The 70,547-nt window shown below is 39.6% G+C and overlaps 5 protein-coding genes and 1 pseudogene across 5 annotated transcripts; 1 reads left to right on the top strand and 5 right to left on the bottom strand.

Moving 5' to 3' along the window:
- Nucleotides 1–28,822: 28,822 nt before the first annotated feature.
- LOC121810680 (F-box protein SKIP19-like) lies at nucleotides 28,823–30,533 on the bottom strand. Its single transcript, XM_042211431.1, has 2 exons — nucleotides 29,818–30,533; nucleotides 28,823–29,456 (listed from the first exon to the last, which is right to left on the bottom strand). Exons 1-2 carry the CDS (start codon nucleotides 30,531–30,533, stop codon nucleotides 28,823–28,825), a joined length of 1,350 nt encoding a protein of 449 aa, XP_042067365.1.
- A 922-nt stretch (nucleotides 30,534–31,455) lies between these two features.
- LOC121810681 lies at nucleotides 31,456–45,791 on the top strand (annotated as a pseudogene).
- LOC121741833 (metacaspase-4-like) lies at nucleotides 45,764–47,452 on the bottom strand. Its single transcript, XM_042134761.1, has 2 exons — nucleotides 47,001–47,452; nucleotides 45,764–46,829 (listed from the first exon to the last, which is right to left on the bottom strand). Exons 1-2 carry the CDS (start codon nucleotides 47,344–47,346, stop codon nucleotides 45,955–45,957), a joined length of 1,221 nt encoding a protein of 406 aa, XP_041990695.1. The 5' UTR covers nucleotides 47,347–47,452; the 3' UTR covers nucleotides 45,764–45,954.
- A 6,033-nt stretch (nucleotides 47,453–53,485) lies between these two features.
- On the bottom strand, nucleotides 53,486–54,711 carry LOC121810683 (peroxidase 7-like). Its single transcript, XM_042211432.1, has 2 exons — nucleotides 54,451–54,711; nucleotides 53,486–54,232 (listed from the first exon to the last, which is right to left on the bottom strand). Exons 1-2 carry the CDS (start codon nucleotides 54,709–54,711, stop codon nucleotides 53,486–53,488), a joined length of 1,008 nt encoding a protein of 335 aa, XP_042067366.1.
- Nucleotides 54,712–56,888: 2,177 nt separating this feature from the next.
- On the bottom strand, nucleotides 56,889–57,565 carry LOC121741141 (18.1 kDa class I heat shock protein-like). Its single transcript, XM_042133842.1, has one exon. The coding sequence runs from the start codon at nucleotides 57,533–57,535 to the stop codon at nucleotides 57,107–57,109; it is 429 nt and encodes a 142-aa protein (XP_041989776.1). The 5' UTR covers nucleotides 57,536–57,565; the 3' UTR covers nucleotides 56,889–57,106.
- Nucleotides 57,566–65,758: 8,193 nt separating this feature from the next.
- LOC121742571 (aspartic proteinase NANA, chloroplast) lies at nucleotides 65,759–68,160 on the bottom strand. Its single transcript, XM_042135750.1, has 2 exons — nucleotides 67,432–68,160; nucleotides 65,759–66,724 (listed from the first exon to the last, which is right to left on the bottom strand). The coding sequence occupies exons 1-2, from the start codon at nucleotides 68,031–68,033 to the stop codon at nucleotides 65,905–65,907; spliced, it is 1,422 nt and encodes a 473-aa protein (XP_041991684.1). The 5' UTR covers nucleotides 68,034–68,160; the 3' UTR covers nucleotides 65,759–65,904.
- Between the last annotated feature and the right edge of the window lie 2,387 nt (nucleotides 68,161–70,547).

Raw genomic sequence — 70,547 nt, forward strand, 5'->3', positions numbered from 1 at the left:
GGGTATCTTGGTATCCGCCACCTAGTGGCCTGCTTAGTCCCTGCCTGTTTCTGTTTAGGGTTGGGCTCGTTGTCCTTCCTACTTCCTCTTGTCCCTGGATGCGTGGAATGTGCTGGGTGTAGAGCATGACTCACAGCTGGTCCGGTTTCCTCTCCCGGCATAGCTGTCTCGATGTATAGTGCTCTACCCAGAGAATAATGTAGAGAAGTCTCTTGTCTATATTATTCTCTCTCTTACTTTTCTTTCTCTCCACTTTAACTATTATTTATTATTTTTTTTTCAAAACGAGTGCAAAAAATGAAAGTGCCCTATTTTTCGTAGACGGAGGGAGTATTTTTCATGAAAATACTAAACAGAAATAATGTACATATTTTGGTTTACAATAATGTATATATTTGAATGAATAATGTACTAAAATATGATGTAGAGAACTACCAACATGATGTAGCATGAGACGATGCCTAAAATCAACAACTATTCATGTACTAATCTATCTAAATGATGTAACATGAACGGATGTTCTTAAATCATGTACAAGTTGGCATGTATAGTGTTGTATAATGTGGCAGTACAGAACTGTGTGAAGAATGTATGAGCACAAATATAAACCAAAAAAAATACTTCAGCATTTGTATGTACAAAAAAAAGAACGATGTAGAATAAGTCCCTGTATAAATGCATTACATGAAAGCAACAGGAAAAAGCAAAGGATAGTATAAAGGAATGTTGAAATTAGATTCCCTAATGTACCATCAAAGGCAAACGAACGACATTGAAATCCACAGAACTAAGAAATTGTACAAATCAGACCGGGAATTGCAAAACAACAGAAAATTACAAAAGCTTGAATTTAGTGCACAAATAGCCCTCTCAATAAGTGACAAACGATCTTAAACATAAACTACACTACAAATCAAAATTGATATCAAATAATATACATAAACAATCAAATATCGCTCCAAAAGTTTAGAATAAACAGAAATTGAGGAAAAAATTTCGTTTTTGGGCTTTACCTTTCACGCCATCGTCGGAGCTCTAAAGAATCGACAAATTCTCCGTCGTCTGAACCGGTTATTTCATCTACACCGTGAGAAACGCGTCGTGATGGTGACCGATTCACCGTCAACTACGACTTGAGAAATGCGTCGAGAGGAGGATAGAAGGTAGAGTGAAGCGGCGGTTAGTGCTCCTGAGGAATAACAATTAATTGAGGAATAACAATTAATGAGGGAGGAGACAAGGTGGAAGGACTGGTGAGAGAGAGATTGGGAGGGAGTTGTATTGTCGCTGAAATTAAATCCCGAAAATCTTGTACTTGCATTATGAAAATGAACCACCTCATTATTTGATGACTAATTTTTCCTTTAATGTAGATAACACTAACATTATGTACCGACTAACCATTGATCTAAGCCATCAGATTAATATATTATAATGAGTTTAATACACCCCTATATTATTAGACTGATACTCTACATTTTATTAATGTACATAATTCATACTCTCTCCATCCCTCAAGAATATGTACTTTCCAATTTTGGAAAATCTTTTATCTCTAATGAGGTGGGACTCATTCTCCACTAATAATACTTTAATTAGTTTTTCTCTCTTCATTTCTCTTACTTTACCAATTTTACATTAAAAATTTTTTGGGAGGGAAGGAGTATGTTATACATTATATTAGACTAATAATGTCATAATTAATCATTATACTAGTACCATTGATATAAGCCATCGGATTAATATATTATAATGAGTTTAATATACCCCTATATTATTAGACTAATACTCTACATTTTATTAATGTACATAATTCATACTCCCTCCGTCCCTTAAGAATATGCACTTTTCAATTTTAGAAAATTTTTTCTCTCTAATGAGGTGGGACTCATTCTCCACTAATAATACTTTAATTACTTTTTCTCTCTACATTTCTCTTACTTTACCAATTTTACATTAAAAATTATTTGGGAGGGAGGGAGTATATTATACATTATATTATACTAATAATGTGATAATTAATCAATACTAGTACCAACTAATATAGGATTTCACTTCAAATTGGAGTTATAAATGAAAGCTTGAAGAAGAAATTGAACCCTAATTAACTTGTGAGTATATAATATACAAAGAAAGCATAGATGAAAGAATATAAAATACAGCAATGAAAAATACAACACAGAGAGGAGAGAAGAGCGGCAAAGTGGAGGCGTGGGAAAATCGTTCTTTTAAAATCCTAGAGTTGGGAAAAAAAATACTTAGTTAGCCAAGGAATAAGAACCCACATATTTTATATTAATTTCTCTGATTTTAGAAATTTGATTGCTTTCCTTAATCTTATAATTCAACCAAGCACATTCATTTAATAAATAAGAATCATTTTACTTTCCATATTTTCTCCGAACACAAGATATTTAAAAATTTAGAATCAAATTACTTTGTCATACTACGATCGTGTCAACTGTCAAACAAACATGACCTAAAAGAAAAGTGGCTCGCTTATAATGGGACGAAGGGAGTATCATTTTTGCTAATAATAAGAGTATTTTAGTCACTGCATATTAAAAAGGTGGCTCATTCACGAGAAGAAGAATATATAATCACTTTTTCTCTTAAAATAATTTCAAAACTTTAAATTTTAATAACTTTTTCAATTAAAATTATGTTTAAACAAAAAATATATCAAATAAAGAGTAATTCAACGAAGATTCTAATAAAATCCTAATTGCATGGTATTATATCAATAATTGAAAATTGATATTAACATAGAAACAATGTATTGCTTTTGTGTATAGTAAATCCATATCATTTTACAAATGTTATGTTATACATTATTTTATGCATCAAAAGTATCATTTCTTTAAAAATTTAATAATAACAAACATCTACAACACGATATCATTATAATATAATTTGCTTTTGATTTGTAACATGCAGACTTTTTCTATCTTTCCATTGCTCTTGAAAGGACGTCGAGCAAGAGTTGAACGAAACTTTTGCCTTTGTTCTTTTCATCAATTAAGGGAGTTCTTTTTCCTCGTTATGGAGTAGTATTATGTTTATATAAGGAAATAAACGATGAAATTTAGATAACGCATATTTGGGCTAACAATTATTTTTATTTTCCTCTAGTCAATTCTTTTATTGAGATAATCATTTGTTTCAGTCACCCACTGTATAATTTTGAGCCCAATTCCTTTATTCATAAATTTATTTTTTCTTGTGAGTCCATCTTCTTCACATATTCTTCTTCATCACAAATCTTCTACAAACGCCCTAAATCCTCACTCCCGTTACAAGCGGGACTCCTCATCTACTGCAATTCATTGCACAAATTAATACTTTTACCCTAATATTCATTGTTTATACATGAATGCCAACATACTTAAAATTTGATTTTTAAAATGTTAATACTTAATGTTGGATTTGAGTCTTTAATTTGGAAGATAGTGTATTGGATTACTCTCTTTTATATTTAAACATTCTTTGATGTGTTAATCTTGCTTTCAATGTGGGATAAAAGTCATTATTTATACTATATATGATAGATCTCCCATCATTCTTTGTTTATATTAGTATTCTATCTTCTATTATTATATTTAACAACAAATATTATTACATGAACTATTATTAAATTAGTTCTTTATCATTATCGATTTGCTTATGTTTATAAATTTATGTATATGTTAACTAATAAATACTATTATACACATTAAAAGAATAATTTTTATACAAATAACAAATTGTATAAATCTAACGATAACTATTATTCAAATAATTATTTTTCTATATACAAATCATATTTCTCAAAAAAAATTATTTTTATCTATCAAGAATATTCAAATAATAATTTTGTTTATATATATTATATAAAAATGAAGAAAAGTAGAAGACAAAAGAAAGTTTTGTATCTCACATTGGAAAAAGATGAATAAATGGTCTAAACATGTAGTTATAAAAGAAAATACTTCAACATATTTTGTCTAATATTGAAAGTAAAACATAAAACATTCAAAGATGTCTCTATAAAATAGAAATAACCAAGAATAGTTTCATAGTATTCATATAAGCCCATCAAATATTAGGGCTGGCAATTTTTGGCATGACACGATAACACAACATGAGCCCACACGAAATTAATGGATACGTCAAAGCTTATTGGGTTTGTGTCTTTATCGTGTCGACACGATAATGACATGAAAATTTCGTGTCGTGTTCATGTTACACATTAAGAAGTAATATTAATTATATTCTAATATTATTAATTTTTATTTACTTTAAAATTTAAATTAGGTTTAGTCTAATGGAGCACTTAGTATTAGCAGCGCCGCAACCGCTCTTGTCTCTCTTCGTCTCTGACTCACGGTTGCTCATCGCTTGAGTTCGTCGGTTTGCTCGTCGCCTACTCTCGCCTGTGTTCACGACTTCGTTGCACTGCCGCTCTCCTGTGTTAGTCGCTTTTTGGTATATTGCTTCTGTTGATTTCTAGATTACAAGAGATAAAAGTCGGGCGTAATACAACCCAAAAGAAGGAATACAAAAGAACAAACTGAAATGAAATTACAACGAAAAAAATTCTAAACAGTGAAATCGTAAAAGTGTTTAGCCGAGTCGAAGAGTCCTCTTTCCGCAAGACGAGATACGCCCCGGTAGTGCTCTTCGGATTGGTGTTTCGTCCCCAAAGATAAAACGACTACGTCTCTGATGAAGCAGCACCGCTATCAGCAGAGCTCCGGCGAAATGGATGGAGGAGAGGGCAGAGCTTCGACAGAAAAAACAATGCAGGAGAGGGAGAGAGCTTATGATGCAGTATGCTTATCAATTCTAGTGTGTAGAATGCATGGAATGGCTAGCCTATTTATAGGCTCGGTCCACTGCAGGGGGTCAACAGCCATGATGGTTGTCATCATTGCTAGACCGTAACGGTCGTCGTTTACGAGGCGTCACAAGCCGTTACAGAGCTGAGAGGTTGAATCTAGACGCGTCTACGTTCATTCACTACGTGGACTATCACGTGTCAGCCACGTTGGCTTTACCGCGTCATACTGACGAGGTGTCATCCCGTTTGGCTCGCTGACATGGAAACGGTGGTGGTCTAAAAAGAACTAGACCAGCCTAGGGTCGAACCCAACCACCGAGCCACACGACCAGGCCCAAAGAACAGTCCAAAGACCACCCAAAGACCAATTGCCATGATCCAAGTCCAAGGACAAGGACACGGACACGGACACGAGCACGAGCATGAGCACGTGTGCGCGCGTGTGGGCTCTACAGCCCATCTTAGTCCACTAGAATTATTACATGTAATAATCCTTCTTATTAAATACTTGATTAATAAGTTTGTTACTTTCAATGTAGGATAATTAACTCTCTTAATTAATCCCCTAGCTTCTCTCATAGCTCATTTAGTTTGCAATTTTGCACAACTTTAATCCATTATTTCTCACTCACCGGGAATCGGATTTGAGAAAATGAATATACCACGGTCATCTACTCCGAACGTAGATCGACGCTATATCATTTAATTTCACAAAATTAAATGTTTCGTTGAAATTATAATTGGTCAAAATCCATTGACCAGGCATAGATTCCAACAATCCCCCACATGAGTGGAAATAGCCAAATGCATATGCATGCAGACACAAGCTCAACCCTCGAGAGGTATATAAGCATAAGGATAGATAGCATTTAGCTTTGAATCCCACAGAGATGGTGCGTTCTTAAACTACCGCGGTGACAATCGGAAGATTTGGTTAGCTACCACGCTTGGGTTGAGTTTCTACCTAGGCTGGAACTTAAAGGAGGTGTTCTACTGGTCAGTCGGTAAGGAAAACATTTGGAATGTAACTGTGTATGTGGAATGGGGAGACAATTTTGTAACAGAAAATATTTGGAAGGTACGGGTTTCTACTTTGGGCTAAACAGAATATTCAGAGTGTAGTGGAAGTTTGATGACTGGGCTGACAGGGCTTAACCAAAAGTGAAGGACAAAAGCAAAAGCATCTCGAAAAGTAAGTGGTCCCCTCCAATTGAAATAGACATCATCTTCTTCAACAAACACTTCCAAAATTCAGATAACAATTCCAGATTCAACACGGAAAACTCAGATGAATAACTCACAAACACAGATCCAAAACTAAGAAATCAAATCTGAAATCAAACACTGAAACTGGACTTCTGCATACTGGTCAACATGAAAGAACGATTCAGAAATTAAAACTAAGCTTTGCATGCAACGATCTACTTTCCGATCAAACAGTACTTGTTTATCTATCCTAACGAAATTTGTTACGTAAACGGAATTGAGAGATTCAGCACTTTAAACACCGAGAAACTTTAGATCTAAGCTAACTAGGCAAGGGAATAAAGAAACACCTCAATAAACAAAACGAAAATCAACTTCATAGCAAAAACACGTTCGGATCTTCAACAAAGTACTTCAAAAGCAGAAAAATATCCAAAGGTAAACAAGATCCAACGTAAGGAAAGCGAGAAATTTAAAACTACGAAAGCAATGTAAAAGTGTTTTGCCACTCCGGGCGATAAGACTCTAAACTACGATCTTGCTGGCTGGAATGGACGATGACTGGAATTCTGGGAACATCTGAACGTCAAGTGATCATGGCTACGGCGAGGCTAGAAGCGGGACACGGCTGAAAGACTGAAACTACCGAGAGAACTTTCTACCTAAAGATGGTGGTGAATGAGTGAATGTGTATCGTCTGTCTCTCTCTCTCCAATTTGGCTTCCTTTTATAGGGAGGCTACCCTTGATTTTAGGGTAAATCCTCGTTGCAATTTGACTTCTTTGCCCTTAATTGTGGGTAATCCGTCCCAGCTATCCGTCTTCTCCATCTCAAGCCGTTTTAGCAGGAATACTGATCAGTATGAGATCATGCTGGCGCCTCTTTCACCTGAACATTCCGAAACTTCCCTACTGGCTAGAATGCTTAACCTGCACACTTTAAACAACTGTTTTGCAAATATAATCAATTAAGCACATCATACTGACCCGTAACCAAGGCCTAGAATACGACTTATCAAACTGCTCACACTTACCACAGGCTTGTCCTCAATCGTGAAGAACAAACAAGAAAAGAATAAGTCGAATTCTAGCCTGGTTACTCCCCTGACCGACTCTACCTAACTTAGACTCTAAACTATGACGCAAAGAAAAAACACAAACAAACACAGAGAAACATAAACACATAAAAGACTGAAAACACATAGATCGGGCTATATTTTCAACCATCCCTCCCCTCTGGATCAGGTGCAATCCGGCCTTAGACAGCCTTGAACTTCTGCCACCCCCCTTTTCTCTTCCAGTCAGTATATCTGTTTGTCAAGATCGCCCACACTCTCGGCCCAACACAAGGTTCGCTCAGTCGCTCATACCTCACCAGGAATGTTAGGACTGCATTCTCTCATTATGCTTACCACAATTGCTTCGGACTTAGATTCCACGAGCGGCTACTGAAGGACTTATAGGCTTGTAACGGGGTTGTTGGCTTGTAATGTTTTCGGTGGATGTTCCTAAGGCTCTAGGTTCAAAAATTTCTATTTTTATTTATGCGGGGGGGACTGTGTATAGTAGGCTTCTGATCAGTTGCTTTCTTTAGTTGGCGCTTCTGGCTTTGGTCTCCACTGGTCAGTAGCATCTTGTGGCTTCGCCACCCTTATTCCTTCATTCATCTCTTTTTTTTGTGGTCAAATCTTTCTGACCATTTTCTTCATTTTCTCGGTTCTCTCTTTTTTTTTCTTTTTTTTTTTCGTTCCTTCGTGGCTTCGCCACCCTTATCCCTTCTTCTCTTTTTTGGACTAGGAATGACTCCCTGGTCGATTTTCTTCTTTTTTTTTTTTTTTTAACGGGGGGGGGGGGGTTCCTACTGCCTTCAGTATTTGCTACCCGTGATCACTTCACCCTAGGCGAATTGTGGCAGCCTCTCTTTTTTTTCAATATATGTGGAAAGTGTTCCACTTTAAAGCTTATAACTCGCATTTTTAGAGGGCTTTCGTGTTTGGCTCTAAGTATGGGCTTTTCTCTCATACTCACCTCATCTATCCTGACTAGGAGGTACTAACGGGGATGGTTTAGGTTTTCCAGCATGTCCTATCTCCCTCAATTCCCCTCACCTTCAGCTCAAGACGGTTGAGTTTTAAGCCCAATCACACACAAAATAAAACTAGACCTAACAAAACAAAACAAAAGCACAAACACAAAGACTACACATATATACATACATCCTACTGGCCATTGCGTCCCCCCTCTCACTTCACAAGTGTCTGCCCTCAGATAAGGCTGTGAAGTGGAAAAGGTAATGGCCAGTACGATGGCACACAGACAACAAACAGCAAAACTAAAACAAAAACTTCTCACACTTAGACTATGGAATAGGCTAAGTGAGAGAGGTTTTATCACCTATACAGAGATCAACAAAACATAACCACAAACACATAGATACAAACTCCTCACACTTAGACCATGCAATGGGCTAAGTGTGAGCTAACATGCATGCGACATAGAAAACAAAACAAACAAAACAAAGAAAACATGCTCCAAAGAAACAAACCCTTAACTTCTCACACTTAGACTATGGAATAGGCTAAGTGTTATGAAGTGGGGTTTGCGCGCAAACACAAATTATACTACCTAAACAAAAACCAACTCATAACAATAATACGAAAAGTTAAAAGAAAAACTGAAACTTAAAAAGAAAAACTAACTTGGTCAGTAGGGGGGGGTCTATCGGAGTCTCCTGCTCCTTCGTGGGGCAGGTGGTGCAGGTCGTTCTATCGGTTGGTCCTCCGGTTGGTCTGTCTCCATTCCAGCTTGGTTCTCATCATCCTTTGCCGGCTCCTCGGCAGTTGCCGGCACCTCGGCTTTCTCTTCCTCTTGCTCCTTCACTACGGTCTCTGGGACTTGTGGTTCAACATCCTGGCCAGCATGGCCGCTTGTTCCTGTAGCTTGTTCTTTCTTCCGGCTGGTCACTTCTTCCAACAACACATCTATCACGGATGCCATCCGGCCCATCTCCGTGATCAATCGATGGTTTTCCTCTCCCAACTTAGTCACGATCACTTCCATAGACGCTTGCCTCTGGGTCAATGTCTCCTGCTCTGCAGATCTCTCCAACATCCTTTCCATCACTGCCGCTAGCTTGACCATCTCTGCTTTCAATTGCTTATTCTCCTCTCTAACTTCATCCATTTCCTTCTCCATTCTGGCTTGACGTTGTTCCTGGTCCGATGCCAATCCGATCATGTCTGCCCTTATCTGCCTGCTTCCCTCCGCTATCTTCTCCACAGCTTTTTCCATCCCCTCTTGTCTCTGGTCGTGTGCCGGTGCTTCATGAGCTGCTGCCAACCGAGCAGTGGGTGTAGCTTCCTCTCCCATCGCGTAGAAGTGTGGCACGCCTTGCCTCATGTATACCGCATTCGTCCGGACGAATAGGGGGTATCAAACAATCCTGGGGCGTCCACCATCGTCAAGGGGGTTAAGTCTTCGTCCTCTGAAACGGTGACGTTGTTTCTCACAAAGATTCCCAATATATGGCAGAGGGAAATATTCCGTGCTGGGTGGGTAGCGATGAGGTGACATGTGTATGCAGTCCAGAACCCTAAGTGCAACTTCTTGCCTCTCTTGGCACACCACATAAGATACAATTCCGTCATCGATATCCGGACTGCCGAATTCGACTGTCCTAAAAGGTTGTAACCCAAGAAGAGTTGAACCAGGCGTAGATTAGGATCGTTGAGATGGATAGATCGGGAGATAGTGGACTGAAACTGTCCTGCCCCGGGGTGAGTAAGCTCTTCCCAAGCTACCTGGGGCTCAAAGTCCACATGCCTGCGGGGAATCCCCCGCTCCCTATCTCTCCACTCGGGCCTCCTCCAAACTGCATATCCCTAGCCAAACAGTCCATTCAATCAAATTCATCCTAATCTCTCCTCCAAATACTCTGAAACTGATGCACTCTACATCCAAATCCGTTGTGACCTTGAATCGAAAGGTCGCGAAAAATTCTTTGGCCAAATCGACCGGAACATTCAAATTCTCATTCCTTAACAGCCATTCAAAACCCAATTCGTGGAAAAGGGCGAGAAACGATTCCCGAACCTTCAATTCATCTAACGAGGGGAGATGAATTACCTTTCCACACTTAACCTTCTTGCCTTTTGCGTTCTTGGTGCGATAGATGGATTGGAGCTCCTTGGAGTCAAAAAATTGCATCCCCTCCACCACGTCATCTGTGAGCTCCACCGTCCAACGCTTATATCGGAGTGGTTCTGCAGGTGGATGCAATAGTTCCCGATGATCGTTAGGGAGTTGCTGCTCCTTGTACTCCTCATCTTCCATGGTCGTATCGCTATCGGATTCAGACTCCTCACTAATCTCATACTCACTATCACTCTGATCTTGCCGGCTCGATGGGATCCTCTGAGAAGCTTCAGTGATCACGATGCTTGTGTTCACGGTACGCGGTTTTTTGGTACTCGGCTTGTTCTTCACAACGGCTTTTCCTTTCCTTTTTCTTTCTCGCTGATATTGTGCTTCTTCCTCCTGAGCAGTAGGCTGTACAGGTTCACCCCCTGCCTCCGTTGGAGTGGCTTGTTCTTCCTCGCTCTCGATCTCTACTGGGTTCTCAGCCGTGCTTGTCTTGGCCTTGCTGGCTGCTCTTTTGCCCAGGCATCGCTGAGATACCCGCGTCTTCAGGACCAATTGCCGCTTCACTGGGTGGGGTTTTAAGACGGGAGGTGCCACAGCTTCCGGTACTTGAGTGTCTACGGTTGGTCTCTCCTCATCTACTTGCATTCGATCATCCCCTGCTTCCACTTGGGTATCAACTGGCTCTGGCTCTTTCTCTTCACTCTGTTCTTCCCTCTCCCCTTCCCCTACTGACTGGGATGCCTTATCCTTCGGTATGGGTTCTGTAAAAGCTTGTTCATCCTCTCCTACTGCCCTCGATGCGAGGTCTAGACCCTCAGCCATTAGAGCAGTATCTTCCCTGCGAATCACCTCTTCCACTATTGATTCAAACTCCGTTTCCGTCATGAGGCCGCGCTTTTGGGCCGACTTATTCAGGTCGATCTCCTCCCTAATTACTTCTTGGCGAACCGCTTCCACTTCTGGCGTCTCCTCAATTCCTTCTCCCCCTTCCTGGTCTTGTTGCTCCCTTCTCAGCCCTTCCGCTCTTTCTTCCTCATCAGAGGCATAATAAGCCGCAATGGCCTTGAGATCCTCAAGTTCGGCTTCCTGGGTCGTCGGAAAAAATCCTTCCGTCTTTGTCATTTCGGCTTCAGTTGGGGGGTTGCTTTCTTGGGGAATTATCGACGGAATCGGCAATGTAGATGAAATAGGGGTCAAGGGTTGCGTAGTGGTTACTGGCATGGTTGCCGCATGAGTTGCTCCGGCTCCGCTCCCTTGCCCTCTACTTTGGTTAAAATACTCTAACTCCGCTGCCCAATTCCTATTTGGATCCTGCAATCGGAGAAACTCCGCCATTGCATCCAGAGAGACCATCGGCGGGGCTTGTTGTGTTGGCGCGGGACGTTGTGGGTTTAGTGGTGGTGGTATTTCAAGGTTTCCTTCCTCACTGACTTTCTTTGAGGGCGGTTTGATTTTGGTAGCAAATGCTTTCTTCCCCATGGCTGAAAATTAGGGCTTGTAAAGAGTGGAATTTGGTCTTGATATCTGGGAGAAAATGGAAGAAAATGAGGGTTTGTGATTTACGCTTTCTTGAGAGAGTATGGGATAATATCTTTTGAAACAGGGAATTTGAAAATGAGGGTTTGTGAGGGATAGAGTTTGGGACGGTCGTTTAATTTAGGCGAGAGATAGCAGTTGCAGGTGGTTTCAACCGGCTATAGGGAGTTGCCGGTCGCGACGCTTGGACGGAAGGCGGTTAGGAATGCTGGCCCCTGATTGGCTGTCGCGTCTACTCTCTCTGCTCCACGCCACTCCAGCCGCTGCCACCCTGCAAAAGCTGCATAAGTCTTAATTCAAAATTTCGTCTTTTCTCGATACCTACCTAATAAGGGAAATAATTCAAATGGGCTCTTAAATTAGAATTGAAATAGCACCAAATAGGTAGTCTCTTGGTCAATGTGTACTCCAAATTAAATTTAAGGCCCGAAAATATTTTTGGATTTTCTTAGAAATTATCTGACATGCAAAGACTAATTACGTATTTACAATATTTACACCTTTCTTGGGTAATTTGGAATCCTACTTGGCCAGTATACGCAGAAAATTATCAAAATGGAACTAGCCATGTGGAATTCCAAATTCCTATCTTACTGATCAAGATGAAACCGATGTAAGTGTTTGCAGTGGAATTTCATCCACTACACCCACTTCGCTATTCTTCCTGAATATTTTCAACCTATGTCCATTTACTATGAAAGGTTCCGAGTTAGGAAAACTCCCTGAAATTTCTACTGCTCCATTGGATCTGAGTGCAGTTATGATGTAAGGTCCTGTCCATTTGGACTTGAGTTTCCCTGGCATAAGCTTCAATCTTGACTGGAAGAGTAGTACTTTCTGGCCAACGTGGAGCTCCTTAGTTCTCAGATTTCGATCATGCCACAGTTTGGTTCGCTCCTTGTACCACATGGCTGAGTCGAATGACTCCAATCTAAGTTCCTCAAGCTCCTGCAGCTGCAGCTTCCTTTCCTCTTCGCAGGCTGTAGCATCCATATTCACTTTCTGTACTGCCCAGTATGCTCGATGCTCGATCCCAACCGGTAAATGGCACATCTTCCCAAAAACGATCCGGTAAGGGGACATGCCTATGGGGGTTTTGTAGGTTGTTCGATACGCCCAGAGAGCATCCTCTAACCTCACACTCCAGTCTTTCCTCGAAGTGTTCACAGTCTTCTCCAAAATCTTCTTTATCTCACGGTTAGAGATCTCCGCTTGACCATTGGCTTGCGGATGGTACGGGCTGGAAAGTCTATGGTGCACACCGTATTTCGTCATTAAGGCTTCAATTGTGCGATTACAGAAGTGTGTACCTTGATCTGATATGATCGCCCTTGGAACTCCGAACCGGCTAAAAATATGACTCTTTAAGAACTTGGCCACTTCCTTTGCTTCACACGTACTTGTGGCCTTGGCTTCTACCCATTTGGAGACGTAATCTACCGCGACTAGGATATACAGATTGCCATAGGACGAAGGAAAAGGCCCCATGAAATCCATTCCCCATATGTCGAACAGCTCGCAAACTATTATGGGTACCTGCGGCATTTCGTCCCGGGCAGATATTCCACCGGTCAGTTGGCAACGCTCGCAACTTCTGCAGAACTCGTACGCATCTTTGTTGAGTGTTGGCCAATAAAAGCCGCTATCCATAATCTTCCTTGCCGTCTTCTTGGATCCGAAATGTCCTCTGCATGCTAACGAATGGCAGTGGGTTAGAACATCCCGCTGCTCCCAGTCAGGAATGCACCTTCTTATCACTTGATCGGATCCTACCCTCCATAGGTAGGGGTCGTCCCAAAAGTAGTATTTTGCTTCACTCTTGATCTTCATTCTTTGTGCCTTGGTAACACTTGGTGCTTCTGGAAGTTCTCCAGTTACTAGGTAGTTGGCCAGGTCCGCATACCATGGCTCCTGCCCTACCTTCTCCTTTCCTTTTGCTGTATCATTCTAACCAGTAAGTTTGTACACTTCTTCCCAATCAATTTTCATGGGCGCCAAAATCACCTCACATAAATATTCCTCTGGAAACTTATCATGCACTTCGTCACCGTTTCCATCTTGCATTATTCTGCTCAAATGGTCTGCCACCTTGTTCTCGACTCCTCTCTTATCTTCCACCTCCCAATCAAATTCTTGTAACAAGAGTACCCATCGGATCAAGCGTGGTTTGGATTCCTTCTTGGCAATCAGATACTTAATGGCTGCATGGTCAGTATATACTATGACCTTGGCTCCCAACAAATATGGCCGGAACTTCTCGAACGAATACACCACTGCCAGCATCTCCTTTTCAGTGGTATCGTAATTCCGCTGGGCTTGATTCAAAGTCTTGGACGCATAAAAAATTACGTACCTCTTCCCATCGATCTTCTGACCCAGCACGGCCCCTACCGCAAAGTCGCTGGCGTCGCACATTACTTCGAAAGGATGGTCCCAGTCAGGAGCCCGTATGATAGGTGCGGATATCAGCTTTTCCTTGAGAAGATTGAAAGCAGCCTTGCATTGCTCATCAAAAACGAACTCCATGTCATTTTGAAGTAGCCTGGTAAGGGGTTGGGCGATTTTGGAGAAATCCTTAATAAATCGTCGATAAAATCCGGCATGCCCCAGAAAACCCCTAATCCCCTTCTGATCAGTAGGGAACGGTAAATTAGATATAACGTCCACCTTTGCTCGATCCACCTGGATTCCCCTTTCCGAGACCACGTGTCCCAGAACAATCCCTTCGGTGACCATAAAATGGCACTTCTCAAAGTTCAAAACCAAACTCTTCGCTTGACATCTCTCAAGAACTATATCCAAATGATGAAGGCAAGAATCGAACGAGTCTCCGTAGACCGTAAAGTCATCCATGAATATCTCTATGCAATCCTCAATCAAATCAGAAAATATGCTCATCATGCAACGTTGAAACGTACCTGGAGCGTTGCATAGGCCGAAAGGCATGCGCCGGTATGCATAAGTTCCGAATGGGCAAGTGAAGGTGGTCTTATCCTGGTCTTCAGGATCCACGTAGATTTGGAAATATCCGCTGTACCCATCCAAGAAGCAAAAGTACTTCTTCCCAGCGAGTCGCTCCAACATCTGGTCGATAAAAGGCAGAGGGAAGTGATCCTTCCTTGTTGCATTGTTCAGCTTGCGGTAATCGATGCACATTCACCAACCCGTGACTAGCCTCGTTGGAATCAGCTCATTCCTCTCATTTTGGACGACTTGGATTCCCGACTTCTTTGGAACCATGTGGATCGGGCTGACCCACTCACTGTCTGGCACTGAATAGATAATCCCTAGCGACAACAACTTCAAGATTTCCTTCAATATTTCCTCTCGCATGTTAGGGTTTACTTTCCTTTGGGCATCTCGATGTGCCTTTGCTCCCTCTTCCAGCCTAATATGGTGCATGCAGACGTCGGGGCTAATTCCAACTAAATCTGTAAGACTCCATCCAATCGCCTTCTTGTTCTTGCTCAGCACGGTCAGTAGCCTAGCTTCTTGTTCCTTCGTAAGGCTGCTGCTGATGATCACTGGATAGGAGTCCTCACCTCCGAGGAAGGCATACTTCAAATTCGAGGGTAACTTCTTCAGCTCAACTTGGGGTGGAAGTGTGTCTTCGGTTAGGGGGTTTTTCTCGGACTCTTCCCCTTTTTCTAAATCTCCTTCTGATGGTTCTTCTATACTGACTGGTAGCTGAGCCCCTGCGGCTCCTATGAACTCCGACTTTTGACAAAAATCCTTGATTGCTCCTTCAATTTCTTCATCGGTCAACCCCTGGCTACTGATCAGATCACACCATGCAGCAGCTTCTACGTCAGCCTGTTCATAAACATCTAAAGCCTGGAGTCTCTCCTGCAATAGTTCGGTCTCAAGAAAATCTTGGACTAAAGGGTCAATCACATCAACATAGCATAGATTTTCAGAATCAATAGGTTTCTTCATGGCATCATTTATATCAAAGGTAAACTTCTCCCCATGAAAATCAATGCAAATAGTCCCCTCAGCCATATCCACGATCGTCTTGGCCGTTCTCAAAAATGGTCTTCCTAACAAGACTCCACTAGACTCCCTCGCTTCATGCTCACTCATTTTGATCACATAAAAATCAGCAGGGTATGTAAAATCATGCACTCTAACTAATACATCCTCTAAAACTCCCTCCGGACTTATGCACGACCTATCAGCCAGTTGGATCAATACTCTAGTACTTGACAGCCTCACTCCTTTCAACCGGTTATAGATAGACAATGGCATGACATTTATAGACGCCCCCAAATCACACATTGCATGTTCGACCTTCACATTTCCAACAGTTATTGGTAAGGTAAACATACCTGGGTCGGCTCTCTTGGGTGGTAACGTCTCTTGCACTATTGCTGACGCTATCCCTTCCACCATAATCTTGCCATCTTTCTGGGCTCTCCCGGCTATGAAGTCCTTTATGAATTTCCCAAGAGAGGGTAGTTTCACAGCTTGGAGAAATGGTATGGTGACATCCAACTTCCCAAAAATCGACAAATAGTCAACCGGGTTCTCTTTCTTCCTCTTTGTAACAAATCGGAATGGGAATGGTTTCTCCCCTCTTTTCTCGTCTACTCATCCCTTAGCAACCTTCTTGGAGTCTTTCCGGGGTTGTTCCTGAGTCTGGGCTTCCATTCTGGGCTCTTCCTCTCGATGAGGTTCCTTCCTGGTCAGTAGGGTTTCGGGTTCATCTCCTACAATTGGTGTAGCATCCAAGAAGAATGGATCCTGCATCTGAGGCATAGGCCTCCCTAGTTCTTCCGCTGAAACGGTATCGCCTCCTATCTTCGTTCCGTTAGATCCTCCACTAGGTCGTTTGGGTTGAGGCGCGTCATAAGTAGTTCCTGACCTCAACGTAACCTTACTCACATTTGCCTTGTCGGGCATTTGGACTGTAGATGGGAGTTTACCTGCATTTCCCTTCAAATCCCCCACCGAACTGGCCAGTTGGGCTAACTGTCTATTCATCATATCCATGTTCGCCTTATGTTCTTTCTGGGCATTTTGCATCCCCTGCACGACCTCGTTATGGGATTGCAAGTCTCCTTTGATGCTCTGTTGTGACGCTAGCATTTCACCCATCATGTCCTCAACGGACCTCCTTGGCCTGTTCGGATTTTGGAAATGATTCGGCCCTTGGTGTTGATAGTTCTGGAAGTTTTGCTGGCTTTGATTAGGCGGGTATTGGTTATACTGGGCAGGAGGGACGTACTGATCTTGAGGATATTGATTCTGGTGCTGGGCTTGAAACTGATTTTGGTTCTGATGGTGTTGGGGTGCATGATTTGGCTGATTTTGGAAACTGTGGAAGTTTCTCTGGTGGGGTGGTACATAAACAGGATTCGGGTTTTGGCTTTGTGGGCTTTGATTTTGGGTTTGTTGGTTTCTTCCTGACCAGTTGGGCTGGTAGTCTGGGTTTGCTAGTCCACGGTTAGGGTTTTGGTTTGGATTGGGGTTATACTGGTTCTGTCCTTGGTTCTGATTTTGGCCCCCGTCTCCCCATCGAAAGTTTGGATGATCCCTCCATGGTGCATCCCGTTGTCTACCCTGAATCCAATGCCCACTGGAATTGAAGTACCCCGCAGCATTGACCTGTTCCATATTCACGTAGTCACTAGGCTGTTCATAGTTCGGTCCTTGATTTCCCTGTTCTGCACCTTTGTAATTCCCAGCTGGGGGAGGTGGTGGGGTGCTTTTCTCGATCGCACTCAGAAGTGACTTCTTCAGCTCATCCATCTTCAAGTCCATTCTCTGCTCCAGTTTATTTTCCTGATCAGTAGACGAGACAACAGCAGCCCGCTCTCGGTTGTATCCTTCCCTTGAATGGTCATACTCTTTCTTTGCATTCAGTAGCTTCCTTAGGACTCTCTTCGCTTCGCTGACCCGTAATTGTGTGAAGCTTCCTCCTGACGATGAATTTGCTAGATCCTTGGTTACCGCGTTCATACCTTCGTAGAAAGTATGATGCACTTCAATGTCCGCCATGCGATGGTTGGGACATGATTCCAAAAGACCCATGTATCTTGCCCAATAATCGCTCAAAGGTTCATCATACCCTTGCTTCACATTAGTTATTTCCCTTTTCAGCGCGCTTGTCTTTGATGACGGGAAAAACTCGCCTAGGAATGCTGACTTGAAATCGGCCCAAGTCTCAATGGAGTTGGGGGGCAGGCGCATGAACCAGGTGTTGGCTTCCCCCTTGAGCACAAATGGCAAGGCCTTCAACCTATAATCATCCTCATTCGCTCCTGCTGGTCTCCTCTGCGCCCTACAAATTTTACAAAACTCATGCAGGAACTCATACGGCCCTTCATAGCTCTTCCCACAGTATGTAGGCAGAATCGCGATCACATGAGGCTTCACATCGCAGGCGGTTTGCCCTGGAGTGACGACTATGGCTTGCGATGGTTCTCCCTCGGTATGCGCGTTAAGGGTACCGATCTCTGGATCCTCATCTCCGTTGGCGGCCATCTGAACTGGAATGCCTTCCAACAGTGGTATCTCCTCTGGTATTGGTCCTTCTATGTTGTATTGCTCTTCGTCGCTACTCGAACCTAAGTCAGATAAAGCCGTCGACAACCCGGATCGAGTGGTTACGAGTATCGATCCTCGCTGAAGTATCTTCGGCCTCCACTGGTCAGGAGCCGAACTGCTTCTCATAAACTGAAAAGAAAAGAAAAAAGAAAGGTTATGCACAATATATACACCGAAGTATCACTCACAGTAATTGCAAATAACGCTATCCATCCCCGGCAACGGCCCCATTTGAAAGGGACCTAGGTGCGTAGGTGTCGTTCAAGCAAGGATATGTCCTACTGATCAGGATAGAGATCCTAACTAACCTAGACCTTGGTTTCAAAGATTCCTCAACCCACTTCTACTGATCAGTATAGTGGTGGTAAGGGTCGAATCCCACAGAGATGGTGCGTTCTTAAACTACCGCGGTGACAATCGGAAGATTTGGTTAGCTACCACGCTTGGGTTGAGTTTCTACCTAGGCTGGAACTTAAAGGAGGTGTTCTACTGGTCAGTCGGTACGGAAAACATTTGGAATGTAACTGTGTATGTGGAATGGGGAGACAATTTTGTAACAGAAAATATTTGGAAGGTACGGGTTTCTACTTTGGGCTAAACAGAATATTCAGAGTGTAGTGGAAGTTTGATGACTGGGCTGACAGGGCTTAACCAAAAGTGAAGGACAAAAGCAAAAGCATCTCGAAAAGTAAGTGGTCCCCTCCAATTGAAATAGACATCATTTTCTTCAACAAACACTTCCAAAATTCAGATAACAATTCCAGATTCAACACGGAAAACTCAGATGAATAACTCACAAACACAGATCCAAAACTAAGAAATCAAATCTGAAATCAAACACTGAAACTGGACTTCTGCATACTGGTCAACATGAAAGAACGATTCAGAAATTAAAACTAAGCTTTGCATGCAACGATCTACTTTCCGATCAAACAGTACTTGTTTATCTATCCTAACGAAATTTGTTACGTAAACGGAATTGAGAGATTCAGCACTTTAAACACCGAGAAACTTTAGATCTAAGCTAACTAGGCAAGGGAATAAAGAAACACCTCAATAAACAAAACGGAAATCTACTTCATGGCAAAAACACGTTCGGATCTTCAACAAAGTACTTCAAAAGCAGAAAAATATCCAAAGGTAAACAAGATCCAACGTAAGGAAAGCGAGAAATTTAAAACTACGAAAGCAATGTAAAAGTGTTTTGCCACTCCGGGCAATAAGACTCTAAACTACGATCTTGCTGGCTGGAATGGACGATGACTGGAATTCTGGGAACATCTGAACGTCAAGTGATCATGGCTACGGCGAGGCTAGAAGCGGGACACGGCTGAAAGACTGAAACTACCGAGAGAACTTTCTACCTAAAGATGGTGGTGAATGAGTGAATGTGTATCGTCTGTCTCTCTCTCTCCAATTTGGCTTCCTTTTATAGGGAGGCTACCCTTGATTTTAGGGTAAATCCTCGTTGCAATTTGACTTCTTTGCCCTTAATTGTGGGTAATCCGCGTCCCAGCTATCCGTCTTCTCCATCTCAAGCCGTTTTAGCACGAATACTGATCAGTAAGAGATCATGCTGGCGCCTCTTTCACCTGAACATTCCGAAACTTCCCTACTGGCTAGAATGCTTAACCTGCACACTTTAAACAACTGTTTTGCAAATATAATCAATTAAGCACATCATACTGACCCGTAACCAAGGCCAAGAATACGACTTATCATCGATATTTCAGACTTGTGAACAACAAATCAATATGCACTACTGTTAAGTGCATATCCAATGAAGATACAATCCACTGTTTTAGGTCCAATTGTAACTTCTTTGGGCGGTGGAACCATCACTTTCGCCAAACACCCCCACACTTTGAGGTATTTGTAGGATGGTTTCCTTCCTTTCCACAACTGATAAGGAGTGGTGCCCTTGCCTTTGCCTGGAATTTTGTTTAGGTTATAGTTGACTATCAAGATAGCCTCCCCTCACATGTTTTGTGCGAATCCTGAACTTAGCAGCAACGCATTCATCATCTCTTTTAGAGTTTGACTTTTGCGTTCTACAACACCATTAGATTGTGGTGAATATGGAGCAGTTGTTTGATGAATTATACCACTTGTTTTGCATAACTCCTCAAACGTGGCTACATACTCGCCTCCTCTATCACTTCGAATTGTTTTGATTTTATAACCAAGTTGATTCTCAACCTCGTTCTTATAATTTTTGAACGCTTCTATTGCTTTATCTTTACTTCTTAAAAGATAAATATAGCAATATCTCGTGCAATCATCTATGAAAGTGATAAAGTACTTTTTACCACCTCTAGTTTGCACCATCTTTAAATCACATACATCCGTGTGAATTAATTCAAGGGGTTTCGTTTTCCGTTCAACTGAGTGAAACGATAACTTAGTCATTTTTGCCTCAAGACATATTTCACATTTGTCTTGGGTATCCACTTCAATTGCCTTTAGTAAATCTAAATTTACAAATCTTTTCGCGGCTTTTGAATTTACATGTCCTAGTCTACAATGCCATAAATTTGAACACTCTGTCAAATAAGAGGAAGTAGATGCTTTATTCTTATTAGCCAATGGCTTTGTGACACTTCGAGTTGCCACACTAAGCTTAAAAAGTCCATCGGTTACATAACCTTTACCGAGGGACTTCCCAAACTTATATAAAGCAAACCTATCGGACTCAAATACAGGTTTAAACCCCTTATTAACTAGTATTGATCCTGACACTAGGTTCTTGCAGATGTCCGGGACATGCAGCACATCCTTCAGCGTAATCGTGATGCCAGACGTCATCATGAGGATCACATTTCCGATGCCAAGGACTTCGGAGGATGCTTGATTCCCCATGTTGATCTTCCTCCCTTCAACAACAATGTAGGAGGCAAGCTTGCTTCTGTCAGAGCAAACATGAGCAGTAGCGCCGGTGTCGATGTACCAGCCACCCTTGTTATCAACAAGGTTAACTTCTTCAGTGACCACGGAAACGAGGTCATCTTCATCCTAGTCTTTGAACTCCTTCTCAACAACGTGGGCTGCCGGCTTCTTCTTCTTGCTTCGGCGGTCTTTGGCAAAGTGGCCAATTTTGCCACACTTGTAGCATTCGTCTTCAAACTTCTTTGTAGGCTGCTTTCCCTTCCCTTTGTCTTTCTGATTTGGGCGGGGGCGTTTGTTGGAGGGACCGCCCCGCTCCAACAAGTTAACCTTGTTATCAACAAGGTTAACTTCGTCAGTGACCACGGAAACGAGGTCACCTTCATCCTAGTCTTTGAACTCCTTCTCAACGACGTGGGCTGCCGGCTTCTTCTTCTTGCTTCGGCAGTCTTTGGCAAAGTGGCCAATTTTGCCACACTTGTAGCATTCGTCTTCAAACTTCTTTGTAGGCTGCTTTCCCTCCCTTTGTCTTTCTGATTTGGGCGGGGGCGTTTGTTGGAGGGACCGCCCCGCTCCAACAGGTTGGCTTTGGCCTCAAGTGGACCTTTAGCCTTTTGATCAATTTTGAGCACGTCGGCCTCGATGCGCAGTTTCACGATCAAATCTTCAAGACTCATCCTCTTTCGCTTATGTTTGAGGTAGTGCTTGAAGTCCTTCCAACTAGGAGGGAGCTTCTCAATGAGTATGCACCGTACAAAGTTGTCGGCCAAGCTCATCCCTTCAGCCACGAGTCCGTGGATGATCATTTGGAACTCTTGAACTTGTTCCATGATTGGTCGAGAGTCGACCATTTTGTAGTCCATGAATTTGGATACTACAACATGTTCAGTACCTGCAGCATTATCGATACTGTACTTTTTCTCTAGGCTTTCCCACATCTCTTTGGATGTGGTTACAATGGAGTATACATTGTACAAACTATCATCTAAAGCACTTATAATGAAATTTTTACAAAGATAATCTCCTTTGCGCCATGCTTCATAGTCCGCCATGACCTCGATCCTTGTCTCTTGATCACTTGGCGCGGGCGGCTCGTTTTTCGTGAGGAAATTGGCGACGCCCAATGTTTTCAAGTAGAACATCTTTTGGTACCACCTTTTGAAGTCGGATCCTCCAAATTTTGGTGGCTTCTCGGTGGGTGGCATCATTATTGGTGCCAAAGGTGTCGCACTTGGTCCATTGAAGGAACCAATTTTGTTGTCTCCGAAGGAGCCAACAGCATGATTGGGCATAGAGCCCTTACCATTCATGTTGGGCATAGAACCGACACCCGTGTGAACCCGAAGGCCCCAGCACTCGTGTGAGACCCGAAGGCCCCAACAGTCGATCCATTAAAGGATCTGAAGGAACCACTAAAAGTGGAACCAACCGATCCACTCGAGGTGGATCCGCCAGTGGGCCCAAAGGGTTAACAAACTCCCAAGGGGTTGTTGATGAAGATGGATATAACCCAGAGGTTGGGATCATCGTCGGAATTGACGACGTGATGACTGGTCCAGTGGTCGCCATGGTGGAAGAGATGGCGGCGGCTGTTGAGGCAGGAGTGGTGGGAGCAGCAGTGTTGGATTCAGTCGACATCTCCAGCAAAGGTGATTAAAGTTTCGAAAGTTTTAGGTTCAGTTTAGTCCAAATTCCTTCAAATGCAAGTTATATCTCGTCTTGCGATTGTTGGTTTCTAGATTACAAGAGATAAAAGTCAGGCGTAATACAACCCAAAAGAAGGAGTATAAAAGAACAAACTAAAATGGAATTACAACAGAAAAATTCTAAACAGTGAAACCGTAAAAGTGTTTAGCCGAGTCGAGGAGTCCTCTTTCCGCAAGACGAGATATGCCCAGGTAGTGCTATTCGGATTGGCGTTTCGTCCCCAAAGATAAAACGGCTACGTCTCTGATGAAGCAGCACCGCTATCAGCAGAGCTCCGGCGAACTGGATGGAGGGGAGGGTAGAGCTTCGACAGAAAAAATAATATAGGAGAGGGAGAGAGCTTATGATGCAGTATGCTTATGAATTCCAGTGTGTAGAATGCATGGAATGGCTAGCCTATTTATAGGCTCGGTCCACTGCAGAGGGTCAACAGCCATGATGGCTGTCATCATTGCTAGACCGTAACAGTCGTCGGTTACGAGGCGTTACAAGCCGTTACAGAGCTGAGAGGTTGAATCTAGACGCGTCTACGTTCATTCACGACGTGGACTACCACGTGTCAGCCACGTTGGCTTTACCGCGTCATACTGACGAGGTGTCATCCCGCTTGGCTCGCTGACATGGAAACGGTGGTGGTCTAAAAAGAACTAGACCAGCCTAGGGTCGAACCCAACCACCGAGCCACACGACCAGGCCCAAAGAACAGTCCAAAGACCACCCAAAGACCAAGTCCAAGTCTAAGGACACGAGCCCGAGCACGGGCTCGAACTCGAGGCTCGCGGCTCGTGGCTCGCGGCGGGGTGGCCGGCAGCGTCGCGCGTGTGGGCTCTACAGCAATCTTAGTCCACTAGAATTATTACATGTAATAATCCTTCTTATTAAATACTTAATTAATAAGCTTGTTACTTTTAACGTGGGATAATTAACTCTCTTAATTAATCCCCTAGCTCATTTAGTTTGCAATTTTACACAACTTTAATCCATTATTTCTCATCCACCGGGAATCGGATTTGAGAAAATGAATATACTACGGTCATCTACTCCGAACGTAGATCGACGCTATATCATTTAATTTCACAAAATTAAATGTCTAGTTGAAATTATAATTGGTCAAATTCCATTGACCGGGCATAGATTCCAACACCTTCATTTCTTTTATGTTTTCCGTTTCTAGTGTCTTCATTGCTGTAATCTATTGTTTCTTTCCTTTTCCAATTTTTCGTTTTCTGTTTTATGTTTTATTTATTTTGTATTAATTTCCAGATTTGGCAAAAATAAGTGATAAAATAAAGCATTAAAACTCATTTTTAATTGCTAATCTGTAGTCTAGATAAATTAATTATTATATTGATTTTAAATATTCAAAAGCTCAAACTGGAAGCTCTACAGCCTCCACATCCATCACTTTTGCTACTTGAAAGCTTCATAGGTTAGACTTTATACTTGCTTAATTTGTACAAGCCATATACAATACTTCAATTCAATTGTTCCTTATGTGTATATAGATGCAAAGAAGAGTTTAATGGTTGCTACTTGTTGCTTGCTTCAATGATCAAGAATTTTGGAACAAAGAATGATGTATGTTGCTGCAATGATCAAGAAAATTTGGAACAAAGAATGATGTATTTTTGTTTGGATTTTTCTATTTGCTGAACTTTTAATCAGATTATTTGTTGTACTAGTTTTGTTTGCTATTTGATGTTTTCTGGATTTTTAATCAGATTGTGGAATAATGGATTTTTTTCTTTGCTATTTGCTGGATTTTAAATCGGATTGTGTCCTTAGATATTAAGTTTTAATCCTATTGTGTTACCAGGTTCTTATCGTGTTATCAGATGTGTTATTATAGTGTCGTAATTGTGTCGTGCCATATATGTGTTGTTATCGTGTTGACCCGAAATGATTCGTGTCGTTAATGGGTTCGTGTCGTGTTCATGTCTGAGGGTAGCGGGTCGTGTTCGTGTTCGTGTTAGGAGTTTTCTTAACGGGTCGTGTTCGTTTGTTGTTATTGTGATATGTCGTTATCGTGTCGACACGATAATGACACAACGCGCATGATTTGCCACCCCTATCAAATATATATGGGCTATTATGAATTTCTTGTATTCATTTATTTGTAAAAATTGATTTTTAAATATAAAAATCAAATTTTATAAATAAAAAATATATATATTTAATTTTAATTGAACTGCCGGTTTATCCGTTGAACCGACGGTTCCGGTTTCACATTTCGTTGAACCTGAACCGGACCGTGTGAAACGCCGAACCGTTGAGCCGGTTCCAGTTCCAGTTTATGAACCGGCGGTCCGGGTTGGTTTGTGCATGCCTATGGCCGACACATTGGGAGATGAAATATTTTGGGCCAAAATAAAAGAAAAGAGGAGAAAGTGGGCTGGATGTATTATTTAGTTCTTGGACCAGATTCTTCGAAATCTTTATTTTGGTTTGGACCGATGGATAGGTGGAAATGGTGAGGGAAGTAGGCTTGGGCCATTGTTAATTATTTGATATCTTGCGCCTCCTAAGTGGAACGAATAGTACAAGTTGGGCTGCTTATTTTATTTGGGCCAGTGAACAAATCCAAGGAAGTGTTGGGTTGCCATGAGAATTTGTGGACTATGAATACAATTCAAGAATGGAAAAAAGGGCCGAATGAGTAGTATTTTGAGAGCTCGAATGGTCGGCTGGCGTCGTATGCAACGCCTCAGGCGGCCGCAAAAACTGAAAGGGGGATGAAGACGACGTTCTAAAGTCACTGAAAATTTCGTAAATTTACTAAGAAAGATCGAAGAGTAATCATATAGTATGCATGCTTTGCTTTTAAATTTAATTATTTTCTTAAAGTCTGATTTTGTTTTGTTCTCTACTTAGGCTAGTGCATTGATGGGGATCTTGAGTCGTCTTTTTGGGCGGCCGGTCCAGTGATCGAGTTTTTTGCCACATTCTCGTATCACATGATGGTTTAGATATGGTATATGATAGATGATGATGATAAATGGTTGCACAACAAGTTTTACGATGGGAATGATTTTAGTGTTTCTCAGCATTTTTTTAAGCAAAACTCGAGATTCACTCAACGATGGCTTGACATAACTTTAATAATGAAAATAATTTTTGGCATGAGTTCACTGAGTGTATCAAGTACTACATGCAGGTTGAGTTGTAACAAGCGCGGTGGGTGTTGAGCATAAAAATGAAAAAGATATCAAATAAAATGTTTCGAATAAATTATGTCTTCATACATAATATTATTCTTCTCTCGAATGCTTACACTGAAGTTGTTTCGTTTATCTTTCATTGTTTTTGAACATCGTTTCTTTCCACTGTTGAATTAATATTACTTGATACTCTTATTTGAATGGTTGAATTTTCACGTTTGATTCATGATTCGAGTCCGTTGATCGTTTCCCCTATTTATTTCCCACTTGTTAAACCTTCCACTAATCGCGATTCAACTGAACTTTATAAGGAGAGGTCGTGACATGATTACATCCCAATAGATGTGTTGTTACGCAATAAGTCTTTTTAGGTGCAAATCATACAAGTCAGAGCATCCACTATAGGCGTAAATGGGGCGGACAAAAATTTGGGGCTATTGTGGGGCTGTCTATAGTGCAGCAAACGTCCGCCCCATGGCGGACAAGAAAAATGGGGCTATTGTGGGGAGGTTGAGGCATCGCCTCCTACGGGGCGATGGCGGGGCGATGGTGGGGGCCGCGGGGCGAAATGGGGCGATGGGTGGGGCGGTCTATAGTGGGGCGACGGGCTATGCACGTCCGCCCCAATTTGATTTTTTTTTTTTTTTTTAATTTTTTCGAAAATTACATCTATAAATACTCCTCCTCCACCATCCATTTTTACCCACTTTCACACACTTCATTTTCACACATCACTATCAACACTTTCACTCTAAAAAAATACACGGTGGAGACGACGAATCCCCCGGCTCGCACGAATCGGGATATGGCGGCAATCAATCCCAGCCGTCGGGATATGGCGGCGGACCGTCGGGATATGGTGGCGTACCGTCGGGATATGGCGGCGTACCGTCGGGATATGGCGGCTTTCCGTCTCAGCCATGGAGTTGGAATCAACCTCCCCCGGCATGGGCATCGAGTCCAACTCCGCCACCATCTCAGCCTTGGAGGTCTTCTCCCACCCAACCTTTGGCGAGGAATCTGAGCCGCTCGGCGTTTGGAGATTACAGACCCAACCTCGACTCGCTTAACCATCCCCGTCCGGAGACCCCTTACCAATCCAGTCAATCTCCTTTCACCGATGCAGATCAAGACGCACTGGATACGATGATGGATCTGATCAGTTCCGGCGTACCGGATACGCCCGTTACAACGAGAATTGGAGGGTCCCAACGCGGCGGCGGTGGCGGTGGAGGATCGGGTAATGTCAGCGGAGCCGGCGGATCGGACAGCGGCGTCGGCTCCGGTGGCGGTTCGCAAAGCGGCTCAGTTCAAGTCGGAAAAAAAAAGCCCATCCACTACACCAAAGCGGAGTCCGTTGCTGTGGCGAGGGCGTGGGATGCCGCCACATCAGACCCCATATTGGGCACCGATCAGACCGAGTTTAGCTTTTGGAAGCGCGTCGTGCAGGCGTACAACGAGTTCAAACCTCGCGACTCCCTCCCGCGTGACGGGGAACAGCTCCGCAAGAAGTGGTCTAGGATTCTGCCGGCAACCCGGCGGTTCGCGGGCATATACCAGAACAACCTGCTCCATGCGGAGAGTGGCCGCAGCGAGGCTGACGTGAAAGAACTTTCGATGGAGCAATACCACACGCTCGGCAATCCAAAGTTCACAATGTGGGAGGAGTTTCTAGTTCTCCAGGACTGCCCAAAATTCAAGGCCATCTGTGCCCAAGAGCAGAGTCCGGCGACGAAGCGGACAAGACACAACATTGCCGGGGACTACAGCAGCGGCAGCGGCTCCCAATCGTTCGACCTGAACGAAGAGCAAGCCGCAGAGCCCTCCGCTACACACTCTAGGCGCGCCCGCCCTCCGGGACAACGTGCCTCTATCCGACGCGCTAGAGAAGCCGGCGGTTCCTCTCGACGATCGTCGGCGGCTTCTGGATCGCGCGCCCCGCAGCCCGAGTCAACACTGCCTTCAAGGGCACCTTTTGCCAGCGCGGTCTTGAGGGATACCGTATATGTGCAGCTGGCGCACGAATTGAATGATGCCTGCAGAAATTACGAGACGGCAACCGACCCGTACATCAAGAATATATACTCCGACCTCATACGTCGGATCCAGCGTCGTCTGCACTTGGCTGATGAGGGTCCTGGGGCAGCGGCGGCCGGCGGCAACGAGGGAGACGTTGAAGGCGATGGAGAAGGCGACGGAGATGAGGAAGAGGAATCGGACGACGCCACCGATTAGACGGTGGCGGCGTTTTTATTTGTATTTTTTTTACGTTCGTTGTATAATTTTACCTTTGCCAATACAACGAATATTCGGTCTCAATTACCTCGTTTTGCAAATATTTCAATTTAGCTGATTTAAAAACGAAACGAAAAAATTAAAATAAAAATTGGTTACAAAATTTTGGGGCTATTGGAAGTGTCCGCCTATAGTGAGGCAGTGTTGGAAAAAATTGGGGCTATGGACAAAAAAGTGGGGCTGTGGACAAAAAAAGGGGGGCGGGGCGATTGAAAGCATCCGCCTATAGTGGATGCTCTCACGTAGCTACAATATCATGCTAACCTAGGACAGTCTAGTAAATGTAGATTTAAAAGACTATTAATATTAAAGACATAATTTTATTAAATCTAGTAACCAAAAAACTATTGATAATAAAGAGAAGTAACAGGAGGCATGAAACTATTGATAATATGATAGAATGAAAGTTCCAAAATAATAGCATACCCTCCAACAAATCAAGCAAAAAGAAAATCCAACAAAGAGGAAAATGGGTGCGTATCATATTGATATATCTTAAGTCAAAAATAGATAGAAGAACGATACATTTACCCATGATTGAATAAATAAAGACACCTATACCGTCTGTTGAAGTTATAGTCAGGACGCGGAAAATGGTCGGTATAAAGTTTGTATATGTAATATTCAAACCAGAAGGCAGAAGAAGTAAACGGATCGCCACCATCGCAATTAGGCCATGGTATATCATTGATAGAGTCACTAGGGAGTTTAAGATGTTTAATTTGTTGACGGCATCTTTTCCCCAAATCCCCTCGAAGATCGAGATCAAAACATCTACGGATGTCAAGTGATTCAAGGCGTGGACAACCGTTAAGGATGGCTTCGAGTCCTTCATTTCCAATCCAATGTGCAAATACTTGTAGATGCTGCAAATTAGGCATGCTTCTGCTGATTGCGCGAGCATACAAATTCTGAAAGTATCCATGAATAAGACCACCACCATATGTTGGATCGGGAAGTATGCACTTAAATCCGTTTAATGAGAAAGATTTCAACATTGGACAAGATTTGCCAATAACCTCGATGTCGCAAGCACCAATCCCAGGTCTAAGAGTAAGGTGCAATTCTTCCAACTGTGGAAGTTTTGCAACCATTCTACGTGAACAATATCCTGATATGAAAAAGCAAGTTCCAAGTTTAAGGCGTTTGAGATTTGGTGATCTGTCAAACAAATATTAAACCAGATTAGTGAATTTATAGGAAGCTTCTTATACCAATGACTAGTACATTAGCTTATGTGAATGCATAAAATCGAGAGAAAAGGTCTCAACATTTACTGCATTCTATTAACAATCAGACAACAGAAAAAAAGAGGTGATAAACTTAAGGAAATACTAGTAAACAAGGAGGAAAGGAGACGAAGAAAAAAAATACTACTACAAAATTCTTTTCTGCCTCTCACAGCGCAAATGCAATATAAAAGGCTTCTTTGCATACCAAATTTCAAAATTTAAGTCAAAGCAAAAATCGAATTCAAAATCAGGTGACTGAAAAAAGAAGATGAATTTCAACAAAAATTTACCTATGGACAATGTAGTCCAAGAGTGCATCGTCCCCGAAGTACTGAACAGTGAGATCGACCAATTGTCCCTGGCTACGATCCACTGCGCGGCGGCACATGGCATTGTACTGGCCATTAAAAACCCCTTGCCTAGGGTTGGAGAAGTCGATGACTCGCCACAAGTCGGGATCCTTGGAAACCTTCCACCATGTAGCACACACTTGCGCACTTGTCAACATCCACTCCGCCCCCAGCCTATGCAAAATATTGGAAGTCACGTCCCCGGGAAGTTCGATCCATGGTGGCGGAGGGGCCAAGGATGAAGCAGCCACCGGAATTTTGATCGGCTGCAGGAGAACGTTGGTCTGCATCCAGCGGAGCCACCTTGAACAAAGGCCTTCCTCACATAGACGCAGTAAGCGGATTCGGTGGTGGTGAGGAGTGGCGTAGAAGTCGAAATAATCGTCGATGTTGCAGATGCATCCGGGGGGGTCGCGGCCATCGAATTTAGAGATTTGGGGACCTGGGAAGGAACCAAATAGAGGAGGGTCGATGGGGAAGAAGAAGATGGGAAAACGTTGATTGCGAGGGATGGAACAAGGAGGAAGACGGATATGAGGGTTGTTTTGGAGGGGAATGGCGTGATATAAGGAGAATAGCTCATCAAATGGTGGCGTGAAGGGAGATGGTGGAAATGCTGGGAAACTAGGCTTGCTGGAAGAATGTGTTGTGGACATGGCCGGAGGAGTATGTCTCCACAAACAATTTTTTATGTACGTATATACTTGCAAAAGTTGCCAAAATATAAGAGAGAGAAATTAAATAAAAAAGGATGTTTCCACTAGATTCACACTTCAATATATCCCCAAAAATTTGGAACTGCCTTACCACCGAGAGACTCGGCATGAGAAGAGAGAGAGGAAGTTACTGGATTTCTAAAGTAGTGTTCTCCTAAAATTTAGATTTAGATTAAAGATTAAAATGGGATATTTGGTGATATGAAGTGGAAAGGAGAAGATTTTTTTTCAATTTTTAGATTTTATTAAGTATGAAAAATTTTTACTTTAAAACTATACTACTATAGTAGTATTTTCTTTTATTTCTTATAAGAAAAAGACTCTGTACATCATTCAAGTCCTCAAGGGCAAAATAGCCATCAACGACATTTATAATTTTTTCTTTCTACATTCCTGAAATAGATTATTGCATTAAAGATCTAGAAGGTGTAAACCCCATGTATCAATTTTAATTTTAAAAATTAATTTATTGTTTAAATTTAATTTCATCGTTAAGTGCTCTAACTAAAGATTCCAAGAAGATAATCGGAAGAATAACGAAATATATTAGACCCATGTAGTACTTCATTGCGTGTTCACAACGATGCACTTTTACTTTTAGTTTTCACTATAATTTTTACAAATCTATTATCATTTGAATTAATATCATCGTGAAGTGCTCTGTGATAAAAGATATCTAGAAGAGTCAATAAAAGAATATTGTAGATTTGAAATTATTAATATACTAGTACTTATGAATAAGTGGATAAAAAGAAAAATATATACTTCCAACAAAGATATATACTGAATATTGTAAATTTGAATCATTAATAACAAACAAGTGGAAATATGCTATATGCTTGATGTAAGGAGTTGTTAAACAATGGATAGGACTAATGTAGCAAGGAACATAGTTATGTTAGGTATGTTCATAACAGTGATGGATTTTGAATTTTTGGTCTATCTTTCCAGTTGAGTTCCACTCATGCTCCCTTTCTTTCTCCCCTTACATACATTTTTGGCCCCACAAAATAAGATGTGGAATTGAGTGGGTGGTTAGAAATGTTGTATACACTTTTGTGTTTGATGAATATTATTTCAATTACAGTTATCTTAATTTTTCCCATCTACTTCTTATCATGTAAAGTAATTCTCTAAATGATTATTAATAGTTTATTTGTTGGTTGTTGCAGGCGCAATGGATAAAGGGGGTGTTGGAGCTGTGGAACTTGTTGCCATGGATATGAAAGCAAGGTTAGAACATTTTTCTGGAATATCTAGCAGACTTCTAGATTTAAATTGAAAATGGCTTCAATTTTAGGGGGATGTATGTTTGTCGCACCCTGAGCTACAAAGGTGTGGAATTTGAAGTTGTTGAAGTGCCACTGGAGGCCAAAATGATGGTATGATCACTGTCACTATGTTTTGCTTCCAGGAAATGACGTCTTATTACTAACTACAGTACTAAATAACCTTAAATGCTATATGATTACCTTTTGTAAGATATATATTGTACTGAGGGTGTTTGGCTAAGCTTCTTAAAATAGCTTATAAGTGGTTTAGAAGCTTATAAGCTTTTCAAAAGTGTTTGGCCAAATAAGCTTCTACATAGCTAGAAGCTGTAAAATAAGCCCCAACAACTTATTTTGTCTTACATTTTCTTATTTTCTATCTGTTAACTCATGATTCTCTCTCTACTAGCATATAAGCTCAGATTGTCCAAACACTAATAACTTATATAAGCTCTTAAGATATCACATCTTATATAATTTATATAAGATCTTAAGATGTTACATCTTATTAGCTTTTGTGGTTTCAGGAAATGTATGAACACGCGGCAAAGTGCTGGGCTCATTTAAGAGTGGAGTTGATATCAGCCATCACCATTCTTGACAATGAGAAGCCTAGTTCTAGTCAAGTATGGAGATTGTACTGGGCAAGTCATCAGGTACTGTGGTAAATATTCTTTTCTTGGAAGATCTAACCTTTTTCCAGTTTTCCCATAGGTTACTTCTCATTATGGTAATGTATGTGTGTATTTTTGTTCTTTTTTGCGCGCTCTATATAGCGCTTCTTTAGGCATGCTTGTATGTCTGCAAAAGTGCCTGCAGTAGTTAGACTTTCTCAACAAGCATTGCTGGAGAATGTGTGTGGTTATAGGCCTACAGGGTACTGGGGAAGCAAGGACTGAGGAAGCCATTACTAAATATGTAAGATTGTTCTCTACTGTGTTTTTGTGCAATTCAAGTTATAGCTTAAACTTTCCATATATCCTTGTGTTGTGGTTTTGTGAAGAGAGAGTGTTCACCGTGTGATTCCAAAGTTAATTTTCATCTTTATCATATACTCCCTCCATTCACGAAAATAGTCTCATTTGTGGATGACACGAGTTTTAAAGTGCAATTGATAAAGTCTGAGAGAGAAAGATAAAGAAGTGGTGAGAAAGTTTCCATATACAGAAATGAGACAAATTTTTGTGGATGGGCTAAAATGGACAAATGAGACTATTTTTTATGGACGGATGGAGTGAGTATATTTCTGATGGATTTTATTGAGATACCTTTCTCTAATTGACTTCTTGAAACTTTTCATTGTATTGATAGCGTTTGGAGCTTGATGATTTTATATCTGGGCCTCGTGAGTTATTGTTGAAATTTGTTGAGGAAAATTATCCCATAAACCTGATGAACCACTTGCTGGTATCTATTTGTTATATGGTAGGTAACTTCTCCTTATGTGGCATGTTATAGTAACTTCAGTTTGCTATTTGTGCAGAAGAAAGTGTAAAAGAGCTTCAGAGAAAGAGGCATTCAGCTACACCCGGTGTTTCATTTGCAGGGAGGGTAAGGAAAGTTGCTAAACAGGAGGTTGAAAGTGAAGAAGAAAGCGAGTGGGAATCTGAAAGTAATTACAGTAACTTATATGATAATTTCTTTTAGAAAAACCAACCATCAATTATGACACCTTGAATCCAGCTTTATACAATTTTCAATTTTGACATTCTGTCATTGCAGAAAACAATTTCTCTATACGCGCATTGTTCTTCCATGACTATTTCTTAGGCCATCCACAACGTTGTTCCTATACCGTTCCTTAAACCACTATTTGAGGGCCCCACTGTACTTTTTTACTCCATTCCTTAACTAAGGAACGGAACCTGCAACCCTCCGTTCCTTAACCGTTCCTTAAATTACTATTCATTCAATTTCATATTTTATTTTTATTTCCAACTCAATTCAATTAAAACAAACACACTTCATTAAAATTAAAATAACATTACAACTTAAAATTCAAAAAAATAGAAAAAGACATAATTAAAATCCTAAAAAAATAAAAAATGACATAATTTAAAATACAATTTTATAGAGACAACCAAGAATGAGTTTGTCCCACATCGAAAGTGGAACATAAAACATTCAAGGATGTCTCTATAAAATAGAGACAACCAAGAATGAGTTTGTCCCACATCGAAAGTGGAACATAAAACATTCAAGGATGTCTCTATAAAATAGAGATAACCAAGAATGAGTTTGTCTCACATCGAAAGTGGAACATAAAACATTCAAGGATGTCTCTATAAAATAGAGATAACCAAGAATGAGTTTCATAAATTCGCAAGCCCATCAAATATATATGGGCTAATACGAATTTCTAGTATTCATTTATTTGTAAAAATTGTTTTTAAATATAAAAAACAATTTTTATAAATAAAAAATATTTTTTTAAAAATTCATTTTTTTTTAAAAAATGAATTTATTGCGTCAGCGTGACGACGCCCACTCGCGGGCCGGCGAATGGGAGTCACGCACGACGCAGGGCGAGCCACGTCGCCGAAGCGCGTGGTGGCACGGACCGTGCCGCGTTTCGTGCCGACGGCACCCGGGACGGCATGGGAACGGAACCGCGACGAAACGCAGCGCCGCAACGCGTTCCACTACGGTTTCGTTCCGAAGGAACAAAACGCGGAATGCCCACGGCCCGCGTTGCGGGTGCTCTTAGATATCCCGTTTCGAGTAGTTAATCATTTAATTGTTCTTTAGGAATCTTATCAAGACAGTAATTCCTTGTGCTTAAGTAGTCTTCAGTTTCATAATTTATTTCACGTGTCACTGCTGGAATATGAGTTTTTTGGGTTTTGCTTTTGGTTAGGTTGTCCTATAAAGCTGATATTTCAATCACAGCTATAAATTTGAACCATACAATCTTAATATTGCTACTTGCTTTTGAATTATTGTGATTTTCTTTCGTTACGGAACGGTCTTTCTGTAAAATGCAGCTGACACAGAACCAGAAACTGAATCTGATGATGAGTTCGAGATCTGCAACATTTGCAATTTTGAAGGGGTATATATCTTGTCCCTTGTCTTAACCATGACAAGGATGATTTGGATAGCTATTTTATTATTATTATTATTATTATTATTATTATTATTATTATTATTATTTTATCACTCATTGTCTACTTATTCATGAATCTAGGAAAGGAAGAAAATGCTTCAATGTTCATGTTGCAGCCAGCTTGTTCACCCTGCTTGTCTGGGTCCACCTATTGTTGAAGTAATATCTGGGGATTGGTCTTGTTACTCGTGCAAGGAGAAAACAGAGGAGTTCTCCGAGCTAGACAAGCCTACTATGAAGAACTACTGAAAAGGTACCCTTGATGAAAACAACTTATGCTTCCTTTCAAAGTATTTTGAATATCTATTATTCGTCTTTATGTGATATTCTCACCTGATTAGATATGAAAGAGCCCTTCAACGTAAATTGGAATTTCTAGAAATAATACGCTCGTTGGATCTTCCCAGGGACGGAGATATGGGCGGCCAAGCCACCGCGCCAGCGGGGGCTTGGCCGGAACCGGACCCATACCCCCCACTATGCAGTCGCGCCCCGCCGGATTTCCGCCCCGGCTTCGGATGGCATGAATTTTTATGTATAATGGCGAAACTGGAAGAGGAAGAGGCGAATTGCAGATGAAATTGCAGGTCCCAATTTGAAGAAGACGAAAGATTACTGCAGATCCCCAATTGAAGAAGATGACACAAAATTGGGCTTCTAAGTGGGTCATTTATTTGTATTGGACTATAAGACTTGGGCCTTTATTATATAATAATACTAATAGAAAAACTAAAATAGCCCTACTCCAACAAGCCCAAATTAATACAATTTTCCTACTTAAAACATATCGAGGCAGCAGCCACAAATACAGCAGTAGCCACAAACATATCGAAGCATCAGCCACAAATACAGCAGCATCACCAATTTAGAGGTTTGATTCTTTAATTGTGATTTAACTTTTGATTTTGAATTAATAGCATAAATTTTGAAATTATTTATTTATAATTTTAACCGTGTTGCTTGAATAGGAAAATCCTAATTTACTTTTTGAGAATGGAGATAACAAAAGTTTTTGAATCATTACAATTTGATACTCCATATAAAAATATGTAGTTGTGACATGAATTTGACATAAATATTTTCTTAATGTAGTTTCTTACTTTCTTATTTCTTATACAAATAGTAGATTACACACTACAAAGTGCAGTGATTTAAAATTATCTAATGATTCTAATTAATTTTGTTTATTCTTGATTACAGTTATGCATTGATATTTTAAAAAATCAAGGAATGATTCAACCTCTAGTTCGAGTATTGCAACCCCGAATCCGACTGTGAACCAAGATGGAATTAATGTTGCAAGTGTTGAAGCTAATCCGGAAAACATAGTTAGTGACCCAAGTGCGATTTTGAATCAAGAAAGAATTAATGTTGAAGTTACTCCGGAAAACATAGTTAGTGACCCGGGGCTACGGAGTCCTATTGCTAGTTATGATGTTCAAATAAGGGATCGCATTCGAAGAGAATACGTCTCTAAGAGACCTTGTCAACCGAAAGGTCATGTCTTTAGGCAAACTTCATATGGTAAAGAGAAAAGGAGCTTCCAAGTTAAATGGTTTGAAAGACATGTATGGTTGGAATATAGTGTTGAAAAAGAAGCGGCATTTTGTTTTTGGTGTTATCTTTTCAAGCCTATTAATGCAAATCGTTTTGGAGATGACGTATTCGTGAGTACAGGCTTTAAAAATTGGAAAAAGGCGCTTGCTATTTTTAGAGAACATGAAGGTTCAGCAAATAGCACACATGATCAGGCTAGAATACTTTTTGAAGGGTTTAAAAATCAAAGACAAAGTGTTGATTACAATTTGAGGAAATATGATAAGGAAGACGAAGTCAACTACCGCATTCGCTTGACTGCTTCTTTAGATGTGATTCGATTATTGTTAAGACAGGGATTGGCATTTCGTGGGAATGATGAATCATTTGAGTCTACAAACAAGGGAAACTTTCTAGAGATACTTAAATGGTATTGTGAGCATAAAGAGGAGGTAGCTGCAGTTACATTGGAGAATGCTCCGGGTAATAATCAGATGACTAGTCCTTTGATTCAAAAGGAATTAACAAATTGTTATGCCGTTGAGACTACGAAAGTTATTTTGAAAGATATTAACCATCGCAAATTCTCTTTATTGGTTGATGAAGCGCGAGATTCATCGGTAAAAGAACAAATGGCTTTGGTTATTAGATACGTGAACAATAATGGAGAGATTGTAGAAAGATTCTTAGCCTTGGTACATGTCACTGATACTACAGCAAAGTCATTGAAGGAAGGGATTGACTCAGTGTTTGCTAAGCATGCTTTATCTTTATCAAGGTTAAGAGGTCAAGGCTATGACGGTGCATCAAATATGCGGGGTGAGTACAATGGTCTGAAAACCCTTATACTGAATGAAAATAGATCTGCGAAGTACATCCATTGTTTTGCTCATCAGCTCCAGCTAGTGGTGGTAAATGTTACAAAACAACATGGTGCTATAAGTGATTTTTTCACCATTGTCACTATGATTGTAAACACATGTGGAACATCTTATAAAAGGAGAGACAAACTACGACAAGCTGAGCATGAGAAAATTGTTAAATCTCTAGAAAGTGAAGAGATTAAAAGTGGAAGAGGTTTAAATCAAGAGATGAGTTTAAGGCGGCCGGGTGACACTCGATGGGGATCACACTTCACTACTTTGCTTCGTCTAAAAGGTATGTGGTCATCGATAATTGAAGTGCTTGAACATGTGTATGAAGATGGTACTAATCCAGATAATAGAGGTATATCAAAAACATTGAGTATGAGGCTTGGAAGCTATGACTTTGTATTTATTTTACACTTGATGGTAGAGTTGCTTGGGTCAACAAATGATTTGTCAAAAGTTTTGCAACTTTGGGATCAAAATATAGTTCAAGCTATATCTTTGATTGATACAACTAAAAGGACTTTGCAAGACTTTCGGGAGAATGGATGGAACCAATTCTTGAGACAAGTTGAAGAGTTTTGTGTGACTAATTCCATTGATGTCATCAATATGGATGATACCGTCAAGTTTGGTGTGCGAATGAAGCGAGGGGAACGCGTTACAAATTATCATCATTACAAGGTGGAGGTTTATTGTCTGGTATGATATCTATTTTATTTCTTAGTTATGATTATTATTAAATATTTCATTGTATTCTAATTTCGTACTACTTATAATTATTAGGTTCTTGATTTAGTTATGCAAGAGATGGAAAATCGTTTCCCAGAAACAAATACAGAATTGCTTATTTGCATGAATTGCCTTAGTCTAAGAAACTCCTTTGCTAGCTTCAATATCGACAAGTTGGTCCGTCTCGCAGAATTTTATCCGGATGACTTCTCGTGCACTGAATGTATGACTCTTCCCTATCAACTTAAAACTTATATCAGTGATATAGTTGATAAAGTCGAGTTCTCCAATATTGAAGATTTGGGAAATCTTGCAAAGATTTTGGTCGCTACCACAAGAGATAAGGCTTTTCCCTTGGTATACCGTTTGATTGAGTTGACTCTGATCCTCCCTGTTGCGACCGCTTCTGTTGAGAGAGTATTTTCTTCGATGAAATTTATCAAGACTGATTTGCGAAACAGAATGGGAGATGGTGGGATGAATGATATCTTAGTTGTATATACTTAGAGGGAAATTTTTAACAAAATTGAAAATGAGGCCATTCTTCGACGGTTTCAAGAAATGGCGTCACGTCGAAAACAATTATCATCTAGAGCCTCATAAAAATTGTAAAGACGTTATTTTTAAATTGAAATTATTATTATTATTATTATTATTATTATTATTATATTTTTTTAAGATTTGAGCACCGGCTTATTTGAAAGTCTAGTTCCGTCCCTGGATCTTCCTAACAATCCGTTGGATGATATTGTTGATCAGGTAACTTCAATATTCATTCAGTACAGAACAGAATTCCTTTCTAGACACCTTATTCTATGCCTGTGTGATATTGGAGCAGCTTGGAGGTCCTGATAAAGTAGCAGAAATCACAGGGCGACGTGGCATGCTAGACGGAAAAGGTGTTACTTATCAGGCACAGAACACGTGAGTTGGGACATGTCCCTATATCATCATTTTGAGTTGCGTTTGTAGTTGCTAACTCACATGCTGTGTGTTGTAGGAAAGATGTGACCATGGAAATGGTCAATATGCATGAAAAACAGCTCTTCATGAGTGGTAAAAACTTGTAGCTATTATATCTGAGGCTGGATCTGCTGGTGTTTCTTTGCAGGCAGATAGAAGAGCAGTCAATCAGATATCGTAATTGAAATGTGTTTTTTTTCCTAGTTGTTTTTGTGGTTATGCCTTAGGATCATTTTTAGTCCATCTATGTTGAATCATTTTGTTCTGGTAACAGAGAAGAAGAGTTCATCTGACCCTTGAACTACCTTGGAGTGCTGATAGAGCAATTCAACAATTTGGAAGGACTCACAGATCAAACCAAACTTCTGCACCGGAATACAGGTGGTCATGAATTTCTGGCTTGACAAAAAGACCTTCTGACAATTGTTGCAGCAATATGTGAAAACTATGTCTCGCACTTGAATAAAAAGTGGCAATAATAAATTCTACCCACTTGAAAGTGTGAAGAAAGAAAAATCCATTTGTTTGAGATATATGGGCAAACTCAATCATAAACATGATCAAATACTAATATTTGAGATATTTCATGAAATTTTAATGCATGTTTTAGAAATTTAAATATTTTTTAAGTGAATTTGAAGTTTTAAATTTATTTATCAATTATTATATTAATAAAAATTCAATATATAATTTGTATATTTAATATAAAATTGAAAGTTATTTTTGTAGTTATCTATATTCTAAAATTAATCAATGAAGTATCGAATTAGGAATAAAAAATAGAATAATAGAAATTTTATCGGGTTTTCGGGCTAGTCCATCGGGTTTTCGGGTCTAGCCCTAACGGGTCGCGGGTTAATCGGGTGCGGGCTAATCGGGTTTTAATTTTATCGGTCTAGAAATTTCCGGCCCTAACCCTATAAATTTGGCGGGCTATTCGGGCCTACCCACGGGTTGCGGGCTACATTGACATCCATAGCCATTTCTCCATCTTCCTTTTGAATTAAAATGCAACAAGCTATTGTGCTAAAGTGATTGGATTTTATGGACCATTCTTGTTGAACCGAGCTAATGATTAATGTAGTAATGTACACAATAGAAGGCAAGGACCCAAATACCCGATATAATCTTACCAGTTCCATAACCATTACATATTAGTAGTACTTATCAACTTAAAATGATAAATAAAAAGATGGAGTAGTACAGTGTTTCAATGAGTATTAGAATTATGTTTGTGTTGTCAGTCATGAAAAAGTTTCGTTGCTTGGAGTTTCTAAGAGCACCCGCAACGCGGTGCCGTCGCCGTTCCTATGCCGTTCCGGAGGAACGGTTTCGCGGCGGCACGCGTTGCAGCGTGCGTTCCGTCGCCATTCCGTGCCGCCACCGTTCCCATGCCGTGCCGCGTTTCGTTCCTCCGGAACGCGGAACGAAACGTTCCGCCACGCGCCGAGGCGACGTGGCGGACTCCCATTCGACGCGTGAAGCCCACTCGCTGCCCCGCGAGTGGGCTTCGTCCCGATGACGCAATAATTCATTTTTTTTAAAAAAAATTTCGAATTTAATAAAAAAAAAATAAAATTTTTTTTTATTAACGGTAATGAGACCGTTAATTTTATAGCCGTTTGGTTTTTTTTTATTATTTATTTATTTACTCTATAAATACTCCTATTTCATACTCATTTCAATCACAAACACACATCTATTTCTCTCTATTTCCACCCCAATTTTCATCTCAAATCAACTCTATTTTCCTTCTCCCAAATTTAATCAAACTAATGGATCCTTATGAACAAATGCGTCAAATATTGGAACAATCACTTGAAGAAGATCGACGACGGGAGGCGGAAGAAGCCGCTCCGCCCCAACGTCGCTCCCGTACGTACATCCATCGTAACCGGGAGGAAGCCGCCGCAAGGTTAGTACGCGACTACTTCTGCGATAACCCGGTTTGGGGAGATACGTACTTCCGCCGCAATTGTGTGCTTTTTATTTTTTTAAGTTTAAGTTGTAACTTTGTTTTAATGTTGTGTGTTTTTTAATAAAATGTGTTTGTTTTTTTAATTGAATTGAGTTGAAATTAAAAAAAAATGAAATTGAATGAATAGTAATTTAAGGAACGGTTAAGGAACGGTTAAGGAACGAGGGTTGCAGGTTCCGTTCCTTAGTTAAGGAATGGAGTAAAAAAGTACAGTGGGGCCCTCAAATAGTGGTTTAAGGAACGGTTTAGGAACGGTATAGGAACAGCGTTGTGGATGGCCTAAGAGAATATCCTGATACCTCGGTGTTGAAAATACTTTAAATGAATCATTTTTTTTTATATTAAGAGGAGTCGTCAATATCAATTAGGTAGAAGATGTGAAATTCTGTATCAAAAATTTATGAAGACCTAACCTAAAATGAAATTAACAACTCTAGTATCAAAATATGATTCACTCATGTCACACATGAGCTCTGAGGTAAGCCTGATGTAATGATAAAATTATTGAGCTTGGAGGCAAGCCTTGTGTATTAATAAATAATATGGCATACTATAAATTGCTTAACATCTTACGGTCCACAAATGTTCAAATTGACAGATCTGAATGCGAGAACTTAGTAAATTAATTTTCTATTTTAGGCTGCTTTTCACAAATGTTGGTGGCGAACGACGTTTTGCTTCCATTGTTGCAAAGAGACTTCAATCTCTTGGAGCATTGACACAGGGAGACCGAAGGTACATTTCAGTTTCTTCTTACCTGCCCTCACCAGTTGTGCTTACATCATCTTATATTGCAGAGCTGGACCATCTCTCAGTCCTTACAATTATGATAGTGCATTTGGAAAGAAGGCCTTAATGAATTTGTACAAGGGACTCATGGAACTGGTACTAATCTGGATGATTTTTATACTGTAATGAAACTGTCAAACGAAAATTTTTACTTTGATGAAGTGCTTATACTCATTGTTTTGAATCGTCAGGAACCTTTTGCCATTGTTCCACCAGGATGTTCATGTGAAAATCCTGAAACAACAGAAGAATTCGTTACAGAAGGAAGAGCTGCTCTTCATTCTGTTGGGATTATTAGAGATCTAGTTCCTGGTAATAGCTTAGCATATAAATGTATTCATGAGCCTTTTTTTACTATTGTTTAACTTTCTATTTTGTCCCTCTATTTCATTTATTCATCCTCGTATAGATGCTGACTTTTAGAAGGTAGTTTAATTAAATATAGCTCTCATCTAAGAGGAGTGCTTACATCCTGTTTTTTCATAGCCCAAATTGACATTATCCACTAATGCTTGTAGGTAATGAGAAGGAAGGTGGAAAGGTTTCTGGCCGTATAGTTGATTCAGACATGAATAATGTTGGGCGTTTCCTGAACCGACTTTTGGGGCTTCCTCCAGGGATTCAAAATAGGTTTTGGCTGTGGGTTTGACCAGTGCTACCATTTCAGGTTGTTTGAGGGTCGCCAATAACAGTAGACGCTAATGGTATTGCAGGCTGTTCGAGTTATTTGTTGGAATTTTTGACCCTCTTATTCAGAGGGCACGTATTGAAGGGCATCTGGATTCTGGTATTGTTGATGTGAAGGCTAACACAATAGAGTTGCAGGGAGCACCAAAGGTTGCTATACTCAGTGAATTTGTGGGTTTAACATTATAACCAGTTCTTAACACTCATTTTTTCAGACTGTTCATGTTGACAATATGTCCGGGGCATCCACTGTGTTGTTTACTTACACTCTGGATCTAGGAATGACATGGGAGGTATTTTAAATTACATAAAAAACAAAATCCAAACAGATAAACTTTATTTTTTTGTAAAAGCTCGTGTATGTTTAATTTGTTTTCTATGGGCTGCTTCCTCATTGTTTGAGGAAAAGCAAAAGGATGATGCCGGATCGAGTAACAGTGGATTTTATGAATCAAGGAGAGAATGGATGGGAAAACGCCATTATCTTTTAGCAGTGGAAGACATACATTTACATAGCGAATATGATTGTGTTATACAACTAAAGAATTTCTGTGACTAAATGTGCTTGCTTAAAGTCAGGCACACTCCCCAATAATATAATGCCTTCACCTGTCAACATTGTGATGCATCTTATTGGTGCTAGCAAATAAACTGGAGTTGCATTGGTCACTGGGACAAGTTTTAGAACACTGGTTATTTTAAATAATTATAAATTTAACTATATTTGAAAGTAATTTATTTAAACAATTTCAATCTGTCTAGAATTGTTAGAGTTTATTAACTATTAATTTTAACTAATATATGGAGTATCTATTTTTCAAAACGATCTCCTATGACGCCCTACTTTCTTTTGTGGTGCCCTGTTTAAGAACATGCAAGTACCAGAAATGGGCTCATATCCTGCTAGTTAACGGTATTAGATGCACCTTTGTAAATATAAGTATATGCACAACGTGCATAATGAATGTCCACTTTTAGTATACAGCAAGTACCAGAAGTAGGCTCATATCCATCTAATACTTATTTGTGTCTAATTTTTGTTGTCTACGTTTCAGATCTGATTCTGGAGTGTACAAAATTTTCCGGCCTAACCTTGGGGAGTCTATAAGCTGCAAAGACATTCCAACCCAGAACTTCACTTGATTTTCCTGATTAGTATCTCTTCTAGGCTTCTGAGATCACTTCAAATATCCAGGGAAATGACTCTAACAGAACTAAAAGAAAAATTTAGAAAACTTTCAGCTCTTGAGAAAGCTCGTAAAGGCTGGGAAGGTAAATATGGAGTTTCATCGAAGCAGGTAACTATGATCACATAAGTTATTGAACCATGTGTCTTTTCAGTGTTTTATAAGAATCCACAATGACTTTGATTTTGTTTTAGAATATGAGTCTCCCACATCAGTTGTGTGATATAGTCTAGCTTAGTCTCTTATACTACAATATATATGTGACCTATGTTGAGTAATGACATACACCTACTCCTCTTCTCTACTATGTCTATATACTTCTCCACATATATCTATAGTTTATTGTTTGAACTTAATACAATGTGTAAATAATTTTTTGCCTTTTATGGTGTTGAGGCATGTGCCTCATCTATGATAACATGGTTATGTCATTTAGAAACATGAGTGCATGTACTTACTAGAATTAAATTAAACTACATTTGATGCGACCTAAATGGGATCTATCACTGGGAGAAAATCACAGTAGGTGAGATAATAGGAACTTCCAGGGCTCCAGCCTCCTGTCAACATATAGTTTTCTAAACGTGACAATAGGAAGTTTGCCATATATGAAAGCAGCATTTAGGAGTTCAGTGGTTCTTGTGTTAATAGTTTGATCCTTCGTACAGCGTGTGAATGGCAACTGTTATACTTGGAACTTTTCATAGTGCTGCGCTAAAATTAAACATAATGTAACTAGAAGATATGGAGGCATTCAGTCAAAACAGTTGTGTAGCAAAGAATGGGGGTTTAGAATGGACTATGGAGGATGTTCTGCCCTAGTTATACATGGATCAGATAAATAAAATATAGGTGTCTTAACATAGTACATTTATATTGATCTTGTTGTTCTCTATGGACATCTGATACGCCTGAAAATAACATGGACGATAACTGCTGTAATCTGTGTTAGTAATTACTGCTAAACCTCTCCACCTCTCAAATTATTAAAACCCCTCTGGCCCTGCCATGCACCAACACAATATTAATAAAAATCTGATAGTATTTGGAAATAAAAGTTGTGCATAACACATCATAAAGGCTTCATTTATAATTTTACTTGTGGTTTATGATATACTATCTGTTTTGCTGTTGCATTTTGAGAATTGAGTTGCTAACAGCTTATTGAGTTTTCACATGCAGTGCATGCACGGTCCCAACTGTAAATTGGGTAGCTTCTGCAGTACAGGCAGGAGGTTACAGGAAGTGAATATTTTGGGTGGCCTCATTCTTCCTGTTAGGGGCACTGTTGAGAAGGCACTCTCCAAGCAGGCCACTCCATTATTTTTTTCTTTATTTAATGTATGATTTCATGGTGTACATGCATAGATTAATATTGTAATCCAGCTAAATGAAATGATTCAAATGATTGTTAAGTAAAGACATGGTTCCTTGTGGTGATTCTCTTAGGCCTTCAAGACACAACTCTACTTTATATAGGTCCTCAACATTTCTGATGCCTATTGGAAATGTTGATTAAGTTAGCTGTTTCTTTAATTGACACATTGATTCCTCTTCACAGGTTCGTCAAAGTCATAAAAGAATCCGGGCTGTGCGTATAGAGACAACTTCTGACACTCAGCGAATTGTTGGATTGCTCATTCCAATTGCAGCTGTTCCAACAGTTTTGCAAGGTCCCTCTCTTTCTCTGGTTATGGCCTTGTAGATTTAATCGTATCATGAACTATGAGTCATTGAGATTAGAATAATATTTACAAAGTTGATATTTTAGCAGATCTGGCCTGGGTTCTCGAAATTGATGACGATTGAGATTTGCAAGGGCTCAACCCTGTTTTGCCACTTTTTTGGACGAGCCGTTTTGGTTTGTGCTACCAAGATGGGCAGATTTAGGATATGATGATCCCGAACAATGTTTTGGCAAAGCCATATTTGATTGGCAGTGAAAGTTACGCCCACATTTTTGAGCTTTTTTGGTGCGATCTCACATTGTTCATATCCCAATTTTTGAGACCCCATTGGATCTGTTTTTGTTGTACATTATTATGAATACCATTCATGTAATACAAATCCCATTGCTCCTCGTTGCAGTTCAATCACAACGCTGACTGCTAATATTGAAGACTTATTGCACATTCAAACTCACAAAAAGCATCACAAGCAGACCAACTGAAAATATCTTCAAAGCAGGCATTAACAACAAATGCAATTGGCCTCAGAGAAACTGTATAACAATCTTATAATCATCAGCAGATAAAAGGAGCATCAACATGTTGATCGCTGCAGTATAATCCGGGGCGTTGAGTGTAGCCCTGTTTCTGCAGAAGGCGCCTAGCCTTGGTGACGAGTTCTTGGTTGCTCACGCTGCCATCGGATTCAGCGAGAATAGTCTGAATGGCATTACTGAGAGCGCCATAAGCTTTGCTTGCGTCGCCTGCAGGTGTGGCATCGGCTGATGTCTGGTCACTCTGGCAGCCGCTGATCAGAATGCCCATATCCGGCAGTCCTTTCTGGGTTGTTCCAGCATAAGCCTCCTTCTTGCTTCCAACATGCGTTGCCAAAGCAGGTTCAGCGTAGCTCTCATCGTTGTCTTGAAGCTTCTGCTGCAGAAATTGCTGCGCTAGCCCTCCAACCATTCCTAAAAATCCCCCTGCTTCCCCTCCATCATTGCCCCCTTTTATTTTGCCAAATATGAAATTCATGAACTTCTTGACCTTGGGGCTGGCATCTTCCCCGAAGACGTCGAACAGCGTGGGCCGCAGCTTGCCAACATCTATATCTTCCTTGCCGGTTTTCTGCTTCAGCAACTCAATTAGTGTTGAGAGCGGCAGAGATTTGTTCTTTACACCTTCAATTTCTTCAACTTCTTCTTCTTCTCCTTCCTCTTTGCGTCGGCCGAATCGCGATTCAATTGCATCTCCGACACTCCTGCGCAGGAAGTTCCTGAAGCCTCCAGATTCCTTCTCCTCCTCCTCCTCCTCCTCTTCGCCACTATTCCTATGGCTCTCTCCGATCTGCTCCTTAGCCTCATCAATCAGCCCTCCGCTGTGACACGAATCCGACACGATCGTGATCTGGCACCCGCCGGGCACTTTGTCAACCAAATCTCTGAAATCATCATCTGCTCACACAATCAAAATCAAACACTTCTCGAATCAGATCACAAACTCAACTACAGAAAAACTCCACCAACACATCATGTTTCGCACCAGATTCATATGGATCTATCTTCAGCCAAAAAAGGTCAATCAAAACAACAACACAAAGTAGAGAGAGAGAGTGGTGAACTGACCGGTTATAAGGTTCATGTCAGTGGGGACAATGCACTCGTCGTAGCCGGTGTCGTCTTCCTCGCCAGTCTCGGCGGGAAGGCGGGTGCCGTGGCCGCTGTAGTGGACGAAGAGGAAGTCGCCGGGGCTAGCGGAATCGACGAGATCAGAGAGGGCAGCGCGTATGTTGTGGCCGGTGGGCTGCTGGTACGAATTGTCGGTATCGATGAGGACGGTGATGTCATCTTCGGAGAAGCCGTAACGGTCGACGAGGCAAGAGTACATCCGCCGCACATCGTTGATGCATCCTTTCAGCTCCGCCTTGGTTCCGGGGTAGTTGCAGCCGATCAGAACAGCCTTCTTCGCCATGGTTATGAATTGATGAGAAGAGAGTTGAAAAATGGTTGATTGGAAGATCAATATCGTGAGAGTGAGTATATACTCCTCTTTTAAGCAAGGTCAAAAGGGGAAAGTCTTTTCCAAATGTAGCTGATTGGAGAGAGATAATTTTGCACTGTCGGCATGCGTAGGCCGTTTCATTTCATTTTCATTTTCATTTTCATTTTCATTTTCATTTATTGTTTTTGGTCGACTTTTCTACGAGGCGTTATTACATAATACTATTTCCAAAAAAAAATATATTACGCCTACTATATAAAATTTATCACTACTACATAATACTATTTGGAAAATTGCATTTAAAAATTATAGTACTATATAAAATTTGTGATTTAATTTAAAGCTTAGGATTTAGTTAGGGTTCAGAGAATTAAAAATGCTGCTGATTTTAAATTTAAAGGTTAAATTTAATGGTTTGATATGGTAAAGGGCGTCGGAAGACTTGAAACCTTAGGCAATTTAAACATCATCTACTTTTCAAAATCTCTTAAATATATGATTCACCCACATTTTTCAGTGTTTTAAAGTTAGATTTAAGTTGGTTTCAGACTAGTAAGCAATCAGTTGTTTTCGAATTCATCAAATTTTGTATTCCAGACCGAGTGAGATTGTTCCTATAAGACAAATGAGACTGAGATTGTCACCCTGACCGAGTGACTTAGTCCAACAAAGTCAATCTCCCAAATTATTTTTCGGCCTCATCCATGTGTTCAAGTTCATTATCCGGAAGTTGGTATATCCTCTAATTATTTCTCCTTCTATGTCGTGCACCTTGTCATCTCCTGTCTGTCTCGCCTGTAAATCGTGAGGACCCTTCTCCGTCATGTGATTCAAAGTATGTATTTCTTGGGACGAAATATTCCTTGAACATGACAGGAGATGACAAGGTGGACGTCGAATTTCTTTATAAAAGAACTTTGGGCTGAGGTTTCCTTTTATCGTATCTTTCTATTACGCGGCTTCCTTGGACACGGTAAAAACTGTATTGGAACTTGAAATAGTGAACAGGAAACCAAGGGGACAAACCTTGGCTCTCATACTAACTAATGGGAGCTTTGTTCGGAACGATGGCTCACGCCCAAGACACAACTTACAACATAGTAACGATCTCAATAAACTAGATGCAAAATCTATATGAAAATTGAATAAGTTAAGTCCAAATCATATACACAACTCGCATGATAGTTCCTAAATTAATACTCCCTCCGTCCCATATTAAGTAAAACTTTGAGACGACACGAGTTTTAATGCACAATTGGTAAATTAAGAGAGAGAGAGGCGAAAAGAAAAAGTAACTGAAGTATTGTTAGTAGAATATGAAGCTCAACTCATTAGAGAGAAATGGGTTATCAAATATAGAAGTGTGTTATTTTTATGGGTGAATGGAGTATAACTTACTTCTACAAGGCACTGACTAAAAGATCTCATGTAACATGAGTGTACCGATCAGTCTACAATGTAGACAAAAGACTATTTGTTCCATTATTTATTGTTTTCTATGAATTTAATTAACAAATAATAATAAATGATAAAACATGTGATAAATAAATTTATTCTCATAAATGCTTAGAAATTAGATTAACATGTTTTTTCAATATATTCGCATCTTAACAACTTATGTTTAGGATAAAATGTGGACGTTACTCTTTATAGATATTTACTTTTCTAAAGTCCATACGATTTTTCCTTACAAAATACGGGTTTTGTAAAAGTTATTAGCTTCTAAAATGGTGAATTTTAATTAAATTTTCATTTAACAGAACTTAAAAATCCATTAAAGATCACTAAATTTTCAATTATATCTAATTTTGGTAAAGAGTTGTATTTGTCTTTGACATGGTTTCTTGCAAATCCAAGATAACCAAATCGATCGACGAATAAAACAACATTGTTTAGAAATAAAAGCCTATAAATTAACGACATAATCTGCCAGAGTTTCCATTGGTTGGTTTGCCAACAGCCCATAATATCCTTCACTCCTTCATTGTAGGCTTGATTTACTTGAAGACTACCATCATCCGTCAACTATTTAGTGTTTGCTAACGGATTACTGGGAAATTACAAATACATATTTTTGTCGATAAATTCCGTTTTTTATAGTGTATAAAGCATACATTACCTTTGCTCTGAGCATGACTGATTGTGCGGAGAAGTGAATCATTCTTTCATTATATTTTTCTATTCTACCATATACTAAATTCTAAATGTGAAATCGTGAATATGTCATTATTCTACCATTTAATTCTATCTTTGTGCAAAATCACATATAATTTAATTTATTGTACGAAATTAGACATTTTTGTAAGTTTGACGTGTAAAATTAAATTTTTGGGAAGGTTTAGCAATTTTCAAAATAATGATCAGATGAAGCTGTCTTCTAATTTTCTGAGGGTTATTATAAAATAATTAATGTTTATGTTTGTGGTTCCGACTACTTTTAACAGCTTTTACAATAAATATTAAATAAATAAAATCCAGAATAATTTGAAGTTGAATGGGCCCTCTTAAACAGTTTATATCTATAACTATCGAATGGCTCCCAATAAAATCATATACACTACCAAATGGGTCTGATTAAACACTGAAAAACCCACAAATACGATATTAACCCACTTTACCTTATTACACAAGTTAGTTTTTTAACTTAGCGTTGGTGTGCTAAATCTTTTTTTAAACCATTTATGAATAACATTTTAACGCAAAAATTTGTGAGAGACCTGACAAATCGAACTCGAGGGATAGTTATCTCTTAATCCATACACATCCAATACCATATGTTTGTTATTTTCTTGGTATATATATGGAGTAGTTATTTGGAATTGAAATCTTGACCGCGGTTTAGAATTTCATGCCCTATAGAAATGTCACACATAAAAATTTCCTTAGTGCAAAATATTCAATAATTATATCTGCTCGTTGAAAATCTCAAATCCTGAAGTAATTAGTTTGAAGTTGGAACAAAAATTGATATATTACTTTTAGGGTAAATTGCAAAAAAAAATTCACAAAGTTTAGTCAAATTATATCATTTTCGCAGCTAAAAAAATAGCTAATCATATTATAACTATTAACACCCCCCACCAATCGCCTACTCGGTGGTGTCACAATTCCAGTACCAAAGTATGACAAATTAAAATTTTCATTTTCTGAATTCAAAACCTAATATTTAACTCATTAGTATCAAGTGCTTGGTGACAGATTAGGGTGCGCGGACCAGATCAGAATCAGATGCATAAGCGAATTTTGTCCTTGAGAGGACTCCGCACAGACCACCAATGAGGGTGCAGACAGAGAATCAGATCACCCATATGAGGGTGCAGACATAGAATCAGACAGATCAGATATCAGACGATCCTCGCTTTGGTTATCCAGAAGACGAGTGATTACAGATAATGCAGAACTATTATCTTATGGAATGTCAATTTTACCGAATGTAACTGACCAAGCACAAGGCATCATATAAGTTCTCATGCTCACTCGTCATTCCATCTCATTTCCATTCATTCGTAAATTAAATTCTCAATAATCTACATTGACATCCATATTTATTCTAAGTCAGGTTTTCATCATGTATTACTGAAATATATTACGAAAATAATCTACATTGACATCCATATTTATTCTAAGTTATGTTTTCATCATGTATTACTGAAATATATTACGAAAATCATGTAAATGGTAAAGGCCCATATAGGGCAGGGTCTCATCAAGTAAATCACTTGTCGACTCTGACTATCAACATCTCATCTTTCCTTACATTCGTATATGTTTGACTGTCACATTTTCACTTTTCCTTTAATCGCATATCATGTGACTTTCACAAATCATGTGGTTGGGGCTCGGTGGACTTTCATGATGTCCTAGTCCAAGGGACTAGCTCGAGGCTCAGTGACCTTCCACAAAGGCACAATGGCCTTGCATGATGCCTCGACGGCCTTGCACATGATGGCTCGATGACCTTGCACGATGACACAACGGCCTTGCACGATGGCTCGATGATCTTGCATGATGGCACGACGGCCTTACACGATGGCTCGATGATCTTGCATGATGGCACGACGGCCTTACACGATGGCTCGATGGTCTTGCATGACGGCACGACGGCCTTGCACACGACGGGTCGATGATCTTGCCCAATGGCACGACGGCCTTACACGATGGCATGACGGCCATACACGATGGCTCAATGGCCTTGCATGACGGCACGACGGCCTTGCACACGACGGCTCGATGGCCTTGCACACGATAGTTCGATGGCCTTGCACACAACAACTCGAAGGCCTTGTGCGATGGCTAGGTGGCCTTGTGCGATGACACGACGGCCTTGTACGATGGCTCGATGATCTTGCCCGATGGCACAATGGCCTTACACGATGGCTTGATGGCCTTGCACACGACGGCTCGATGGCCTTGCACACGATAGATCGATGGCCTTGAACGATGGCTCGATGACCTTGCACATGATGGCTCGATGACCTTACACACGATGGCTCGATGGCCTTGCGCGACAGCATGACAGCCTTGCACGATGGCTCGGCAGTCTTTAAGGGACTAGGGACCATATTTGGACAACCAAAGGACTCATACAAGAGCGATACGCACATTGGATTATGTGTGTGGGAGGATGACCATATTTCGTTTAAATTGCGTCGGCCCATGCTAGCCCAACGATATTCTATGACGGCCGAGCACATCCCAGCCTATGGCTGAGCTTTTGGGCATAGCTGACGCGGTCTGGTTGAGTCCCGCACCCTCTTGCCTCCTACCACAACAGAATGTTCTTTAGGATCCGAGTCGGGCCCTATAGACATCTTTTTGCAGTGATAAACAAACATTTCCAAATCTTTAGTTTTTCTTATATACTCTTAATTTCTTATCATATCCTTATTGTAAACAACATTGCTAAACACTATCATGAAGTTTTAAACCTTTCTTTTCTGGTTTTTGAAAACTGTTTATTTCTAACACGATGTTAGAACAAATTTTATATCGAAAGAATATATTTGTACCTAGGCCATGTTTAGGAATATTACAATAACTATGACATTTTTCTCAATTGTACTATGTATATGTATTTTAATGAAATCGTGTATGATGTGGAAGTAGAATTTATGATTTTTTTCTAAAATTTGTATAGCATTCACAAAAGTCATTAATTTTAGTATAAAAAACATAATTATAAGATTATGCTAAAGTTTATTTGCTTCCAAATTATACATAATTTTCCCTCAATTTAAATAAATGGAATAATTGAGAAAAATGTGAAATTATGATATACTCCCTCCGTCCACGAATAGGAGTCCCGTTTTTTTCATTTTAGTCCGTCCGCAAATAGAAGTCTTGGTTCACTTTTACCATAAATGGTAATAGGTTCCCACATTTTACTCACATTTCATTTAAAATTACTAATACATACAAGTGAGACTCATATTCCACTAACTTTTTTCCACTCACTTTTCTTAACATTTCTTAAAACTCGTACCGCCTAGAAATGGGACTCCTAACGGCGGACGGAGGGAGTATTAATTAACTATTTTTGAAAATTAAAAGATTAACTAGAATTTAACCAATCTAGTTGGATTTTTTTTTTCGCAATTTACCCTTTTTCATAAGATGTCATTTCAAAAACATTTGAATGAGTTACAGTGACTACTTATAAATAATATTCCAGCAAAATAGTTATCGTCTCATCCAGTCTGACAAAAATGTTATCGTACAACATTTTTGGAATCCCTATATCCTGTCATAACTTGTGTTTTCTTAACCCCGATATATTTCAAGAAAATTCATGGATCGAAATTTAATCTATGTTGCTCGAAGTTTAATTATACAAATGTGGTCAATTATTATTATATGTATGTATATAAGATTTTCAATCATACTTGCATTTGTCATGTCCCTTCCTCCGGTTCAAAGAAAAGGAAACATAAAGGAAAGTTTGATTGCAACACTAAGATATGGATAAAACAAATTATAGAAAACACTAGTAATTAACAGACACAGCAATCACTGATTCACTCAGCCGAAACTTCGAAAAAGATAAAAAAAATTATAGCCAAATTAAAAAAAGAAACATTATTATTCTTGATCGAGGAAGATGAATGAATGGTCAGTAGGAATTGACGGCGGTGCATTTTGTTCTGATCTCACCCTCCTTCCCTATCAGCACATTAGCATTCCCCAATTTCACCATTGATGCCGCGAACTGTGTGTCAAACAGCTGCGGCTGCGACCCCATCAAGCTCGCCACCCCTGAAGTCCTCATGTCCGAGTGCAGCAGCTGGTCCGTCGACAGCAGCCCCATCTTCTTCTCCAGATTCCTGTAAAATGTCGTGTCGAATTTCTGGGGAGTCCAGAAGTCCAGGTTGACGTAGCTGGCGTCGGACCTGCACCGCTTCTTCAACCAATTCACGTAGATTGCATTCATGGAGGGGTCGGCCATGCCGGTTCCGGTGAAGTTGTAGAGGCGCTGCTTGATGGAGTGGCAGCTGCATCTTCCTATGGTGTGGGACCCAGAGAGCACCACCATGTCCACGAACGTCAGCCCGAGTTCTTCGAACGTTCTGAGTAGTTGGGTGATGTTCTCGTGGCCTTGTGGGACGGACGCGGCCTCTCTTGCTAAGGAGATGCGCCCGTCTCTCCGCCCGAACGGGACCTCCCAGAATGGCCCGCCCGCCATGATGGTGGCGTCCCGGGCCGCGGCTGTCAGGATGTCCGCGCAGGACACGGTTTTGGGGCACTGTCTCTCCACCTCGGCCTTGATCTCGTCGATGAGGGCGAACCCTCGGAGGGTTTTGCTGGCCTCGGCCGCTCTCTCGCTTCCGGGGTGGTTTAGGAGGACCGATGCGTCACACCCCTGCAAAAACATTTGGACATGAACGTAGAGTCGCGTTAGAGGAAATACACTCTTTAAATGCAAAATGCAGAATAAAAAAATTAATCAATTTAAGGTAATTTTTAAGTTTTATTTTAAAATCTGAATTTCCTAAAAAACGGATTAAAAATGATCTTAGATGTTGTCTTATAATGACCTATTTGTACGTATAAAATAGGAAAGAGGTAAAGTGGGAATACCCTGACGGCGCAGTCGTGGAAGTGGAGGCGGATGATGCTAGCAGCCAAGGTGCGATCTGTTTTAAGCCAAGCGCTCATTTTTTGATGTATTATGGATTCAAGATTCGGACATGATTCGTCATAGAAAGCTGATGATAGATAAGCAGCCCGGGGAAGCGGCACCTGCACCGGCGGCCTTTTCACGGCCAAGTTCGCGGCTGTAGGAGAGACATGAGTGTTGATGCTGAGAAGAATAAGTATAGTTACAAATAGGCACCTCATTATTCTGGAGGAGTGATCAGTTTCTTGGTTTGTGTTTTGGTGGATTATCATTTATATATATGAATATAGTATATGCTTGTGAATTGGCAGAGATTTGGATTGCGGAAAACGTGAGCAGCACTAGCTGAGACGCTCCCATGTTCCAAATTTTGTTTAATGATGTGATAAGCCAGTAATAATCAAATACAGTATTATATAAATTGAGTCACGACGACTTAGAAATGCCAGCATATTATTGAATTAAATCAGTAAAGCCTCCAAGAACAATAACTAATACTACCTCCCCTCAATAAAATTCGCTCTACAACACATATTCATGCATAATGTCATAAGGATGATATTTAATGCCCCACTATTATTATATATTCCCTCTGTCCCATTAGATTTGAAATATTTACTTTTCGTAACGAGAGTTTATGTAGTGTTGTTTTGTAAGTTGAGAATAGAGTTAGAGAGATGAAAAAATAGAGATGATATTGTTCCATTTTAGGGAACGTTTCATTTTTAATAGGACAATGCAAAAAGGAAAACATTTCATTTTTAATAGGACCGAGTGAATAATTTATTACAGCTCACCTCTCAATTAATCATTTTAATACTCCTTCCGTCTCGCTTTAGAAGTCTCGGTTGAGTCAGCACTTGTTTTAAGAAAGTGTTTGAGTGTGTAATAAATAAATGTTGTAGTGGATGTTGAGACCCACTTTTAATTGAATGTGTAATAAATAAATGTTGTAGTGGATGTTGGGATCCACTTTTAACATTTTTTTTCTTACTTTATAGGACATGTTTGGTTGTCAGGATTCTGTCTGGGAAAATAATCTGATTCCTTAAATTTTAAATTCTCGTGTTTGGTTCAGTTTTTAATCAAACTGGGAAAGTAATCAGAATCCCAAGAACAAGGAAAGTTAGTATAACTTTCTAGGATTCTGAATCCTAACTTTTCTTTTGTATTCTTTTTCTCAGTTTTAGGATTCTTACAAATTTGATGCAATATAGCATAATTTTATTAATATTATAATAATAATAATAATTATTATTATTATTGTTATTATTATTAATTACAATATTTAAAAAATATAAATCAAACATAATTTTAGTATAATGAATAGGTGAAATTAAAATTATCATAATTATAACTATATTTTATAATATTTCATAATAATTAATAATTTATTAAATAATTGAAATATAATTATATAATATAAATCAAATAATAACAAATAATTATTATTATTTTATAAATTAATAATTAATCAATAAAATCATAGTAAAATTTTAAAATATAAAATTTATTCAATTATAATATCCATTAATATTATAATAATAATAATTATTATTATTATTATATTATTATTATTTATGATTATAATACTCCATGTAACTATATTACAATTATATTATTATTTATGATGAATAACCCATATTTAAACTATTATCATTTGTAATTAATAATTTATTAAAAAATTTACATTATTATTCTTTTTTATTAATAAAAAATTAATAGGTATATTTTTATTTTGGTGTTTCAATCAAATATAAAATTTAAAATCTTGATATTTTTCAAACACATGAAAGTAAAATAATTAGGAATCATATTCGCGGGATTCATTTTCCCAGGAATCATTTTCCTTGCCAACTTTTGGAATTCTAATAATAGGTTTTTATTGAATTAAAGTGATAATAAATTAAAATATACTATAATTATAAATCTTGATTGATAATACAGAATCAACTAAAGAATACAGAACAAAATAAAACTACAAAAATATGTGAAAAATTAAAAAGTGAGATCACAAAATAAATTTGAAGAGCCAATTTACTGCTCCCTCCATTCCATAGTAGTGAAGTCATTTTGTCATTTCGATACGTTTCACAGTAGTGGATTCATTTTTCTTTTTAGTAAAAGCCAACACATTTATTCTCACTTACTTTACTCTATCTTACTTTTACTTTATTCTCTCTTCATCTCTCTACCTTTTTCATGTCTACTTTATTTTTCATTTACTTAACTCATATTTTTCTTAAATCGCGTGCGAAAAGAAACGTCTCCACTGCTATGGAACGGAGGGAGTAAAAAAAAAGTGTGTTGCGAGTAGCAAAGTGATTGCAAATAACCATATGTTCTCGCAAATAATCATATATTTGTGAGCACCACTTGCTCGCAAAATAGCATTGTGCTTGCAAACATACGTTTTTTTATTGCAATTTTAATGTCACACTGCTTCATAGCTAGGCTTAATTCTCAATCACATACAATTGTAGTATAAAACTTCACTCAAAAAAAGGAAAAAAGAGGCCAAACAATTTTACACCATATTGAAACATAAATCAGTCGATTGATTTACATTAGATACAATGAAACATAAATCAGACAATCGATTTTCCAAAAGAGCAATTAAGCTTTGCAGCAGACAAAGCGGGAGAGCCCTTTGGGAGCAACGGAATTCTCTCCAATTTCAACTGCATACTTAGTTGCACGCTTCTTCTTCTTGGTGAGATCTTTAGACACCTCCACCACCAACACACCATTGCTCATCGACGCTTTTATCTCATCCACATTAGCATTTTCAGGCAACCTAAATTCCCAGCAAAAGCTCCTGTTATCGAGACGCTCTCTACAGTGCCATTTACACTGTTTGTCTAGATCATCCCCACTGACAGCAGCTGCAGCGCTGACATGCAGCACTCTATCATCGTGAACTTGGAGCTTTACATCTTCCTTCGTGAGGCTGGGAAGATCGAACTTGAAGATGTGGGCTTCAGAGGTCTCCTTCCAGTCCATAGGCGGACCGAGATCATGTGATCGCAGCAGGAACCCGGACATGTTTTTTGTTTTACTTCTAAGCGTATTCTGTTTCTGTTTGTTGCAGGAATTAATTCTGGCCACCTGTTTCACTAACTCTTTATAGGAGTAGGTCGTTTTGGAAATGGAGCACGTTCTCGAAGGCGCATGATTTTTTCCGAAACACTCAGAATGTTGGAGATGTTTCGGCTCAATACTAGAATATGCTATCCCAGTACAAAATTCTGATGGGCTAAGCCCGTGCGTCATTTATTTATATTAGCCCGTAAAAGAAATTAAAGGAAGCCCAATTAATAAATCGGGGTCTAACTTCTAAGCCAGCATAATTAAAACTTCAAAATAAAAAAAATCATATACCTACCAACCTCCAAATAGTGTGTTGTCACTTGTCAGATTGTGTTTGGGCAGTTGGCTTTGAAGTCTATAACTTTGAACAATGGGCATTGAATAAGGATATTAAGAACATTTGAGATACTAATGACATTATAATGATGTTGATAGTGAGGACTATTTATTTTTGGAAAATCTTGTTCATGATTGAATAGTTGAAGGACAAGATTATTATAAAATTTTGAATTTAATTAATATTATATATGTTCATGATTTAAAGATTCACTTTGTTATTAGAGCATCCACAATGGCACCTAGCGCACCGCCTAGTCAAGCGCCGATGCTAGGCGGTCGCTAGGCGAACCATTGGAGGAGCCGAAAACCGCCGAGCGGTTTTTCGGAAATCAATTTCGCCTAGCGCTAGGCGGTCAAAATCCGCTGGGCTATGCGCTGGGCGATCCGCTCGGCTCCATTGCAGCGCCCGGATCGCCCAGCGCATAGCCCAGCGGATTTTTTATTTTTTATTTTTATTTTCGAAACACTATATATACGCGATTTGCACTTCATTTTCATTCGCACCACTTGTATTAACGAGTACTCTCTCTATCTTAATTTTTGTACAAGATCAACACCGAGAAATGGATCTGAACAACGAGCCTAGTTCAGGGACGAGCGGTTCTCAAACTCCCCCAATCCCCGTTGGAGGCGGATGGAATCAGATGCCCGGGTACTACAACATGTACCCGTGGCAGCAGATGCTACCCGGGATGCCGACCGGAGGGAGTCCGCTGGGGGGGTTCCCGACGATGCGGGGTTGGGCACCCAATATGCAGATGATGCCGGGGTGGGCACCCAATATGTAGATGATACCCGGGGGAGGTTCGGCGACGCAGGTGACGCGGGGGGACGTCTATCGCCCCAGTTTTGATTTTTTGACTGCTTCGTCGCACACATCGACCCCAACGGATGCGCAGTTCACGCCGAGCGGTTTTGATGATTTTGCGTTGTTGGATTTGGGGTTTGATAATCTCGGAGTTCCGGAAACTCCCGTTCAAACGGGGGGAGCAGTGCAGGGTAGTGGCGCCCCAAAGAAGAAGGGCAAGGGAAAGAAGGTCGGGGAGTCGTCGCAGCCGGGTGGGGATGACCCCACGGTACGGAGAAGGTGGACGGACGAGGAGAACGTTGCGCTGTCAAAGGCGTGGGTGAGTGTTTGCGACGATCCTCTTGTTTCTAATAACCAGAGGATCGTCAACGTGTGGGGCAAGGTAGCAGGAGCCTACCAGCTATTTTGCCCGGAGGGGAGGCCACACAACGGGGAGGATTGCCGGAAGGCGTGGAACCGAATCAGGGCTGCCGTCTCCCAATTTTCGGGTTTGTACGCCAACGCCCTCCGCATGCAGAGTAGTGGCCAAACGGAGGACGACTGCAGGAGGATAGCGGAGAAAGCCTTCCCCCAGCCCGGGTTGTATAAGGACTTCACCTACTGGAACTGCTATCTTGTGCTGAACGACTCTGAGAAATTCCGATTAGGTGTCGACGCTGGCTGGCCGAAGAAGCAACGATTGAACTATACCGGGGATTTCAGCGGCAGCAGCGGTGGTTCCCACGACCTCCCCGAGACGGACCAGGTGCTCCCCAACCCTTGTTCGTTCGGCAGCCGACCTCACCCCGCTGGGCAAAAGCGGGCGCAACGGGAGGCGAGGGGGGTCGCCGGGGGTTCCCAGGAGGTCCAGTCGGCATCCCCCTTTGACCGCCAGTCTACAGAGGATCTCAAGTACTTTGCGCGTCAACAAACGCGCCAGATGATGGTGAAGACGTTAGCCGAATGGCAAGCGGCGACGGACCCCCAGGAAAAGAGATTTCTCTTCACATTGCTCGAGAGCATAAATGACGATCTGCGTGGAGGCGGCAGCGGCGGTGGCAACGGAGGCGGCGGTGACAGTGGCGACGGAGGCGGCGGTGGCGACGGCGACGACGGAGGCGAGGGAGTCGGCGAGTGATTTTTTTTTTAAGTAATGTACTTTTTGCGATTTTGAATGTAATTTTTTTTATTAATGTACTTTTTAAAAATTTTTGTACTTTTTTTAATTTATTGTACTTTTTTTTTAAAATTAAAATAGTATTATTAATGTTTCCCGTATATGTCTCGTAAATTAAATTCCGTATATTGTGTTATTAGTGATGTGGCTATTGATGTGGCTGGGCTATTTATGATATGGCTAGGCTATGGCTGAGCTATTTCTGATGTGGCAGGAGGATTTTTAGTATTGATGATGTGGCAGGAGGAGTTTGTGGCTGGGCTATTGCTGGGCTATAACCACTGTGGATGCTCTTATTGGGTCGTCTATAATTTAAAAATCTATTTATTTTTTCTATTTTTAGTATGTAAATTCTATGTTCCACTAACTTTACCACTCACAACTATTATAAAATTAATATTAAAAATTAAACTTATATTCCACTCACTTTTCCATTTATTTTTCTTACAAAGTTAAGCTATTTCTTTAAAATTCATATAAAGTCCAAATGACTCTTTAAATGTGAATGGCGGGAGTACATTAAAATGAATGTCATAAATGTAAAACTGAACATAAATAGTCGTTAGACACTCATCAAATAAAAACAATCAAATTCAATCCTTATGCATAAGCTAATTGTTAAAATATTTCCACTCAAAATTACTAGATCAAGAACTTGAGTTATCTTACATTAATGTGATTTAAGAATTAAATTAAATAATACTAGTATTATTATTAATTTGAATTCATCGGTGGATGCGATCAATAGTCGATGTCTATTATTCCCAATAAGTTGCATTCTAAGTCCTTCTCAGGCTCTTTCATTAAGTCACATGGAGTATATAATACTCCGTTATTAGTCCATTGTCAATCCGTTTCTAGCATAACCGACATGAAGATTAGAGAGAATGAAATCAACATAAGTGCTTACTATATAACAGATATATAAACAATTATTTGCGATGACAAGAAAACAAAGATTTATACCCTTATAAATATAAATATTGAGGAGTGATCAATATTTAACTAATTTTAAGTGTATAATTAGAGAATAATTCTCAGCCACACATCTTAATACTCCAAATTAATCCTATGGCTGAACTATTTTTACATATTTTAATTAAAAAGTAATTAAGAAGGGCATTTTTAGAAACCATATTCTATAGGAGATTCACGCTTCATCCAGATTAGCTCACACAGAATCAAAACACCTACATTTCGGCGACGCCCTCCTCCGCTTCGCCACCGATAAACCTCCATGCTCGTGCCCTCACCTTCTCGTGCTCCTCTTCCACCTCCTACAACTTCATCTCCATATGCGTCATCACCAGCATCTTGCGCAACAACAAGAGAATCCTCTTCTTCCTCGACGGAGTCCATCGCTTCAACAAGACACAACAAGACTTATGCAGATTTGCTACAATCTCCATCGCTCACGCTCATGTTCAACAATCACATCTTGCAAAATATTCATCTCAAGAGCTTATTTCCTCATCTTAATTGTCGATTTCACGAACTGCTATATCACTTTTCATCGCAAGAGCTGATTTCTTCATCGCCGATTGTTAATTTCACGATATGTTATATCAATTTTCATCGCAAGAGCTGATTTCTCCATTGCTAGTAGTCGATTTCATGATATGCTAATTCAGTATTTCATCGCAAGAGTTGATATTTCTATCTCATGAATTTGTGAGCCGATCAAAGATGGTGCACTGTAAGACAAAATAGATCCACTTTACCTTCATTACAGTTCATTCGTAAAAATGCATATGAAGCATATGTTGATGTTAGTATATAATGAAATATGTTTTGAGTGCTTAAATATATAATCACATTATACTACACTATAACAATACACTTCACTCTAAAGGCAGCATACTTCAGTATAAAACCATACAAAATTGTACACACAATATACTTCACTATAAAGTCAATATAGTTCACTATAAATACAATATACTACTTCACTATAAACACAATATACACATTCTACTACAATTTCAATTTCTCTATGAATTTCGACGGTGGAAGTTGCTCTGCCTCCTTCATCCACTGATTATAGTGGAAGTATTTTACCTTTACTGTGAATCAAATTATAGTTATAGTGAAGTATATTATGCATGTCTTATAGTTTTTTTGTTTTTTCATTCCAGTCTAGTATATTGAGGATATAATGAACTATATTGAGCATACAGTGAAGTATATTCTGCATGTCATATAGTGTACTATTTTTTAATTTCAGTGAAGTATATTGTCTATTTAGTGAAGTATATTACCCTCACAGTGAATTATATTTAGCTTATAGATATCAGTGCAATGTATTGGGCATAGAGTGAAGTATATTCTGCATGCCATATAGTGTATATTGTTTTTTTTTATTCTAGTGAAATATATTGTCCACGTAGTGAAGTATATTACCTTCACATTGAATTATATTTAGCTTATAGTGAACTAGAGTATTATGCTTACAGGTAAGTATATATGCTTTATAGTAAAGTAAATAGTCTTTATAGTGAGGTAAATAGGTTCTATAGTGAGGTAAATAGTGAACATGATATTAATGTAAAATAAAAACTAGCTATTGAATTTAAATGAAATGAATGGGCTTTGTAATGAACTAAATGACACACATTATGAGCTACATCAAGTTTATACAATTTTTCATGAACGCTTGGAGTTTACAATTATTTTTTCCACATCTATGTCCATGTTTTTGCTACATTCTTCATAATGCTTTGATGTTGTCGCAATATCTTATTGTGGAGACCTATCTTCCCTATTCTTTGTCCATCTTTAAGCAGAAGCTTCTGTATCTTGTTTTGGAGGTATATCCTCTCTATTCTTCGACCTTCTTTCTGTAATAGCTACCCCATTTGTTAAATCTTTATCAACAATTGGTTGTTTCATTTGTTCTACATAATTACATAAAATTAGAAGATTCATTCTTTTCACATACATATATTTCACTGTATGCACAATATACGTCACTATATCCTCAATATATTTCACTGGAATAAAGAAATAGAACACTATAGGCATGCATCATATACTTCACAATATGCCCAATATAGTTCACTATATCCTCAATATATTTCACTGGAATATAAAAACAGAACACTATAACACATGCATCATATACCTCAATATATGTGCAATATAAAGTTCATTATATCCTCAATATACTTCACTGAAACGAAAAAATAAAACACTATAAGGATGCATCATATACTTCACTAAAACCATAATTTGATTCACTATAAGCATGGATTACAAACACTTCACTCTAAGCATGGAATACTTCACTTTAAGTACATTTTACTTCACTGAAATGAAAAAATAGTGCACGATAAGCATAAATCACAAACACTTCACTCTAACCATAGAGTACTTCACTCTAAGCGCATTTTACTTCACTGAAATGATAAAATAGAGCACTATAAGCATGCATCACAAACACTTCACTCTAACCATGGAATGCTTCACTCTAAGCACATTTTACTTCACTGAAATGATAAAATAGTGCACTATAAGCATGGATCACAAACACTTCACTCTAAGCATGAAATACTTCACTCTAAGCACGTTTTACTTCACTGAAATGAAAAAACAGAGCAATATAAGCATGGATCACAAACACTTCACTCAAAACATGAGATACTTCACTCTAAGCACATTTTACTTCACTGAAATGATAAAATAATGCAATATAAGCATGGATCACAAACACTTCACTCTAAGCATGGAATAATTCACTCTAAGCACGTTTTACTTCACTGAAATGAAAAAACATAGCAATATACGCATGGATCACAAACACTTCACTCTAAGCATGAAATACTTCACTCTAAGCACGTTTTACTTCACTGAAATGAAAAAACATAGCAATATAAGCATGGATCACAAACACTTCACTCTAACCATGGAATACTTCACTCTAAGCACGTTTTACTTCACTGAAATGATAAAATATAGCACTATAAGCATGCATCACAAACACTTCACTCTAACCATGGAATGCTTCACTCTAAGCACATTTTACTTCACTGAAATGATAAAATAGTGCACTACAAGCATGGATCACAAACACTTCACTCTAAGCATGGAATATTTCACTCTAAGCCCGTTTTACTTCACTGAAATGATAAAATAGTGCAATATAAGCATGGATCACAAACACTTCACTCTAAGCATGGAATACTTCACTCTAAACACGTTTTACTTCACTGTAATGATAAAATAGTGCAATATAAGCATGGATCGCAAAGACTTCACTATAACCATGGAATACTTCACTAAAATGAAAAAACAGAGCAATATCAAGATGCATCATATACATCACTATAACCGTAATTTGAATCACTGTTAAGCATAGTATGACTCCATGTAGAGTTAATATACTTTATTCATATGTCAAAACAGTATACTCACGTTTCTACATTCTAGTTCATTGTAAACCGAAATGAATAAGCATAATATGACTCCATCGTTAAACAGACTCCATCACTATAAGCATAATATGACTCCATCGTTAAACTGAAATGCAAATAAAATCGGTAAAATGAATCGTTCCTCTAATAAATATGCCGACAAACTTACGCTTATGAATTGAAGGCATTAGATATGTTGAATCGAAGGCAACGACAGAATGAGCAACCAGAAGGAGGTGCCAAAAAAGTGAATCAAATGAACTTTAGGCGCAGCTGAAGAAGGCGGCGGCGATGACATAGAGTTGTCGTTTATGAGTGAGAATTGGTAGAGAATTCAACCAGAAGAGAGAAATCGGTGGAGAATCGATGGAGAATTCGTGTGGAAGCGGAGAATTGATGGAGAATTCGAGCGAAAGAGGGGGATCGGTGGAGAATCGATGGAGAAGTCGAGCAGAAGAGATGGCGGGCAGAAGAAAATTAATCTAAATAAGAGGAATTCAAGTTTTAATCCCAACTTTGTTTGTTAAATGGCTATTTTACCCGCCTTTTTATAGTGAACCAACTCTTGCTTATAGTGAAGTAATTTTTTGGACCAATTTCGAAATCCTACACTGAATTTCAGCCCTTGATTTCTTAATCTTGTGGTTGAAATTTATTCCCTAGTTATACACTTAAGGGAAACTTGCCCTATATCACTGCTCTATAAATATTAATAGATATTTATTCGATCATTTGGCACAAAGTAAACACATATTTATTCGATCATTTGGCACAAAGTAAACGTCAAAAATTTGCACCGATTTTAAAAACGACGTATTAGGTAGCAATCTGGTAGCGCAAAATGTGGCGCAATTTTAGAACACTGGAACTTGATCATTTATCCAATCACCATATCCTAATTGATTAATTCATCACATCATCATTATTAATAACAATTTGAATTTGAGGCCCATCACTCCATCACCTATTTTTGTAAGAGAGAGATCCATAAATTATGAGTGGAAGGGGAGGAAGCACTATACCCCACTCATGTACATGCTGAGAATTTTCCAGTTACATTATATGGCACAACTGATATTTCAAAAGATTTCTTTATGTATATTGTGGCTGAGAAATGAGAATAATAACATGCTCGTGTTATGGCAATGCTTCATTGTGACATATCAAACTATGCTTAGTTTCCAATAATAGATGCAACATTCTTTCTTGTCCTAAATATTACCAATACCCATTTTCTTGTGTCGGCATTAATCTTAATTTTAACTAGATAGTTAACAAAAATTCAGTGGTCTAGACATTGTTACGTGTGTCCAGGTAGAACAAAACTAATCGTGACGGGCTGTTGTTAGGACCCAACTCTCGATCCATCATAGCGCCTCTCCTGCAGCTGTGGGGACTCTTTTATGAAGAAACCTAATCCTAATTCTGGTCACTTATTTGAGCAAAAAAAAGCTAATGAAGAAAGATTAGACGAAGTCCTCAAACAATTATGGTTTCCTTCAATCTATGTATACAAATTTGAATGAGAAAGGGAATATTGGATTGCGACTTTTACAATGCAGAATGACTGCTTTATCAACACGAACACGAATGAGGCCAAATTAAGTCTCTCCTAAACACACGAGGAGGTACCAAAACCCAATCTACTCTTACCAATATCAAACTCCCAGAAATGATTCTGCTGCAAAATATTCCCAACAACAGAGGCACCCGGCCACGCCGCGGCCGCAAATCCAAGGCACTTTACCCCGGGAGCAGCATCGATCACGTAGCTCTTCACCGGTGGCTCGAACCTCGCCCCATCCACGAAATGCAGCACCAGCCTCGGCACCATTGCCGCATCAAACCCGGTCGAGTTGAAGCAGTACTCAAGGGGCCCGATATCCAAATCCAGACGCTTGAAGCCCTGCAGCGACTCCCGCAGAGCAGCCATCACGGGCTGATAAGCCGGCTGCGTCAGCACCGTGAGGCTCGTGCCCGAGTCCACTATCGCACCACCAACACTGCTCAAGTCCCACACCTCGGCCGGGATATCGAGCATGACCCCCCCGACAGAGATGCCTTTCACGTTGACGGCGTAGAACGGATTGATCACGCCCAGCACGAGCTCCGTGTACCGCATTCTCACCACGGAGATGTTCACCTCCTTGTGGGACCCGAATATGAGATAGCTCGACACATTCTTGGGGCTCAAGTGATCCACCAGGCAGTACGAGAACTTGCCCCCGAATCTCGCCGCGGCCTTCACGGCCAGCGAGTAGTTGCTGTATCCCAATCCCATCACGCCGTCCGCGGCCACAAAGCTCTGGCCGCGGGCGGACTCGCTGCAGCCAACGAGGACGTCGTGCAGCCTGGCCTTCCTCCCGTTGGTCAGGCTGAACGTGACGGTCTCGTTGGCGAATACGCCCAGAGTGGCTGACCCATCCGAGTACCTAATCATGTGAAATGAAAAAAAATATCAGACTAGTTCAAGTGCAATTAAACAGTAGAGGCATGTGGTAAACCGCCATTATTGCGATGTTGGATTTAGGTAAGAGCTGTAATGACTACACCGGCAAGAATTTGCAGGGTTGCTCACACAAAATTGTACTACTACTAGTCAGCATTTATAGCGATGAATATTTAATTACGAAGGTCCACATTTTTCTGTGCCGTATACCTCTTAATATGGGTAGATTATTCAGCTAGCCACATTTGCTTTGTAATTTAGCGAGCAAGAATAAATGAATGTTCTGATTCCATGAGTTATGAAAAAATAAATCAATATTTATATTTGGTTAACCACGTGGTGGTGGTGTCAGAAAGAGGAGTGACTCAGTGACCTAACAAACATTAGACGGATGGACAGACATTGCTGAATCTGAGAGAAAATCTAAGATAGGGTGCTACTTGCTGTCAATTCAATTAAAAAAGAAAAAAAAAGCATCGTTATCATAATATCCATGTCATTTAATTAACTTAATCCCAACACTTAATTAGCTAATCATAAGTTAATAATTAATCAGATAGTAAAAACAATGGTCCTTCTACTTTTGCATTCACATGTGTGCATCCGTGATGAATCAGAGTTTGCACATTACTCAGCATGGGAAGAAAATCCAATATTTTAATTAAAAAAAGTGTGTGTGTGTGTAACTACCTGTAATCATATGAGCATGGGTCGAGAGGAGAAGGGCAGCGAGAGAGAGAGAAGAGATTAGCAAGATCAGTCTTGCAGATTGTGGAAGAGCAGGGGACAGTCCTGAAGGAGGAGGAGCGATCCGCGCGGAAGACGCGGCGGCGGTGTCTGGACCCACATGATCTGGCGCCGCGGCACTTGTATCTGCAATTGCTCCAAGTCAGGTCGCTCCCCGTGTCAGCGATCAGCACCACCTTCTGCGCCGGCGATCCCACTCTCATCTTCACCAGGTACTGCCCCGCGCCGTAGTCGGCGCCGGAATGAATCGAAAGCTCGCCGGAAGAATGCTCCGCTCCGCCGCCGCGGCTCCCATTGTTGCAAGCCGGCTCGTACCGATTCTCCCGGACTTGCCGCCTCCCCGCGCCCTGTTTTAGCCTCACTCTCCTCGATATCGCGCGCACGCGAATCGCGTCGCTGTGCGCTAACTCCCGCAGGCGCTCCAGCAGAGCGCCGCCCCCGGGATGCAGATCGTGGCGGTGAATGAGCTCATATTTCACCCCTTGGTGTCCATTGACAGAATCAGCAATGAAGAAGATGAAAAGCAGAGAGTGTAGGATAGACATAAGTATATTAAGTGTGCAAGTAGAAAATGATATGATGAAGCAATGAAGAAATTGGGTATTTGTTTGGGGGGCGGGGACGGGCGGGTATCGATTTTGGAGGGGGGAAAGGACAGAGATATATACGCATAAAAATGAAGCGAGGTGGGGGCGAGCAATCATAGAGATGGGTGTTCTATTTTATTTAAATATTCTTAACTGGATTTATATATCTATATCTAAATGCACATCTTTGTTGGTGTTTTTCTATCGCTCTGGCATACATGCATATTTATCAGTTTTATTTAAAGCCATTATTTATTGTGGTTGATTTTATCACACACTGAGTCCTTGTCCTTGTCTTGGCTCTGCCTATCTCCATATCATATAAATTAGGCCAAATGGTTTTTAAATTGTGTAAATATTTGTGATATTTATGCGATTTTTCGCAAACCTTAAGAACTTTGACTATCGAGCGAGCCTATTTCCGTGGTTTAAAATTCTGATGAAAATGATCCAACATGCAAGTCCGTATATGAGATGTCAAAAATTAAGTTGAATTGATAAGTCAATTTATCAAAACAGCATCTTGGATTTATCCCAAATTGAAACTAGCGTAACAAGTTGAATTGTGAGATAACAATTCAGAAATCTAGCGTGACAAAATTAAAATGAAGTGCGTCATTTTAAATACGTATTAAAAATAAAATAAATTATTTATCTTCTCATGTCTACTATTTCATCGAAGCAATCGCAGGCTTTGTTTGCCACTATAAGCATTTTAGAGTTATCAAGTCAATTTCGATTGCATTCAAATCCTGAATCATGAGAAATTTACTACATGATCAAAGTTCATAATTCTTGCAATGAACTTTTTAATTCATGAAAAATATTTAATTTTGTCCAAAGCTCGTGATCGAGAGCTAGATCATTTGCCCTCTCAAATATTATCTCCCTCCATATTTGCGTAAAACCTCATCTAACAATAGAATAATCATCGTGTTTCTTTTACATGTATTTCTGGGCACATATACTTACACGTGTGTTGATCTAAACACAAATGGCGTTCTATAATATATATAGTTGATTGATATTGAAAAAATAAATTAGTAGTACTATATGTTACATTTAATATCATTTAATCTAGTATCTGTATATATTGATGATTAGATATTTAAGGTGTTAATTTTTGTAGTATAATAAAATATGCCCGCAAAAAAGTACTTCATGCAGGACAATATCATGTACTATTACTTTAAAGTAGGATATATAAATCTTGATTATTTATTTAAATATAAAAAAATCAAGAACTTTTATCACTCGCTTTATATATAAGAGGAAAACGACGTTCAACAGTATTTGACGATCTCTATAAGTTATAACAATCAACTTTTATCGATTCAAAAAAAAAGAAACTATCTTTAAAGCAGTTGCCTTTTATGCAGCAAGGTATAAAGCATATTTAGTTTATCATTATCTAGTAATTAATTCAGTTTCCTTGAATGCTAAACTATCATTAATATGCAGCAACATAGTCTTGATTCTAATTATAGACTACTTGATTTTGACTAAGTAAACGACAAATAATAATGGTAGAATTAACCGTGTTTAATAACAGTGCAAAGGGTTGAAAACTTGTGGGAAACTGAATTAGATACTTTTGATTAACATGGCCTGACTTTTTACAGCTTACCAGCTGGCAGACTGATTTAGCTAAAATATAATCAGCCCCCTTCACAGCTCAACACGAAATCCATAATTCATACTCATAATCGAATAAATTATGAAATTTATGTCCCATTCTCGATTAATTAAACTCTAAGAAGCTCCAAAAAATATATTGGAAATTACTACGCGTGGCGGTCGGTGGAAGTTGAATATATTGGTTTTTGGTTGAGATTTGGATTTTTATTTCTTACAATGACCTAATATCACACGTAATGAAATAGATCTTATTCGATAATAAGATAATGAAATGGTGATTTAGTGATGAATGATGATGGATGATACAAGTGGGATTATATTAATAAGGAGAATATATATGGTATATATAAAGTAATTAAAAGGTCAAGGACATTTGGTTAAAAATGAAGCTGGCAAGGTGCAGAGGTCGGATATAACATGTGCAAATCTCACTCATCGCCTAGCTGTCTTTTGTATTTCACATTTTTCACCTAATTAATTTCATGTATTTATTGACCAAACCAACCAATATACCCATTTACTCCGTTAGATATGCGGATTAGCTGTGTACATACTCTATTTCGATAGTTAAATTGAACGTGTGATTTTGTAAATACTAAAACTCGATTTTCTTATGTCTCACTTTATATATAACATAAATTTCCAATTCCACCGTAATTAAGCACAATCAAACGTGGCAATTTATCATTTGTCAGTACCACATAGTAATAAACAGTAGTATTAATTCCGCTCTTTTAAGTAATGTGCTTTTGGTTTCTACTTGTTTTATTATGGGTTGTTCATGGATGATATTCATAAACTGTACTTCCTTCGTCCGTGATTAGTAGTCTTAAT

Source organism: Salvia splendens, chromosome 7 (genome assembly GCF_004379255.2).
Source record: "Salvia splendens isolate huo1 chromosome 7, SspV2, whole genome shotgun sequence".
In the NCBI taxonomy this organism is placed as follows: domain Eukaryota; kingdom Viridiplantae; phylum Streptophyta; class Magnoliopsida; order Lamiales; family Lamiaceae; genus Salvia; species Salvia splendens.

Bases quoted from the DNA above. Each gene is read 5' to 3' on its own strand.
- LOC121810680 (XM_042211431.1), bottom strand. From the start codon at position 30,533: ATGTCCACAACACATTCTTCCAGCAAGCCTAGTTTCCCAGCATTTCCA. The intron at 29,457-29,817 runs GTAAATTTTTGT...TTTGTTTGACAG, and splicing joins TTGGACTACATTGTCCATAG to ATCACCAAATCTCAAACGCC.
- LOC121741833 (XM_042134761.1), bottom strand. From the start codon at position 47,346: ATGGCGAAGAAGGCTGTTCTGATCGGCTGCAACTACCCCGGAACCAAG. The intron at 46,830-47,000 runs GTCAGTTCACCA...TTGTGTGAGCAG, and splicing joins TGACATGAACCTTATAACCG to ATGATGATTTCAGAGATTTG.
- LOC121810683 (XM_042211432.1), bottom strand. From the start codon at position 54,711: ATGAGGTGCCTATTTGTAACTATACTTATTCTTCTCAGCATCAACACT. The intron at 54,233-54,450 runs GTATTCCCACTT...ATGTTTTTGCAG, and splicing joins TCCACGACTGCGCCGTCAGG to GGGTGTGACGCATCGGTCCT.
- LOC121741141 (XM_042133842.1), bottom strand. From the start codon at position 57,535: ATGTCCGGGTTCCTGCTGCGATCACATGATCTCGGTCCGCCTATGGAC.
- LOC121742571 (XM_042135750.1), bottom strand. From the start codon at position 68,033: ATGTCTATCCTACACTCTCTGCTTTTCATCTTCTTCATTGCTGATTCT. The intron at 66,725-67,431 runs GTAGTTACACAC...TCACATGATTAG, and splicing joins CCATGCTCATATGATTACAG to GTACTCGGATGGGTCAGCCA.